This window comes from Eleutherodactylus coqui, chromosome 6, assembly GCF_035609145.1.
Source record: "Eleutherodactylus coqui strain aEleCoq1 chromosome 6, aEleCoq1.hap1, whole genome shotgun sequence".
NCBI classification, from domain to species: Eukaryota; Metazoa; Chordata; class Amphibia; order Anura; family Eleutherodactylidae; genus Eleutherodactylus; species Eleutherodactylus coqui.
This window is the reverse complement of record NC_089842.1, coordinates 94,988,597-95,060,685: the sequence shown is the minus strand read 5'-3', so window position 1 is coordinate 95,060,685 and position 72,089 is coordinate 94,988,597. Positions and strand designations below refer to the sequence as shown.

Below are 72,089 nucleotides of genomic sequence, written 5' to 3'. Positions count from 1 at the left end.
CGATACGTCTTGTTATGGAATGTCCTCCACTTGGATCACTTCTGATGTTTCGTCTTCTCTTTAAGGCAGGTGATGGGCGAGAATCTGAGAGCTGTGGAGCCAACCTGGATTTGGAGCATTCATTTGAGCTTGGTAATTGATGAGTGGGGGTTTGGCATGAGGCTGGGGGTCGTCTCCACACTTTTTTGGAGGGGAATATTTTGGTTTTATTTTACTAATGGAAATTGTGCTTTTATGAAGTTTTATATCTGTTTTATATAATGTTGGGTAAGGGCGAATGCACACGGGCGGAATTATATAACGGAATCCGCGGTGGGCAGTCCGCCTCTGGATTCTGCAGCAAATACCGCCCATAGCACACTATGGAAAAGGGATTCTTCAGGCACACGAGCGGAAAGCAACGATGGTTTCCGCTCGCGAATGAAAAATCATAGCATGCTTCATTTTTCGCGGATTCTGCATGGCCTGCTTCCATTGAAGTCAATGGAAGCCGTTTTAGCCGCAGCCCTTCTGCTAGGCAATGTCGCAGGAAAGGCAGGGGTTTAGGAAAAAAAAAGAACTGTACTGTGGATGTTCAACGGCGAGCTGTGCGGACCATCCACCGTACCGATGAAGATTAGAGAAATTGGATCTTCCTGTCATATATGGCCTAATCTATGACTGAGGCTCCTAAAGGAGCTCCTGATGTAAGCAGTCTTACTTTATTGCACTGAATCCTGTATTATACTCCAGAGCTGCGCTCACTATTTTGCAGGTACTGTGTACAAGTATTACATTACTGATTTTGGACTGATCCTATGTTATATTCTGTGGATCTTTTATTAGAAAAGTAGAAAAAAAATAACAAAATACCAAATTAACAATAATAAGAAAACTAACATAAGCATGGACGGCACAATAATGCCCTTCACCCCAGGTCCATGATCCACATACAAAAGTAAAAAATCAGTTTATGCCCATGTCCAGAGTTTTTCGCACTCACTCAATATATAACACAATATAGCTAAAAGCATATATAGCTAAAACTTCCTGGTCCAGCTGTACCACAGTGAAACCACGCACACACACATAAATGATGTAGTTTGGTTGTATGCCGGTTGGCTTAGCCTTTTTCTTAGTATTTGGTTAGTTATTTATGTCACATCCTGGGTTATACCCCAGAGCAGCACTCCTTATTCTGCCGATGGAGTAACTGTGTACAAGGGGTACCTTACTTATCCTTTATTGATCCCATGTTGCATTCTGTATTCTACCCCAGAGCTGCATTAAGGCTGGGTTCACACAGGGCGGAATTGCCACGGAAATTCCTTCCGGAATTTCGCTGCGGCAAAACCACCTGCAGCTGCTAATCCCAGGATTTTTTTTTTTCCATTGCGGCCGAGCTCTCCTTTATGGGAGCGCCAGCCGCAACAGAAAAGCATACAGCCAAGCCACTCCAAGACCCGCGGCTAAGTGTCACGGGTTTTGACGCAGCGCTTTCCTGGCGGAAATCTCACGTTTTTTCCGCTGCAGCCAAGCCGCGAGACTTCCGGTTGGGTTCCACCATGTGGGAACCCAGCCTTAGTGTTTTGCTGGTGGAGTTACTGGGTACATACATTACTTATCCTATACTGATCCCATGTTGCATCCTGGGTTATACCCCAGAGCAGCATTTGGTATTTTGCTGCTAGAGTTACTGGGTACATACATCACATCACATCACTTATCCTATACTGCTTTTGACTTCCTATATTATACTCCAGAGCTACATTCACAATTCTGCTGCTAGGAAACGGTGAACAAGCATGTCAACGGACACACCACTAACAACTGAGCTAAGTGTGTATAATCCAGGGGGTAGTTACTTATTCTTGATGGAAAGGCGCAAAAAGTCTTCACTTTCTTTCCTGTGTAAATGTGACACCCGACGGGCTGCTGTTTGCGTATTCCTGTCACTTGTGAACGGGGCGCATACTGAAGGCTATCCTATAATAGCCTCTGCTTTGTAGCTTAGTTAGTAAGGAGGAGACCAAAGGGAGTATAAATCCGAGTGCTCCTGCTACTATAGGCTGCAATTACAGTAGTGAGGATTTGCTATTTGAGCCGTATTCTATTATATTCGTGGGTAATTATGGAGAGTATGTTCTATATTTGTCATGGAACAGATGATAGCATCAACTTTAAGAAGAGGGGGTCGTTGATTTGGGGTCCCACTGCAGACCTGAGTGTGTCTATTCTACAGAAGCAACTGACGGAAGATGAGAGGAACAAATTAAGAGTAAGTCCTGATGGCAGAGCGACATCCCATGTGAGACGGACTGCATTCAGCCCAGGTATTCTTCTACATGGAAACTTTGCAGTAACACTTACTTTTCTGTCTGGCAGGATATTGCAAACCTAAATGGACTTTATAGAATCCGAATCCCTCGTAAACTTGGACTTACTGAAGAATCTCATGAGTATGTCACGTCCTTTGTACAAGCGGTATGTTCTGCTCAGTCTTTGCTCTCTCCACTATTTAATGAAAGGAGTACTTTGGATAAAACTGTGTTGTGCCTAATGGCTTCTATAACCTACCATGAGAACCCTAAGATTGGGTTTCACTAAATGCACCCCCTGAGAGCTAATGGCATTCCAATCATAGGCATGGATGGCATATGAATCCCTTAATGAAATGCAATGTCCCGTACATCTACACCTGATGTACACAGGGTTTGTATGGAGCCAAGCTCACTTCATATGCAGTGGGTATCTTTGATGTCTGGCATTTGGCTGCAGCGGCTTGGACTGAAGGTAACTCCAATTAGAAGCAGCCTTTTATATGCCATTGTCAATATTATTATTAAAGTGGCCTAAAAAGAGGGAGAGGGGCTAATAGTATCCCAGTGATAAGATCACAAGGTGTAGTTCGTTTGAGGCCTGCTGAATGTCCCCAGGGCTGCCATGGATGTTTGCCTATTAAGCTTTGCCTGTGATATGCTTAATAGAATACCTGCTAACTAGTGTATAGGTAATCAAACGATGGCAAGGTCAGGTCCCCTACAGGCGCTTCAGTATCCCAAAAGCTAAGGTAGTAGATATAAGGAATAATTGGTAAGCAATAGAGCAGGGCATTGTAATCTGACCCTATTACATTCTCTCACCCTACCCAGTAGAGCACCCACCCTAACTAAGGCAACCTTAAGGCCTCTTTCACAAAGGCGACGCGATTTTGCATTGGTGGTCCGTGCGATATCACTGCATTTTCTCGCAGCGACACTGCGATTTTGTGGCGCTACAAAGTTGCATGACTTTATAGCACCACCTGCGAGGATTTTCAGGGAGGGGGCAGGGCTTAATTATAAGCCCTGCCCCGAAAATAAGCCCTAGCTGCAGTTTAAAAATAAAAAAAATCACGTAAGAAGCGCTGTCATCTCTGGTGCGGGTCTCCTCTTCAGCTCTGCCCTTGTCTTAAGTCTTCTGCTAGCCCTTCCTGGATCGGAGCCCTGGCTCAGCCAATCATTGCCGGTGCTCGATGAATAAATGGCTGTGATTGGTTCATTGAGTACTGGCTCTGATTTGGCCGAGCTACGGAGCTCGTGAACCAATCACAGCCAGCCCTTCCTCGAGACAGGTCTTTTGATCCTCCCAATCCAGGAAGGGCTAGCAGAAGACTTCAAGCAAGTGCCAGGGAGCTTCAGGGAAGACCCGCGCCGGAGATGACAGCTCCTCTCAGGTGATGTATTATTTTTATATTTTTTCCTGCAGCTAGGGCTTAGTTTAGGGCTTTGATAGTAGGATTTCCTATTGTAAAAGTTGCATTGCATGAAAACTGCTTTTCATATGATGCAACAAAGGAAGGCTCCATAGGGAAACATGGGCTACAAAATCCTGCAAGTCGCGTGCATATCGTGAAAACCGTGAGGTTTTTGACATGCAATGCAGCATGCTACAAAACCTCGAAAATCTGAAGGAACCCATAGGAAAGCTTGGGCTTCACATACATGTGAGTGGTAGCATTGTCGCAACTTGAGAAAATTGCCCGATTTTGTCACCTGTGTGAAAGAGGCCCAATATTAAAACTATACTTATCGCTTTGTTTTACCCTCACTAACAATCAACACGACAAATATCAAAATAGTCCCAATGCTTTCTTACCACAAGTCATTGTGGTTTCCTCAGGTGACTGGAAAGACAAACCGGTCACCTTTTAACTCGGGTCTCCCAACTATGTAGGGTGTGCAGAGCTGCCAGTAGAAATCCTTTTCTGCTCTGCTTGTCAGAGAAGGAGTAAAGCCTCTGCAGTATAGTCGGGGAGACTGCTTCTTCAGGGGTCGTAAGAGAGGACCGAGGAGGAAGAAGAGATTCTGTCCAGAGTTCACCCCCAGCCTCACAGATCAGCAGCACCAAAGGGGACAGATAAAAGCAAAAAGTAGTGAAAACAGTATTTTTTTTTTTGCTGCAAATTACAGATTCCTTTAGCCCCTTGAGTGGCACGCCCGGAAAATTTCCTGGCCGAGCTCCACTGCTCATAGCAACATAGCCCGGAAGATTTCCGGGCTATGTATCACTATGGGAGCTGCAGAGCACAATGCTACAAGCTGTGACAGTGTGCTCTGCCTGCACAGACCCACAGAGAGAACAAAACAAGGGCTTTGAAAAACCAGCAGAAGATATTGCCGATATGTCGGCAATCTCCTGCTTTGTTTACAGGTTGCCATAGAGACCATCGGCTTGTCAGAAGCAAGCGGATGGTCTCTATGGCAGGGAGAGCTGGTTGTTAGCTGTCAGAGGACAGCTAGGTACCAGCTCTTACAGCAGAGATCAGAGAAAACCCCCGATCTCTGCTGTTAACCCCTTACATGCTGCAGTCTGTGACTGCAGCATGTAAAGGGCTGTCACTGCAGCATGTAAAGGGCTGTCACCATCGGACCCCCGGAATGTGATCAGGGGTCCTGATGGGTCCCTGTGGAAGTCCCCTAAAGGGACAAAAAAAAAAAAAAGTTAAAAAATTATAAAAAAATAATAAAAACACTTGTCTCCCTTTACTTTGTAAAAAAATCAAAAATACAAAATCACATGTGGTATCCATGCGTCATAATGACCCAGAGAAGGAAGTTAATGCATTATTTAACCCCTTAATGACATGGCCTCTTTTTTTCTTTTTTCCCCATTTCTGTTTTTCCTCCCTCCTGTTTAAAAAAATCACAACTTGTCCCGTAAAAAACAAGCCCTTATATGGCCATGTCAATGGAAAAATGAAAAAGTTATGGCTCTTGAGACGCAACTGCAAAATTAGTTGAAATTCAATGATTAGACCATTTTAAAAAACCTGCCCTGGTGGGCACGACAGGGTGGTAGGAAACCCGCCACTCAAGGGGTTAAAACGGCTATTAACAGATTTTGAGTACTTTTGATATAAAATTATTAGTGGAACAGCCCTTTTAACCTCTGATTGGTTTGTGACAGACCTCTGGGGCCCTCACTGGTCACGGGGCATTGGTTCAGGTCCTAATTTGTGATTCTGACAGTGGGAAACTTATAGTGACTCTCAGACTACCGCTTCCTTACAGTGCAGAATGGGGGAAAAGGTAGTCTGAGACTGTGCGGACATCTGTCATAGAAGTGGAGTGGGTGGGCACACGCAACGATGCCACCTGGCAGCGCCGGCTCATCCGCTCAGTTCTGATGCCTTGGCGCTTCTACACCATTTTTTATTTGGCTTGCGGAGGCCCAGAATGCAAGACTTAAGGGCTTTGTGTTACTCTTTGTTAATGGATTTTTTTTGTCATCTTCGCAGTGCTCCATGGTTGAATCTCACCTCTCAGATCAAATTAGCATCCATACAGACATCTCTGGGAATATTGTGGGAGTGTCCATAGTTAACTTCCCTGGGTCCTGCAGCGGTGCCGAGGTGGAAGATGTAGATCTGGAACAATTTAATACCACGGTCTTCATCCAGCAACCGATTCCAGCTGCAGTGTGAGTCCAGAACCTGCACTCCAGTTGTTCATATCACACTGGATATACTAAAGTCTGACCTTGTCATCCCTTTCTAGGCCTGAGACAGCAGCTTTCATCGAACGCTTGGAGATGGAGCAAGCACAAAAAGCCAAAAATCCTCAAGAACAGAAATCCTTTTTTGCTAAATATGTAAGTTTTTCTAGGAACTTAGAATCTGACAGGGCTGCATTTGATTTGCTGGTCCTCTAAATAACTCGTTAACTACTGCCGGCTGTCTTTTGACGGTGGGTGTTGCATGTCCCCAGTCTACAGCAACATCTTCTGGTGTTGCAGCAGTAGAGGAGGAGAGCGATTCACTCTGCACTTCTGCTCTAAGAGCAAGCTTGTTACTATCTGATCTTGTTCTCAGAGCAGCCTAATGACTACGATCAGGATGGGGAGTCCCTCTGCCATCAGTCCTGGGGATCTAGAAAGGACCCCAGGGCTGTATGTTTAGTAAGTTTGATGGTAGGGCGCACTAAGTGTTACCCCAACCGCAGCATGCATCATACTGACACAGGCGATAATTACAAATGCGTCCACCCTTACCTTGAATTTCAGAACTCCCAATTACTCGTGACACAAAACCAATACATTCTTGCATTGTCCAGCAACAAAAGGTAATACTTTTTAAATGTTTTTTTTCCTTTTTTTTTTTTTACCACGAGAGCTAATGGGTGGCGAATGGCTAGGGATAACGGTCATCAGTCATCCATTTAAAAAATATATTTTTTCTTTAAACACGGTGACAAATGGCATCTGTCAAAGGCATTTATTGGATGTGTATTTCTTTTCTCATCTTGTTCCACAAGGGAGGACGCATCTCTACTAGCATACCAGAGGATGCTCATATGTTATACATTTAAAATAAAGCTGTGAAATAGTAATTCCTTAATGGAATTTATTTTTTATAAAAGTCCACATAGAAAGTTAATATTTCGTATAATACACATTTACATACATTACATAGAATCAAAAAACTTACACTTAACCCGTATCTACGTGGCCATAATGACCAGAAGAATTAATTGTAAATAGGTTTTATGAGAGTAAAAAGAAAAAAATGAATGGGATAAAATTATAAAATGTCCATTCTTGCCCAGTTACTGCTAATCCGGTCCCGAAAGAAGCTGCAGCGGTCATGTGCCGTTCATTGTACATGTGACTACTCAGGTGTTGGCTGCAGTGGTCACGTGATCATGGCAGTATCACTGCTGAAGTCAGTGATTGGCTGAGCAGTCGTGTACAGTGAACAGCATGTGACCGCTGCAGCTTCTTCTGGACCTAGAGCCAGGAGGAAATCTAATCAGGCAAGTATTGGAGATATATATAATTTTTTTTTTTTCTTCTTAACTCCCCCATACCTGGAGAATTTCTTTTTTCCTTGCTCTTGGAAAACCCCTTTAATGCGTTAGCCATTGTGAACAGAATTAAAAAAAAAAAAAAACTAAGAAAGGCCTTTTTAAATATATTTGTGCCACAAAAAAATTGCATAAATTCCACCGTAATTTATATGTACCTTAATACTGTGCCGAAAAAAAATACAATTTCTTTTGCATAAAATAAGGCAATAAAAACCATAATAATATTTTGGCTGTTGAAATACAGAGAGCAGCAAGCAAAACAATGCTGGTTATTAAGTGGTTAAAAATTGACTTTTTCTTGGTCCGACTTTAGAAACCCCTGGTTTGGGGTAGCTGCCCATACCTTTTGCCTGCCTCGACCGCTACAGGGGAATTATTACATGTTGAAAATCAACAGCTGACCATGTAATACATGGACAGTTCAGGTCCGCCAGAGTGAGACAGTTGTTTTGGTGGCTCTTCACTTTGGTCAGTAGAGCCTGGTCCTGAGCAGCCCATTCTCCTATAGTATGTTCATGTGCCCTGGTAAGACGCTTGTAAAGGGATTATCTTTATGGAGAATGTCTTCTTCATACAGCAATATTAGATGCAGTGACAGTGAGACAGTCTCCTTCAGACTTCTGTGCAGGATCTTTTCTGACTGCCTGTCTTGTCTCTCCCTCCTCACAGTGGCATTTAATACTAGGAGGGGCACTGTTGCTAATGTTAACCAATTCAGCGAAAGTACCGAGGGAGCCAGGACAGCAGGCCTGAGGAACGGAAGTAATACACCTGACCTAAACTTTACCCCTTCTCTAATGCTCCTCTACCTGCTTGCACTTCTTTCTCTGAGCTCTGAGACCAAACTAATATTTGTACCGTAATTAGAACTTGGGAAGCTCTAACTTTTTTTTTGTCCTGTGCCAATGTAGCAAAACTTCTGACCTACCCCACAACTTAGTGTGAATTCATCTGCGGTTATCAGACACACATAAATTGGGCCAGTGATTCTCAGTCTGTGGCTCTTCAGTAGTCGGGGCATTCTGGGAGTTGTAGTTTTACACCAGGTGGAGAGCTGCAGGTTGGTAACGATTGTATTAGGGTATTGTAGGAATGCCTGTTCATATAGGCTTTTTGTGCAATGTGGTATAAGAGATGTATACAAATGTAGCAAATGTTAACTTACCAATTTAATGTGTTAGAATTTAACTACAATGTACTAAAATGCTGTAAATAGAAGTACAGGAAAAAAAACACAGGGCCTTCTGTTAAAAGGGCTAGACATCTTGTCAGTTGCGCTGTTCTCCCATTTTAAAGCATATTACAGGATAGCAACCCTGAGGCATACATAAAAATACAAATGAAAAAACAGAATATCAAAAAAATATCCATTTTATTTAGATGAAGTTAAAAAATGTATAAAAAAATGTAAAACAAAATGTGCAAATGTACTTATGTAAGTGTCCAAATGTGCCAGAACATCTAGTGCAGAGCAAAAAAATTACACAAGTACCCAAATATCTACGTAGATCAGATCACACCCTCTGTCCAAGATTATATATCCAAGTATCAGGCATAATGGCAAACACAAAAATTAACAAAAAGTGATCCACTGCAGTTTATCATAAATTGTACTCCACACTACATAATTTCCACAGATTTCGCATCTTCCTCAGGGGTAATCACTAGAGATGAGCGAGTATACTCGCTAAGGCACATTACTCGCTCGAGTAATGTGCCTTAGCCGAGTATCTCCCCGCTCGTCCCGAAAGATTTGGGGGCCGGTAGGGGAGAGCGGGGAGGAACGGAGGGGAGATCTCTCTCTCCCGCCGCAACTCACCTGTCAGCCACGGCGGCCCCCGAATCTTTAGGGACGAGCAGAGAGATACTCGGCTAAGGCACATTACTTGAGCGAGTAGTGCCTTACCGAGTATACTCGCTCATCTCTAGTAATCGCCTTCTGATCCAACACGGTATGAATACATTCCTGTGTCGCCCCGTGTGATGGATTATAGTAAAGATGGCACTACAACACAAACGACGTATGTGTTGGATCCAGGAAGCAGAAAGTGCTTGGCTGCCATGGCATTTAAGCTGACTAAGGCATTTGGGGCCGAAGGAGATGTCCCCTGCATGCACAGAGTTCATATTGAAGCCGCACGCATTACATCCCTTCAACCTGGTCACAGCGCATGTACATTGTATGCATGACGCATTCATAGTGTTTTTAGTCCCACATTTATAGTGAAGGATTCCCTGCATAACCGAGGCATATATATGGGAAAAGTAAAGGCTATACATAAGATTTCATGCCGGATGATTGTTTAAAGTTACACAACCCTTATAAGTAATATATTAGTATACTATACATTCAAAAAGTCTTCAGACCCTTTCACTTTTCTTCCACATTTAGCTTTGTGCAAATATACAAAATTCACATTTTTCCCCATTATTCTGCATGCAGTACCCCATAATGACAAACTGAAAACAGAATGCTAGAAATCTTGGAAAGTTTAAAAAAAAAAAAAATGAAAATCTGACACTTTGCATTGACATAAGTATTCACACCCTTTGGTATGACAAGTGATATTTAGCTCTGAGGGCTCCCATTTCTCTTGATCATCTTTGAGATGTTTCTGCACCTTGATTTGAGTTGCCTGTGGTAAATTCAGTTCATTGGACATTGGTATTTTTTCGGCTTCACATACTATGGTACTATGTCCATCCAGTTCAGCCTGTTACCCCCCTTATGTTGATCCAGGGGAAGGCAAAAAAAGCGAGTCTCCTTCCTGTCTCCAATTTGGCAATCAGAATAATCCCCGGATCAACAACCTTTCTGAAGTAATCAGTGACTATAACCTATAATTTTGTAACACTCCAGAAAGGCGTCCAGGCCCCTCTCAAACTTTTATCGAATTCGCCTTCACCACCTCCTCATGCAGAGAGTTCCGTAGACCCACTGCTATTACAGTAAAGAACCCCCTTCTATGTCAGTGTAGAAACCTTCTTTCCTCTAGATGTAGAGGACGCCCCCTTGTTACAGTCAGTCCTGAGTATCAATAGATGATGGGAGAGATCTCTGTATTGTCCCCTGATATATTTATACATAGTTCTTGGGTCACCCCTCAGCCGAATTTTTTTTCGAAACCAAATCCCATTTTGATAATATCTCTGGGTGTTGTAGTCCATCCATTCCTTTTATTACTTTAGTTGCCTGTCTTTGTTCCTGCTCCAGCTCTGATATGTCGTTCTTGAGTACCGATGCCCAAAACTGTCCCCAATATTCCATGTGCAGTCTGACCAGTGACATATAAACAGAGGTGTGCCTTTTATATATATTATAAGGTTCCATAATTACTGCATAACTCAGAGCCAAAACCAAGCCATGAGGAGGAAAGAACTGCCTGTAGAGCCAGGAGACTGGATTGTGTGGAGGCACAGAGATGCAGAAGACTACAAAGAATTCTGCTTCGATGAAAGTTCCCAAGAGCACAGCGGCCTCAGTTGTTCTTAAATGGAAGAATTTTGGAACAACCAGGACTACTCTTAGAGCTTCCGACCCACCAAACTAAAGGCCTTTTTACACGCAACGATTATCGTTCAAATGGCTGAAAATGAGCGATAATCATTACATGTAAACGCTGGCATCATGCACTTCTCGTTTAAATAATTATTTTAAGGTTAACTTAAAATTCATCTTTCAGCCTCTAAGAGATAAAGCAAACACATTTATCTTTCAATATACCCCACACTGTTCTCCCCAGGACAGGTTTATACTAGCCTGGAGAGAACAATGGAATGTGTGGCAGCTATTTACACAGCTGGGTGCGTGTTTAAACACACGCTGGGCTCTGCAAACTACTGCAGGTCCTCGTACATTCAAATGAAGATGATAGTATTAATGGCCATTAATACTTTATACAAATAGGTGGCTAAATCCTTCAATCTTTCAGTCGTTTAAAAGATTATCTTTGCGTTTAAAAGGGTCTTTAGTTATCGAGGGAGAAGGGCCTTGGTAAAAGAGGTGACCAAGAAGCCAATGGTCACTCTGACAGAGCCCCAAAGATCCTGTGTGCAGATGGGAGAAACGTCCAGAAGGTTAACCATCACTACAGCCTCCACCAATCTGGGCTTTATGGCTGAGTGGCGCATAAAAGCCCACTTTAGGCTGCCAAAAAGTACCTAAAGGCGTCTCTGACTGTGAGGAACAAGATTCTCTGGTCTGACGAAACCAAGATTGAACTTTGTCCTCAATTCTAAGCATGATGTCTGAAGTAAACCAGGCGCCGCTCATCACCTGCCCAATACCATCCCTGCAGTGAAGCATGGTGGTGGCAGCATCGTGCTGTAGGGGTGTTTCAGGGATCGGTCAGGGTTAATAGAAAGCTGATTGGAGCAAAGTGCAGAGCTATTCGTAATGAAGATCTGATCCAGAGTGCAAGGAACCTCATACTGAGCAGAAGGTTCACCTTTCAACAAGACAGTGACCCTAAGGTCACAGCCAAGACAACACAGAGGTGGCTTACGGACTACTTTGTTAGTGGCCCAGCTATAGCCCTGACTTGAACCCGATCGAACATCTCTGGAGAGACCTGAAAATGGCCGTCCACAGACAGTCCCCATCCAAGCTGACAGAGTTTAGTTGATAATCCCCAAATCCAGGTGTGCAAACCCTGTGGCATCATACCCAAGAAGACTAGAGGCTGTAATCACTACCAAAAGGTGCTTTTCAACTAAGGGTTCTATCACGCAAGACAACCTGTGGGGTGCAGATGACCGACAGGTTGTCCCAGAGAAGATCATTCCTGATTGCACACAGGAACAATCATTACTGAGTGAATGGAGGTGGGGTGGGCCGGGATTGTCACAGCCTGCCTCCATTCACAGTAGGCCATTCACAGATGAATGACTGCCTAATAAACTGCAAGAAAGTATCAGCAGCACTCACCAAAACCAATAATCGGTAGGAGTTTTATAAGATGAGACCGGTGCACGCCTAAGGGAACTGGGTCCAATAATAGTATATGAAGGCAGCACTCTAGACAGCAGAGTTGAATATAGTCAACAGACTTTTATTTTAGCCCATGGCATAAGCCCAGCAACCAGATGAATGACTGCCTGTTTACAAACGTCGACAGTCATTCAGTTTTTATGCGTTCATAAACTGAATGATAAGCGAACAAATTAACATTCGTCATTCAATGCATTTACACAATTCTCGCTGGATCTCTCTCTCTATCTATCTATCTAAATTTTTTTTTTTTTTTTATTTGCACAAGGCCGCAACACATCAGACATTAAAAACTGAAGAGTTTCCAAATGCATTATACTAACCCCCACTGCCAAACTATGCAAATTGAGTGATGATACACCAGTCATGTTAACGATTGCTACATCTGTACCTATCCATCTTAGTGTAAGCAGTTGTTGGGGACATTTGCTATGTTCTATAATATGAGGTTTAGTTACATCAATCATAAAAAAAAATGTAGGAGTGTTTTTTTTTAGAAGGGTAGAGAGTATGTTTCAGTTTCCAGTATCTCCACTAGATGGTGCCAAGGAGCTATTTTTGCTGGCAGTGATACACATGCTGAGGGATCTTGTGTGATTTATGATTGCTGAGGATTACTTGGACAACCAATAGTTTCTTTGGCTTAGTGTAGAAATGACATTAAAGTGCAGCTACGCAGGGTACAATATATTATTAGAATATACTGGTGCTATAGGACTATAACTTAGACAGATGCACAACATGCAGAATACGCTCCTACTTCTATAGGCAGCAGCACTGACCATGAAGTCCTGCCTGGCTCGTGTCATTCAGCTGCTGCTGATCACAGCGGTCAGCTAGAAGTATATACCCGCATTGTCATATTTTACATATTTATACATTGCGTCAGTAACATGAGGAGTCCTTTTGCTGCTTATATATTAACCCCTTAGTGACCAAGTGTGATCGGCTCTTACTAACACACAGAGGCTTATTTGCTTTTCAAAATATGACTGTTTTCTGCCGCAAGGTACACTAGAAAACGGTCTTCCATGCTTTGCGCCACATTTACTACATGTTTTTAGACAATTTTGGACAGTTTTTCTGACCTCTAAAAAAGAGGATTGGCATAAATTATGCCAAAAATTTTACTCAAATTTTGCACAATTTTTGACGTAAACGAAGTCCACTAATAGGTGGTCTAAACCTAGACAGTCCTAAAATGCGACAGATCTATCATACTGTGATAAATAATGCATTTTAAGACTGTTTAGTCTGTTTGCACTGTCTAGCTTTTAGGCCTTAGTCAGACAGGCGTTTTTTCGCGCGATTTGCGGATCGCATGACGGATGCGCATCCGCAAATCGCGTGACCGGTGCGCGCAAGTCGCCCACAAATCGCCCGAAAATCTGCTCCTAGCCGCGTTTCATTAGAAACGGGCCGGAGCTGTCCAGCGCATTGCATTCAATGGAGACGGCAATTGAGCCGGCTCCATTTAAAGCAATGCGCTGCGGGCGAGCCCGGGATGAATTGTCGGGAAGGGCTTAAATATATAAGCCCTTCGATGCAATTCATCCTAAAATGTGTAAAAATAAAAAATATATATGTACTCACCTTCTCTCGGCAGCCGGAGCTCCGCGCGGCCGTCCTGCAGTGGGTGTGAAGGGGGTGTGAGTCAGACCTGCCCCCTGATTGGCTCAGCGCTGAGCCAATCAGAGGCATGTCTCACTCACACCCATTCATGAATTCATGAATGGATGTGAGTCAGACCTGCCCCTGATTGGCTCAGCGCTGAGAGGCAGCAGTCACTCACCCATTCATGAATTCATGAATGGGTGTGTGAGTGAAACCTGCCTCTGATTGGTCAGGGCTGTGACCAATCAGAGGCAGAGCATTCAGCAGGCGGGGATTTTAAAGCCCCGCCGGCTGAATAGTGCCGAGAAGCAGTTCAGGAGAACTGACAGCGGCCGCAGTGGACTCCGGCTGCAGTGGAAAGGTGAGTATACAATTTTTTTTTTTTATTGTAACACATTTCTGGATGAATTGCAGGGAAGGGCTTATATATTTAAGCCCTTCCCGACAATTCACCCCACGCACGCCGGCAGCCCATTGCTTTCAATGGAGCGGCTGTATTGCCGGCTCCATTGAATTCAATGGGCAAACATCGTTCTTCTCTGCCACAGCTGTTCCAGCTGTGGCAGAGAAGAATGATTTGTCTTCTATATGTTCTCAATGGGGTCGGCGCTGCTGCCGCCGGCCCCATTGAGCGCATATAGAGAAGAGAACAGGAATCGCAGATGGCAGATAGGTGCGATCTGCGATTTCTGTTCTATAATTTATCGGACGAGTGCATAAAAAGCGCTCATGTGTCCGATACCATTGCAAAGCAATGGTTTTATAAAATCGCCGGACGCATGCGCAAATCGCGGCAAAAAACGCCCGTCTGACTAAGGCCTTAGACAGTATTCTTAAATAAGACCTACTAAATTTCTTAGTTTTTGCCTTTGCATTTCAGCAGCCATAACTTTTTTTTTTCCAATTAATGTGGCTGTAGGAGGCCTTGTTTTATGTAGGAGAAATTGGATTTTTTTTAATGTGTATGTTTAGGGATACACATAAATTACTGTATAATTCAGGCCGGTTTGACGTCTGTATCGGAGGCTCGGTCGCAGATCCGGCTGAAAATACTCGAAGAGAAAGCATTGCATGCAGCACTTTTTATTCTGTCCAAAAGCCGCACAGCTGGGCGGACCCTATTATAGTCAATGGGGTCCATTTGAATGGAGCAGGACGATAGAATCACTACCACAGATGTGAAACTGCCTTAATACGAGTTTTTGTGTTGCAACATGGATGTACAAAAAAAAAGGATTTTTGTAATTTTTTTTTTTTTACACTAATCAGTGATGCACTAAATAACTTTTTAATTTTTCACCTTTTTTACAGTTCTGTAGATAACAAGTGTACATTTTTGGTTTATGCAGTGTGTGTACAAGAAGTTTATTATCTTTTTTAATTGGAAATTTTTTTTTATTAATTTTTTTTTTTTATTCCATTAAGGGAATAAAAAATATATACGTCTTCTATACAAGCATGTACTTTGTGTCACTAAGACAAGACTCTTGTAAGGAAGACTAGATAAAGGTGCAAGCACAGAATCATGACTCGGGTGACGTTTTCTTGGCAGACTGTTTTTGCGGGGTGGTTTGCCATTATCTTACCCAGTTATCTTTACCCCCCCCCCCTCCCAGCAAGCTGGGTAAGCATTTTACCAACCTAAGAAGGCTGAGTCAACCTTGAGTCGGCTACCTGAACCAAGTGGGGATTGATCCCGCAACCATCAGGTCGTAAGTGAGAGCTTAGGACTGCATTTCTGCTGCCTTAACCCATTCCAACCCATTTATTTTTTCTCAACCATTCTCCCTAGCTCTAAATAAATTGCTGGGGAGAATGGATGAGAAAAAAATTCACCCTCCTGATGTAACAGAGTTCAGGAGGGTGTCGGCGGTCACATCAGTCATCTCTTCAGCCTCCCGGCTCGGCGACCATGTGACAGCTGTGGTCAGGTGGCACCCGGCAGTCACATGATTGCCGGGCGGAATGTGTAAGTAACACTTCCGCATTCTCTCTTCAGCCTCCTGGCTCAGCAATCATGTGATAGCTGAAGTCAGGTGACACCTGGCAGTCACATGATCGCCGGGCAGAATCTCTGTGCATTACATAGTGCTAATTGAGTGCTATGTAATATGTAAAGGATGAGGCAGGAAAGGGTTGAAAACCCTTTCTGCCTTCTCCTCGGGGGTCCTCGATGAGGACCAGTTCGATGTATCTGACGATCGGGTGCAGATACACTTCTGCACTGCACTGTCGGGCCTGTCCCGACATCGGAGCTGTGGAGGAAAATGATGTCGGGGTAGGCCTGACATTGGATTGGAAAGGGTTAACACTCTGCGCCACACAGGGCTCTAAGCACGACTAAAAGTACCAAAATAGGCTGTGTCTGCTAACACCCCTGATGTCCTAAGGTCCCCAGGGCTGATTGCACAATGGTTCCCCAATGTTGGATCATATAACCAGAAAACCTCGTCACCTGAACCATGGGGCAGTTCCGTTTGATTATGCCGCGGTCACTGTCGGCTATGGTGATCAAAGGCTTGAACAGCCAGGATTGGAGGTTCCTCTAGTCCTAGTGGCTAGAGCAGGTGTCCCCAACTCCAGTCCTCAGGGACCACCAACAGGTCATGTTTTCAGGATATCCTATGGTAAGAACACCTGTGGCAATGTCTGAGGCATTCACAAGAATTACATCACCTGTGCAACACTGAGGAAATCCTGAAAACATGACCTGTTGGCGGTCCCTGAGGACTGGAGTTGGGGAACACTGGGTTAGAGCATGTGTTAGGGCTCATTCACCCGGGCATGACTTCACCATGTTGTATGCCTGCGTAGTGTGCAGTGAATGGAGTCAATGAAAGTACATTGATTTGATCCATTCACATTAGCGGATATACATTGTGTGTAGATACGCTTGTGAAAAAAATCGCTAAATGTTTCATTTCACCCCGTATCGTGTGGTTAGTGTATTCAACGCTGTCCATACGCAATACATATGTATACGCAACGCCGCTATGAGGCAGAATGAGGAATTAAAAAAAGAAAAAAGTCACATTGCACATGAGTGTATCGCATCCATACGCAGCGATGGTCTGCTCGCACAATAATTAACGTTGCGTGATCCACACTGCGTTTTACGCATACGTCCATGTGAATGAGCCCTTAGGCTGACAGAAAGCTCTTGGGGACATGGGACACCTGTGTAGAGTTTATTCTGCAGTACAGGCACTAAGCTGTAGCATAATCTCCCTTTATGGCCACCATAAAAATATGTAGAATTGTGTTTTGGCGGTCACTGAGGGGTTAATGGCCATTTATGGTCGTGTTTTTTAATTAAAGGGATTGTACAGGATCCAAAAAACCTGACTGCTTTCTTCCAAAAGCAGTGACCCTCCTGTTCTCTGGTTATGTGGGACATTGTAGCTGCGCCCCATTTACTTCCATAGAGCTAAGCTGCAGTACCGCACGCACCTTATGGACAGGGGTGGCGGTGTTTTTGGAAGAAAGCAGCCATGTATTTGTAATTTGTAGACAATCCCTTTAATAGAACAAGCAGCAGACTACATTTACTGCCTAGTAATACAGGGCCTTTGTTTCATAGCTATTTAATGATTAAACCACCTTTACCGCTTACACCTGACTGCAGGCAGTTGTCAGTGTTTCCTTTGGATGCCTACCAAAATGGTTTTTTTCTAGAACGCAATTAAATGTAGTTTTGTCTGCCGCACTTATCTGGGAGTAATGCCTGATCTGGCAGATATTGTCCTTCCTGCCCGTATGTTCGTTCTTAGGGTACCTTTATATTTAGGCCTCATGTCCACTGGACAATTCTATTTAGTAAATCCGCGCGGGTCTCCCGCACGCGTGATCCGCGACCATAGGGACGCATTGGGCACTCGCAGGTAAGTAAATACCGGCGGATGTCATTTTTCCCTGCAGCGCTGATCACACATGCGGGAAATCACCCGCAGCATGCTCCATTTTCTGCGGGTTTCCTGCGCAGACGGCTCCCACAGGCTTCCATTGAAGCCTATGGAAGCCGTCTGGATCCGCAGTACACCCGCAGCTGAATTTCTGCTCTAGTGCAGGAGAGCAGGAGCTCAAAAAGAAAGAGGGCACGGCGCATGCGTGCGGCACGCTGCCGGCGTGCCGAGCACATCCGCCGGGCGGAAGGAAAGAAGATCCGGCCGCGACGGACGGGAACCCACAGCGTCCGGACAGGTAAGTAAAATCAATGTTCATGCCTCATGTCCGCGGGAAAGGAGGGACCCGCTGCGGGATTCTGCATGGAGAATCCGTGCGGACCCGAATTTCCTAGTGGACATGAGGCCTTTAGAGTATCTGCTGCGGGCGTTCCGTGGCGGAATACTCACAACAAATCCACTGTGGCCAAGTCTGCAACTAAATAGTGGCTTGACTTGGGAAAAATGCTGCTTGTACTTCAAGGGTTGAAATCTGCAGCATAAACAGACATGTTGTGGATTTAGAATCCGCAACGTTTCTCAAACGCCCTGCGGATTCGTTGCGGGAGGAAGATGGAGCGATCCATCAGAGGAGGAGGAGAACAGTACTTGAGAATCTCGAGATCCCTACAGTGACTTAGAGAAAGAGGGGAAAAGACAATGGTTGTGACCAAGTTCATCACGGAGAGGAGTAAGGTACATCTAGAAGAAAATGAGACCGCCACAACGTATCGAACAATCCCTAAGCATACCGCTAGAACTGTCATCGCGTGTCGGAGTAGGTAAAAGCTGCAATGACGCCATGACATTGGGGCAGGAGACTAGTCTGATGCAGGAACGTACTGTAGTACATGCACATACCATCCCAAGGGCCAGGGCTGCAGGTGTATTTTTTTTCACCTATATACACAGTATATTTCTGAAATCTACTCACTATGAAATGACACGCCTCATGCAGACCAGTGTCCAGCGCCTCAGATCTCAGAGGTCTTCGTGTAATGGCCAAGTTTTGTGCTTTGTAGAGAAACACATCTTAGTTCTTAATGCTTCCTTGTGTTGTCCTGCGGCCATTGCCTCCATAGAAACATGCATGTCTTCAGATCCCCACTCTGTAGTCTGTGGCTGCTACAAATCTTTAGTTTCTTCTTCGTTTTGGTGGTGGGATCTCCACTTTTCTTTTTCCATGCGCACTGTGGTAGTTTAGCAGATAATAAAGGTGGTGGTCTCCGTCATTCCTATTTAAGGCAAGTACGGGTCACGAGTCTTGGAATGGTAAGAAGATGACTGGATGGGAAAGCTGCATTAGTACTTGGGTCTAAGACCAGATACTGCATATGGATTTTGTGGCGGTGTTTGGTGGGCAACCCAGCAGTTAGATCACCACTGATCACATGTTTATGGCATATTCTAGGAATATATAATGAATGATAAAGGGGTTTCCTGGTTACTGGACAATTCCACTTCAGTAGAGCTGCCTACATTAAAACAGTAAACTGAGATGTACTAACACCTCTGTGGCTGCAGGCTCGCTGTGGTCCCAGTGATTGTTGTGACAGATGAGGTCATAGGAAATAAGGTGACTGCTGTAGTATCTCCACTCATTCTCCGGGCATTAGTGCTCACACCCTGAGCGTCATGATGCTAAGAGTTCAGGAATGTGACTCTGCAGTGATAACTTGCTTTCCTGTGACCTCATTTGTCACAACAATCACCGGGACCACAGCGGGGCTGCAGCACTGGATCCCGTCAGTTGTGGAGGGGTAAGCATATCTATGATAATTATCTTAATGCTGGCAGCTGTATTGAAACGGCTTGGTCCAGTACCTAGATGACTGCTTTAAAACCCTTTATCTAGGCTTGTAATAAACCTTGGCATCCCCACCTGCCTTAGGGTACTTTTACACGCAGCGATAATTGTTCGCCTGAGTAAACAAAATTGGTTCGCTCAGGCGGCCAGTTTAAACACAGAGATACATTGTTTAAATTTTTTTCACAGGCTCATTGTCGTTCAGCTCACTGTATAAGTGAATGAGAACGACCGAGCGATCGGTGTGTAAACTGAACGATTAGCGAACGAGCCAACTCTGATTTTCATAGATAAGAAGCCAACCAATGGCTTTATATTTCACAAGCGCCAATGACGCATCACATACAGAACAGTGGTCCTGTGTCTGACCGTGTCCATATCTACCAGGACATGGAGAGCCATATAACTTATTCCTCCTATCGCAGGCAAGCTACAGTAGTGGTGCAGTTTTACTACAACTTATGGTTGACCTGTTGATGTGGAGTCTTAAGGAAGCCGTACATCCTAGATAGCTGTCGGCTGAACGAGCATTCAGCCAACAGCCATGTAAGGTGTATGGCTGCATTAAATGGGTTGTACCAAGATCTGAAGTTGTCCCTTATCCACAGGATAGGGGGATAACTTTATGATCAGTAAGGGATCTGACTGCAGACACCCCCACTGATCCTGAGAATATGGATCCTGACTGTCCCGGCATGAATGCAGCGCAGAACGTGCATGCACACGGGCACTTCATTCATTTCAATGATTGCGCCGGAAACCGACGAGTAGGAGCACTCTGAAATCTTCAGTGCTGTCATTGAAATGAATTGAGTGGCAGTGCGCATGCTCATCCTCTGCTCTATTCATGAAGGGACTGTGGGGATTGCAGTGGGTAGACTGCCGCTGATCCCCCTATCCTATGGATGAGGAAAAGGTTTAAGTCTTAGTACAACCCCTTTAAGACTCCACAGCAACATCGGTCCAAACCTTATTTCTTCCAGCATACAAATGCACGCTTTGTTTGGCTGAGCAAGCATGTGTTCTCAACAGGGAAATGGGAATAAGACATTGCCAGACACCCCTTACAGCAGCTTTTCTATTGAGAACACAAATTTGGCTTGTTAAGTCTGATTCTTCTTTTTCACCTGACATTTGCAGTTGTGGGAGAAGCCGGACTCCCATACACACTAGGTGGTTGACCGGTGCCACCGAAAGCGGCAGGTTGGGCTGATCATCTGCATATGGGAACATTTAACTATATCCTAACCACAGAGCCCGTTTACACTACCATTTACTCAACTTTCCACCTATTACAGGCACGTTGAATCATCTGATCGTGCACATGTTGGTGGTGAAGTCTGCATGAATGTGTATGTAGACAATCTGGAAGTGCCCCACAGTCTCTTCTCAGGAGAGACCAGGCTTGGGTTTTAACCTGTCTGATCTTATGTTCTTCTGGGTGATAAGCGGCATATAGCAGCTACTTATCCTTCCCATCTAGCCAAGCTGAACATGCATCCATTGTGTGTGTATGTGGAGGGGGCAGGGAATATGGCTGTCGGCCAACAGCTGCCTTGTATGTATGATTAGCAATGTTTTAGAATTTATTACTTTTTTTAAGCAACAACATTTAATTTGCCCCTTTTCTTCTGTCTAATGTGAAGATAACGCTTGTCTGCTTTTTGTTTTTTTTTCAAGTGGATGTACATAATCCCTGTTGTCCTGTTTTTGATGATGTCTGGAGCATCCGATGCCGGTAACCAAGGGGGAAATGGCGGAGGCAATGGTGGTGGGAGGTGACTGCCTGGAGCTGAACACAGCATACGCACTGCTGCCCAACATCGGTGGCTTTACTGCATGTCAACTGTGATGGCCTACTGAAGATCGGGAGGATGGGATTTTATTTGTCTTAATTTGTATTTTTTGTTGGTTTTCATATGATGAAATTGTAGATGTATCATATACCAGAGATCCAATACAACCTAATTTATTAACTTGGAATCCTTTGCACTTCATATTTGAAGATGACCACATTTTTCAGACCATAGGATGCACCGGAATGTAAGACACGCAAATACTTAGAAGGCTAAAAAGTGGGGGGGGGAAGATTTTAAATTTACACCCGCTTCAAGTTACATTCTGAATGTTGATATGTCAAGCTAATATATAAAAGCCAGACTATCATGACATTGATCAGCCACGGCGCCTCTCGTGACCTGCGGCCGGCACACTCTGCATTGCCAGAACCTCAGATGCCCACGGAAATCACTCTGCATCCTATTAAAAGCACTAGCAAAAAAGTGTAATAAATTGAAAAATCCATAGGTTGGTTAAAGCGAGATGCCTTCACATAGAAAATATACCTTATTCTCAAATATAAAAATAACGGTCATGTGACGCTCCGAGATGCAGCATTCACACACCATACAGTGACCTGGGGAGGTATTTAACACGTTCCATATGTTAGATGTCTGGAGTAAAAACAAAGTTTCTTCTGCTTACAACTTTTTGGCCATTTCCCACTTTCCCCTTCACCATTTGTGGTGGGGTTTTTCAGAAGGGGGGCGTAAGGCTCTTAATACATTCATGCATGTCTGGCTATCCTGTGATGCCGGATCGGTAACTGAGTAGGACTAGCTGTAGATTTGCTTTCTAATTTAAGCCAGTTTCTTAAACTCGGGTGCAACTCCCAGGGTAAAAACAAGGCATTCCAAGCTATATGGACCTTGCACATTGCATGTCCTATTCTTGTCCCTGTAAACATACTAGAAAATTCCTGACTGTCCAATGTAATTAATGTGATTTGATCAATGCCAGAGGTTTTAGGGCTGTGTACTCACACTGAGGCCAGTTACGTCACGGAGGTATGGGGTTTGTATGAAGGGTGATCGCGGTCGATCCAGCTCCATATGATGCAGGTACCAGCTGTTTCTTCTAGTTAACGCCCGCTCCCAACAGCTGCAATCAGCAATTCCGCTGATCGCATCTGTTAACCCTTTAAATGTCCCGATAGTTCCCCCTAGCATAAGATCGCGAGGTTCTGTTTGGTTTCCATGGCGTGGCTTGATTACCTGTCAGATCGTCGTAAAATGTAATCATATGGTATTACATTATACTACAGGAGCGAACAAACAAACTAAAAAAAAATGTAAAAATATCAGTTTTAAAAAGTTTTATTTTTAAAGAGAGTAATAAAAGTTAAGTAAATATCCTTTTGCCATATTTATAATAAAATCTACATAAAAAACCAAACATTTAGTATTGTCGCGTCCAATCTATAACACATTATTTAGGCCACTATTACACCACTTTTTTCAGCGTTCAATGCTGCGTTTTAAATACAGCGCTAATTGCTATAAAGCGCCTCCATTGATTTCAATTTGGCTTCTCAGTCAAGCATTTAAACGCAGCGTTTTTAAATACGCTGTCTGTTCTATTTTGGGGCATTTCAGAGTTTTTAAACGCGATGTGTCGCCCATTGTAATGGGGAGTGTTTTCAGCACCGTAAAAAAAAGCAAAACATGTCAACGCAGTAAACGTTGCGTTCAAAACGCAGTGTTTTTACAAGCGCCTGTGAAGTTGTCAGAGAAGGAAAAATACACTGTCAGAATTGTGCTTTTTCTGGTCACCCAGTGTCCAAGAAAAAATAGAAGAAAGTGATTAAAAAGTCATATTTACTCCACAAGATACCAACTGAAACTACGGCCCGTCCCACACAAAACAAGCGTCACACAACTATGTCAGAAGAAAAATAAAGTTATGGCGACCGAAAATAATTTTTTTTTCCAAAGATATATTTTATTTTTTAAAAGTAGTACAGTAAACTACATAAATTTGGTATTTTAGTGATTGTACTAATCCACAGAATAAAGTGTGTCATTTTTGCTGGACTGTAGAAACAAAACTTTCAGTATATTATACGGTACATTAAACAGTACCATTAAAAAATACAAGTCATTCCGCAAAAAGCAGGCCCACAGACTGTTACATTCATCCTGAACTGCCAACAGGACTCTAGGATCAAATTGTACAGGGTCAGCAAGGACGGACGACTTGCTTGGTGTATGGGTGGCTAGACGCAGGAGCAGATAGAACCATCTTTGTCTAACTTCCCCCTACCAATAGACAAAGGGGAACTATAGGTCTCAGGTGTCTGCCCACCAACGGATGGGTAGGATAAACAAACAATAACCGGGCGTCCAACAACCATTGGACAGGTGCAAAGATATAGGCTGGAATACAGACATGGCACAAAGACTGATATACAACCAAAACACTTACCAAATATACCTGCACACATAGCCAGATTGAATAACTATAGGATGGGCAAGGTATTTGTTCGTATTTTGGCCAAGATACTTATGCCCGCGAGCCTACTTCATGGGTCCTCGTGTCATGGGTCTCTACTCTAACGAGACAACTAACCCCAGGAAACCCGCCTGCACGTGAGGCGTTCGTCCCAACAGGGACGACCCCGCGCTGGAACCTATGGACCTAACACATCCTAGATGATAAACGATCCAAGCAGTAACGCATGGAATGTATACAAAATGGAACAGGACTGTTTAAACCACATGTCTGGCAATCAGCACAGACACACAGAACACATTTCAGCTCACTCCCACCGAACAACAAGCATGAATGCAAACAGAAGGGGGAATGAGGAACACCAGCTCCCTCTAACCAGAGGGCTGATCTGTATCTGCAACAGACCGGTGATGATTGGCTGGCTGGAGAACTCCACACCAAGCCAGCTCAATTTTTCATCACCTGTGAAGGTGTGCTCCTGGAAACCCATAGTACTACAGGTCCCAGATTTAATTCTTTATTTGGAAATGTTCACAATTATAATAATCATATAAACAAAGTATAGGTCAAAATATGAAGAAAAGGCATAAACAAAGGACCAGTAATCAATCGTATAGAAACTGCCTGTATGATTGTTACAATCAAAGTAAGCTATCTCCAACTCCTTAAACCAAAGCGAGAAACTGGTGGGGGGAGAGGCAGGATGGGGCACCCTACCCAAGGGAGGTAGCCACGTTGTTGCAACATCTTAAAGCAATTACTATATTGGACAATAGAAACCACAATTCTCATGCTACCACACAGACTTGGCAACTCTTTTTTTCAAACAGCACCTGATTGCGCAAGAATGTGCTTTCTTTCCAATCTCGCCTGGTATTTATGTGGGCATTGCATCATACTGCTGGCCCAGCCCTGTAGGCTGTAAATATGCACATTTTGCAATCCCACGCATAAATGCTGTAAAAAGTGTTCAGCACATACACGGAAAGTCCATCTTTGTTTTTTTTCAATCAATTAGAAGCAACACTCATATAATACATATTACAGTAGCTAGAAAAAAATTATACAATAAATAGTAAAAATTTACATATTTGCATACTTTAAAAAACAGTATTCGATGCAGGACTGTCCATGTGGTTACTTGTATAGCGGACACCGCCAAGAATAGGGGGGGGGGGGTCAGAGTGTGATGTGGAGGTGATTAGGCTCGGGACTTCATGGACCACACATGTTCCTAGGAGAAAAGAAGCAATCCCTTGGTCCAAGAGACTTTTGCAATGGTATGAAATAGTCAAATGTCCACATTTCTGCAAAAGTGAGGTATGTATGAATACCAATCCGCTACCCCTTTGTACTGATAATGCGAATTTATTAGGCAAATTCTTGATGACCCTGTCCCTTTAACGCATCGAGAGGCACCGTTTACAAAAGGGGTCCGAGATTGAAGAAAGAAATTTAAAAAAGTGTGGAGGGGACAGACTAAAGCTGCTCCATCCAGAATAGACCTATATGAAACGGATCCCTAAACCATGATCCTAAGTGTCCAGGGTGATGCAAAGGAAGCCTGTGGATCTCAAAGCAAAGAGGTGAGCTCCTCCTTCCTCATTATCTCATCAACCAAATGTAGATTTCCAGAGGGCTGGGATACACAACCGAGGCCTAGGGGCATTATTAATTATATGTTTTAGTATGGACTTTCAGTAGGTTTTCATCGGTAGATCAGAGAGATGTAAAGGAGACTTCGGTAAGTCATAGTGTAGGACTTCCCATGTGAGTTAATGCAACTTCTTCCAGAAGTCTCCCAATTTCAGGCAGTCTCAAAAAGATTAGTTTTTCTTTTTTTAATCAGTAGAACTGCCATATTTTTCCTGCAATTTCTAAAAAACTGTGTACAGTGTATTCAGAAAATGTTCAGACCCTCTCTTGGTATGGCCTTGTGCAAATAAATAAAATCAAGTTTTCCCAATCATTCTGCACTCAATACCCCATAATGACAAAGTGACAACGGAATGTTAGTCTTTCATTTTTAAGAAATGTACAAAAAATTCTGATATTTTGCATTGACATAAGTATACAGACCCTGTAGTCTTAGTTGAAGGACCTTTGGCAGTGATTACAGCCTCCAGTCGTCTTGGGTATCATGCCACAAGGTTTGCGCACCTGGATTTGGGGAAATTCTGCCATTCTTCTCTGTAGATCCTCTCAAGAGCTCGGCAGATTAAATAGGGAACTGTCTGTGGACAGCCATTTTCAGTTCTCTCCAGAGATGTTAGATTGGGTTCAAGTCAGGGCTCTGGATGGGCTATTCAAGGACATTCACAGAGTTGTCCCGAAGCCACTCCTGTGTTGTCTTGGCTGTGTGCTTAGGGTCACTGTATTGTTAGAAGATCAACCTTCTTCCAAGTCTGAAGTCCCTTGCACTCTAGGTCAGGTTTTCATTAAGAACGTTCCAGGCACTGAAAAACACCCCACAGCATGATAGGATGGTATTGGGCAGATGATGAGCAGCGCCTGGTTTCCTTCAGACATAACCCTTAGAACTGATGCCAAAAAAGTTTGATCTTGGTTTCATCAGACCAGAGAATCTTGTTTCTCAATCTGAAAGTCCTTTAGGTGCTTTTTGGCAAACTCCTGGTGGGCTTTCATATGTCTTTTACTGAGGGAGAGGCTTCTTCCGGCCACTCAGCCATAAAGCCCAGATTGGTGGAGAGCTGCAGTGATGGTTGACCTTCTGAAATTTTCTCCCATCTGCACACAGGATCTTTGGAGCTCAGTCAGAGTGATCATTGGGTTTTTGATCACTACTCTTATCAAGGACCTTCTTCCTCGATTACTTAGTTTGGTGGGTCGCCAGCTCTAGGAAGAGTCCCGGCTGTTCCAAACTTCCTCCATGTAAGAATTATGGAGGCCGCTGTGCTCTTGGGAACTTTTAGTGCAGCAGAAGTTTATTGTAGCCTTCTCCAGATTAGTGCCTCCACACAATCCTATCTCTGAGGTCTACAGGCAGTTCTGTCTTCCTCATGGGTTGGCTTTGTCTCTGATATGCATTATGAGCTGTGAGACCTTATATAGACAGGGTTGTGTCTTTCAAAATGATCAACTGAATTTTCCACAGGTGACTCCAATCAAGGTGTAGAAACATCTCAAAGATGATCAAGAGAAATGGGAGGCCCCCAGAGCTAAATTTCACTTGTCATACCAAAGGGTCTAAATACTTATGTCAATGCAAAGTGTCAGTTTTTCATTTTTTAAAAGAATTATAAAGATTTCTAACATTCTGCTTTCATTTATTGATTATGTGGTATTGAGTGCAGAATGATGGGGAGAAATTCACATTGTTTTTTAATTCGCACAAGACCACAACATAACAAAATGTAAAAAAAAGTGAAGGGTCTGAAGACTTTCTAAATTCATTGTATGTGAATAGCCTCCCAGGCTATAATGCGGCTGTGTGCTGTGCATGAAATACACGTACAGAACACGGCCCGAATGTTTCTTTGGCCTAAAGGGGATTTCACACGCAGCGTTTTGAGCCAATGTCAGAAGTTGATTACATAAATCATAAAGGAAACACTTCTATTTCTCCTTCCTGCTGGATGCATTTCTGGCTTGGGCTTCAAAAATTGTATCAAAAGATATAGTGGGGTTTTTACGGAAATTGCTATGTGTGAAAGTACCCTAAATTATGTAAGTATGATTGATACCAGGGAAGAATAACATTCACCTGCTTCTCAAATTTTAGTCTGGGTGTATTTCATTAGTATATAAAATATTGTGCATTTATTACCCAGTCTGATTATGAACGTAGTTCTTTGGGTTCGGTAGTCACTATTATATTAGGATATCTGTCTGGTGCCAAAATAGCATTACAGAGCAGAGTTGCAACTATTAAGGAGCTGGAAAATAACGTGCCATATATGGGCCCTGCTGCAGTAGATTTTCTCATTGTCCATCTAATGTCAACAGGTTGTCTAGCCTACCACTTGACTAAAGGTGTATTTAGACACAAAGATGATCACTCAAAAGATGGCTTTTGAGTGATCATTTTTGCACAAACTACTACTTGGTACTAATTAGAGATGAGCGAGTATACTCGCTAAAGGCAATTGCTCGAGCGAGCATTGCCTTTAGCGAGTATCTCCCCGCTCGAGACGGAAGGTTCGGATGCCGGCAGCGAGCAGGGAGCTGCGGGGGAGTGCGGGACGGAACGGAGGGGAGATCTCTCTCTCCCTCTCCCCCCCCCCCCCCCGCTCCCTCCTGCTGACAGCCACTACTCACCGCTCCCACGCGCCAGCACCCGAACCTTCCATCTCGAGCGGGGAGATACTCGCTAAAGGCAATACTCGCTCATCTCTAGTACTAATACCTATTAGTACCAATTAGTAGCATGTGAGCCGCCAGGAGCTGTATTCAGGGAACAGACCTCCCGCTGTTCTCTGAATAAGTTTCCTTTGTTCTGCCATGGGGCTAACAGCTGAGACAATGTAATCAGCGCTCCCTCTTATCAGCTGTTCTACCTAACAATGGATTCCATGCCGAACTGAAATCCATCGGTCGGCAAAAAAGTGAAAGATGGGCACATTTACACACAACTATCGTCACTCAAAAGATGGCTTTTGAGCGAATTGTAAGCAATAATTGTTGCATCAAAATGGGCCTTAAGGGACTTACAAGATATAAATGACACTGAGAGAAATTTATCAAAGGCTTTATGCCACTTATGGTGTAAAAAAAAATCACAAATTTTGGTGCATGACATATTCATGCTAATATTTGCCAAATTTTTAGGGGTGAGGTTTAGTGGGAGGACGAAGATTTACTATAACTTAGATTAGAACTGGCACAAATTATAGCACAAATCTATGCCTGTTTGTAGCAGGTGCTTATTTCAATTTGTGGCGCATGGATATGCAAAGATTGGCCACATTTTTAAGAGTCATGCACCTTTAATTTAAAACGCACCAAGATGCTATACTATAGTTTCAGACTTACAAATGTCCCTCACTGATACAAAGACTTAACTTAGGACCTTCCCACTTACGAGGAACGAACCAGAAAGTATAGAAATAGGAAACTTTTAACTTACATATTAATGAAAGGAAAGCTTAAAGGAAACAAACTTTTTGCCTTGGAGTGTTGTCTGTAAGACTCCTTATTTCAGCTGGATCTCCTTAATGAGAACTAGTTCCCTCCAAAGCCGCGACAAAGACATTTCCTGTTACCAACCTGTACATGGCTCTGTAAAGATGAAAGGCAAGGACCCTAAAACAGTTGTCTACAGATTGTGTCTGGTTTGGCTAAAATCCTTAGTTATGGTTGAAGGCACTTTTTGGGTGCGACATTGACTTATAAGATGGCTACCTGTAGTTTGCCTTAGGGAAAGTCTTCTTTCTTCTGGAGGAGAGCTAATTTATATAGAGAGTAGGGATACGTTTTTAATGTACAAAGCTAATTTACATAATCTTACAACTTGAAGACCATTATTATTAAACCCATGTTGAACATTCCCAAATGATAGATGATACCATCGTCAGTATTTCATAAATTAACATACACTAATAAGGCACATGAACACTACCATATTTTGGTCCCATTATAGGAACCAATAAAAACTGGCTATTTGAATGACCTTACAATGTATTGTAAACAGAAGAGCAGTTTGCAGATGGGAAGATGCCTCACGAACCATCACTCTTAGCAATAACTCTTCATGTCCTGAGTTTGTTGATCCTATCATTAGCTCCTCTATGAGTAATGGAAAGAATTGGTTCTTCTGAATCTCCATTGCTCTTCATGCAATATCATTCCTTCTGAAGCACCTATTACCTCCCCATACATGCTCCAATTCTAAAACCAGCCTTCTCGGTGTACCATAAAACTAGACCAACTTTGGCTGGCTTTAGAAGGCTACTGATTCAAAATGTCTTCTTACTGGCTCTACAGATATCACCTATTACCTACTCCAGGCTCAGCCACTACCTATGTCATACTGGGACTACATATGAGTATAACATGAACAGGCAGACAGTTTTCAGAGTCCCTAGTGCAGCCAATGCTGATTCTGCGTCTTGCTAGGTTGGACTGTTGATTTCTTTCTAGTTACATACACGTTCCGAAATCATTAATTGCAAAAGTGCATGTAAAACGCATATACGGATTATGTCACTGCTCAAAAACGTTCTTCATATACAGGAAAAGTTGTATCATCCCATAGAAAGTCTTTAGAACATTCATGTATTTCAGGCGTTCCTAGAATTTTTCCATATACCAGATTTCAACATAGTGGCCGATTATGTGAAGAGAAACTCGCATTATCTGCTAGCATGCTTCTGACATGTCTTCATAATGCATGTGACATTCTCCATACAATGTTCACACAAATCCTGAGGTCAGTTCAACTAGGTCAGTTTTGGTGATTCTTCTCTCCAACCATGAGCTTTCTTCCCGAATTTGTAAGTCAACCTTCCATCCACACGCTCCAGAATCCCTGACTTGTAGTAATGTCTGGAACAGAGAAGACAAATGAATTATAAGCATTTCTTACAAATAATCTCTCATATGTTGGTTTCTATGATTGTCTTGAGAACATTTCTTCCTAAAAATCAAAAAATTCATACAAGTTTGCATAATCATGGCTGGTTTACACATTTATATCAATGTTCTGCATATTTATGCACTGCCTCTTCACCTAGAACAGACTGGTAGCCCATTAGTCTTGGTTAGATTGGCAATGAGGAGAGCCCTAACAATCACATTTTTATAATTTCTTGAGGTGTCAAGGAAGTGCCTAAATGAGAAAAAAAACCTATAAATTTACGATATGTCCATAAAAGACATACAGGATGTCCATCATGTTACTTCTGGTTAAATTTGGGCGTATATCTTTTTCAGGCCATACTACATGTAATAGTATCTTAATGCCTCGTTAAGTCAGACAAGAATGAGATCAAATCTGTATTATTCCATGCAGGCAACAAGAGTTATCATAAAATGACAACTCTTTGAGGTGACCACCCAAAACAGAATAGAAAAATGGCCTTCTAGTGGGGTGGTCCTCTTAGACAAAATGATCAGTTTGTATAGTACAGTACATGATGGAACTGAAAATCTATCACATGCAATCTGGTCTGGATAGAGGGGTGGTCTTCCCAAAGAGGTGGTCTTTTGGAGAGGTGTCACTGTAGCTAGGTTGATATACGTTCAATACATTTGCTTTGGATATGAATTACCTACACATATCTTAAAGAAGTGGCAGGCAGACATGAAAAGTAAATCTGACAGCTAATGGAAACAACATTAAAAAATTCTAAATGTTTAACTACTTGATGGAAAATCCGTATTTTTGTCCAGTGTAAGACAACCAATCAGACAAGATGTTGATGTGGAATTTTAGTTTGTTACAGTCCAGAGGGTAAGGAAAATAAACAGGATTATGGGTACACCACAGATCTGTTTATGTGCCCCATGGTTTCAGGGTGTGAACATATTACTTTTTGGATGAGCACAGCTCATGAACTTATGACCAAACCTTGCAGATTGTGAAACACATGACAATGCGATTGTTATATTACTGTAATGAACTATGGACTGAAGTTATTGTTGTCCTGCATCTTTAACAGAACTTTGTGTTAACCCAGAATCTGACAGAGTTTATTATCAAAGATGTTTGGAGGATACTGATGCCCCTGTAAGGCCATTGCTAGATGTAGCCCTGGTATCCCTCCAACAATATTGATTGATTTCTGCATTGCCTAAGAAACGGAAAACATGTGGGCACTGAAAAATACTTTTTAGGTGTTAATCTCATTGAAATATGACTAAAGTCAGCATATCAAAGAAGTCATTCCCATTGGACAACTCCTTTTAGTTGAAGGATTCCCTGATTATAATATGATCACAATGTGTCTGAGTGCAAGGAGTCCTAGTGATCAGCAAAACTCTGCGGGGGAACCCAGTGGTCAGTGTTCAATTTTATTGCAGTAGCACCAGAGAGGAAGTTAAAGTGACCCCTCAATCCTAAACAGGGCTGGTGTTGAGGGGGGTAGGAGGGGCAAACTGGGCAACTGCCCAGGGTCCCCATCCCCAGATGGGCCCCCTCTTGAAATACCTATAGGGGTCAGGGTTGCTGACGCAGGGTTTCAGCGATACAGATGAAAACTACCAACCTTGTCTGGTGGGAAAATGACCATGCTGCTAGCCTAAATTATGCTGTGGGAGAAGGAAGGAATCCAAACTTTCACCTACCTCCCACTTGATATCCAGCCGAGATGCGCACAGGGTCACAGGTCAGCATGTACTATGCCATGGCCACCCACCTGCCGGCTTGCAGAGGAACATGGAGTAAGCCAGCCCAGAAAACTTTATCCCAGACAACCCCTCTAAATTCTTGGAGGCACACTGTGCATTACTATTACTAACTTCTTGGCGGCATGAGTATTGCTTTTTTCAGGTGATGCAATTTGTGGCGCTATTTTTTTTAGAGAAGCGAAAGCTATCAGAGCCACAAACTCTTCAATTAGCTAGTGAAGTCATAAAGGTCTGGTCCAGGTAGAGAAGAAAAGGAACAAGTCCAGAGGATGTCAGCTGTGAGTACCTGGAGTTGTTTATTAATATCTCCATGTACCTAACTACTTATATGATCGGTGTATTTAGTAATTTTTGTATTTCTGTAGTGTTTTTATTCAGTCACAGTTTGTTGGTGTTAGCTTGTCTCAGATGGATCCACAATATGAAATGAAGTTGTCCAAGTTTGGGTGCCTGCAGACAGCCGGGTCGGATCCCGCTGCGAGAATTCTCGCAGCATTCTCGCAGCGGTACCTGACCAGAGCCCCTGCAGGGACCAGCGCGGCACTCACCTCTGCCGCGGCTCCGGCTCTTCGATCAGCCGGCGCATACGCAGAGCGGAGCCGGCTGCCGGGGAGTCACATTTCTGTGCGGGGCTCACAGAAATAGAGCATGCCGCAATTTGTTTTCCGCGCATAATTTATCTAACGCAATCCTATGGCAGCTTCCACGGGCGGAAATTCTGTGGGAAATCCTGCCGCGGAATTTCTGCCCGTGTGCAGGGGGCCTTTGGGGAGTGTGGTTGCTAAAGTGTTGCAGTTTCGCATGTTGATCATCCTATGTCTTGATTACAACACTCTTGTCACGAGGAATCTAATATTAGACCTGTTTACCTGTTACAGTAATTCTGTGGAAGTCACTATTGCACAAAAACACGTCAGAAGGTGAATCACATTGTTTACAGCCATCTGCTAATGGGACTTCACTAAAATAGTCACATTACAAGCCTGCGCTCTACTTTCAGTAGAAAGTTTCCTAACTTTATCAAAGTTGTATAACATGAAACTCGATCTAGTCATCATGTCTCTTGTAAAACAAAGTTATAGAATAGGATACGCTTGTTGTTTTTCACCTCCAGAGATGATGAACTCATCACTATGTAATCTTACAAGTCTTGAATCACAAGATCATATCTCCTACTATTACAGACCATGAAAGTAGGCCAACTCCGTGCTCATCCAAAGCGTCATACCCATACCCCTGAAGTTATACTTAAAGGGGTAGTCTGGTAAGAAAAACTTAAATTGAAATGTGCTCAACCCTGTCATAAAACATAAAAAAGTTGTAGTCACCTCACCCGCTGCCATTCTGAGGTGCATGGTCTGTGGCTGCACTTTTCCAGCTCTAGCAATGATGTCACATCAGAGGGTCATGTGACCACTGCAGCCAGTGGTCACATTACTGGCTGATCCTGAGTTTCCTAAGCTAGTAATTGGCTGCAGTGATCACATGACCCTGTGATGTGATGTCATTGCTCTAGCTGGAAGACGTATGCTGCTGAGAAAAGGCACCATCAAAATAGCAGCTGCAGGGATCTGAGTGAGGCGAGTATAACTTTTTTTTACATTTTTACACAGAGCTGAGTTCATTTCAATTAATTTTTATTCTCACCAGACTATCTCTTTAAACTTGATCAATTTCTCATTAAGAGTGTATTTACGTGGGCAAGAAACTTGTGCGAGTTCCGTTAGATACAATATGGATGGAACTCGCATGAGTATAGAATCCATTATATTCTATAGGTTTATACACATGGGCGATTTGTCTCTTGGCTCAAGAGGCTGAGATAGAAAACTCGCAGCACGATCTTTTTTAGGGAATTATTGTTCAAGATTCTACATTATTTCCTATGGGTACCTGAAAAAAAATCACATCGTACTTGCATTCTATGCAATTTGCATGCAGTTGCAATGTGTTTTTTCTGTTTATTGGAACAACATGCAATGAAAACATGTGAAAATCGCATGTACAGTGATGTAAAGCCATATCCCACTCTCAGACCACATCTTTCTTCATCAGGCACCCTAGTATCAACCTTAACCCTCCTACCTATCCTACCTACAGGAACCTCCAGACCGTCCACACCCAACAGTTTGCTGAGACCTTACAGTCCTCCCTGTCCGCCATCTCTCTCCTCTAATGCCCCAACCTGGCTGCCCTCACTATTACACCACCCTCAAACATGCCCTGGATGAAGGGACCAAGCCCCCCCATCCTCTCCCCCCGTAAGCCGAGCATCTCACTGCAGACCGCGGCAACCCTGGCTCACCTCCCAAGCGCACTTCATTCAGCAGAAAGAAGGTTATACGAGCAGCACTCACTCACTTCAGCTCCACATAGGCAGGATGTCTGTATTATGCAAAGCCATGGCAGAAGGGAACCTGACCTTATCCCCCAAAGGAACCGAAAGAGAATAGAAGATCCACAGCAGCATGAGACGATGCAGTGAACGTAAAACACTTTATTCCTCCATATAAAAGACATCTGCGACGTTTCGACCTTTGGTCATGTCTTTATCAAGCATAGTGCGCCATCAACACCATACATAGCATCTATAGCATCCCAATTAAAATCAGTCAATTGTAGAACTTGTAGTACAGCTGAGCATACATACACTTATCACATAAACCACAAGTTACCCAGAAAAGTGCCTCACATGTGTGCTCCATCCGCCATGTTTTAGGGTTGTAGCATCCCCTTACATCCCAGGCGCATTCACGGGAGTATAGGGTTCGGGCGAGATAAGATTACGGCATCGGAGCTCCAAAGCTGGTGTGGCTAGTGCTCATGCGCGATAGTATCAAATCATGCGAGAGTTAAATACAATAATTTATGGGGTTGCAATATGTTTGTACCCTGTTGATAGCGTACAGGATACCAGTGTAGGATACCAGCTCTATACCTTCTCCCGAAGATACATAAGAACTAAATCGACCCACCGGGCCGCCCAATAGTGGCAGCCATTGGTGGTCTATGTGAGACCTTGGGGAAAGTGATTGAACATATATTACATCCTATTGTAGAGACACTGCCATCTTATAATGGGGATACAACGGATGCATTAAATAGAATTAAAGACATTCAATTAGAGTCAGATATGACTCTGGTTGTATGCGACGTTTAATCCCTATATACATTAATTAAGCATGAGCATGGACTCGAGGTAGTAGATTACTTTCTTAGATGTTCAGACATAGACACGGAATTCTGTGGATTTATTTTAGAGATGTTGAGATTTGTTTTGACCCACAATTTTCTTATTTTTAGAAGTACGCTTTACCTACAGCTCCAGGGAACAGCGATGGGGGCGCCTTCTGCGCCCTCATACGCTAACCTTTTCCTGGGGCTGTGGAAGAGAAAGATTTTCAGTATTTCATCCACCCCCCCTTGCCGAATGTGTACATTTATGGTTACGTTATATTGATGATGTGATTTTTGTTTGGCAGGGTGGGGTGGAAGAGCTACATGAATTTATGACCAATGATGTTAACATCAAATTGACATATAAATATGGACGAACTGACATAGAATTCCTTCATACTACAAGGATACAGGTGTACTACAAGTTCTACATTTGGCTGACTTTAATGGGCATGCTATATATGCTATGTATGCTGTTGATGGCGCACTATGCTTGATAAATACTTGACCAAAGGTCGAATGTCGCAGCTGTCTTTTATATGGCGTAATAAAGTGTTTTACATTTACTGCGTCATCTCATGCTGCTGTGGATCTTCTATTCTCTCGCACTTCATTCAGCGGTGCTCCAGATATGCTGAACGACTATGGGAAAGTCAAAACAGCCTGCAGACTTTCTCCATTAGAAATTTATGCTTAAGACTTACAACCTTGTCCTCCACCATGCCAAACAAGTTTATTTCAACTCCCTCGTCTCCTCCCTATCCCACAACCCCAAACGACTCTTCGAAACCTTCCACTCCCTCCTCAACCCCAAAGAACAGGCCCCCGTGACAGATCTCAGTGCCAGAGAACTAGCCCACTTCAAAGAAAAAAATCTAAATGATCTGAAATGAAATCACCGCACACTACACAGCTAGCCCCGATCCAGATCTTTTCAGCACTGCATTTACCACTTACACACTATCTGTATGTGAACCAACGACAGAGGAAGAAGTCTCCAGACTGCTTTCCTCTGCTCACCCCACCTCTTGTGCCAGCCACCCTCTCCGCTCACACCTCCTCCGGTCCCTTTCCCTGGCTGTCATTACCCACCTCACCACCATCTTCAATCTTTCACTGACCTCTGGCATTTTCCCCTCCTCACTCAAACATTCCATCATATCCCCTCTGCTAAAGAAATCGACTCTTGACCCGACCGACGCTGCCAACTACCGACCCATCTCAAATCTCCCCTTCATCTCCATACTTCTAGTATGACTGGTCTATTCCCGACTCACGCTTTCTCTCTGAAAATTCCCTTCTCGACACCCTACAGTCCTGCTTCTGCCCCTTATACTCTACCAAAACTGCCCTCACAAAAGTATCTAACAACCTCTTGATGGCCAAGTCGAGAAGTGACTACTCCCTACTAATCCTCCTTGACCTCTCCGCTGCATTTGACTGCATTTGATCGGCTTAAAGGGCACCACTCTTTCCTGGTTTTCCTCCAACCTCTCTGATGTCTCCTTCACTGGCTCTACCTCCTCCTCGCTCCCTCTCTAGATGTCGGGGTCACTCGGTCCTCAGGCCCCTCCTCTTCTCTATCTGCACAGCCCCAATCAGACGTATTATTTGCAGCTTCAGCCTCCAATATCATCTCTATGCTGACAACACTCAGCTATACTCACCTTTCCTCCAAAACATCACTGACTGTCTTTCCACTGTCTCTAATACCATGTTCTCCCTCTTTCTCAAACGTAACCTCTGTAAAACTAACCTTCTTGTCTTCCCGCCCTCCGCCAGCCGACCTCCCCATAATATTTCCATCTCCGTGTGTGGTACCATCATAACCCCCAAGCAGCATGCCCACTGTTTTGTGGTCACACTGGACTCTGACCTCTCCTTTACCCCCCACATCAAATCCCTGGCCTGAACATGCCACCTGGGACATTGCAAAAATCTTTCCATTTCTCACTTTGGACACGCTAAAGACACTCATCGTCGCCATCATCCATTCTCGGTTTAATTACTGCAATACGATGCTAATCTGCCTTCTCCGCACCAGACTCTCTCCTCTTCAATCCATATTAAATGCGGCAGCCAAGCTCTTCTTCCTATCAAGCAGCTTCTCTGATGCCTCTGCACTATGCCAGTTGCTGCACTGGCTGCCCATCCATTACTCAATTAAAACTCCTAACCCACAAAGCTTTCCATGGCACCGCACCACTGTATATCGCTTCTCTGTCCATATATCACCCAGCCCGTGCACTGCATTCCGCTAACACACTCAGACTAAACACCCCTCTAATACGAACCTCTCATGCCCACCTCCAGGATCTCTCCAGAACGGCACCAATCCTCTGAAACGCACTACCCCAAAATATCCGGACAATCACCAATGCCCGTAACTTTAGACTTACCTTAAAAACGCACCTCTTCAAAAAAGCATATCAAATCCCCTGAACAATCCCCCCCACCCTCACCCTCCACAATCTGCCCCTCCCACTGCACACCTGGACTATCTTCCACCTAAGGCACCCCTCACTCCCCATTTCCCTGTACCTCCTGCATCACCCTCCTCACTGTACACTAATTTGTTTGATGTAGGCCCCCATCCCTATTGTTTCCTACTTATTGTATGCTATATGTACCTATTTGTCTGTGCTCCCCTGTTCTGAAAGCGCTGCGGAATAAGTTTGCGCTATACATATAAAAACTATTATTATTTAAATGATCAGTTTTACGAGTGCATATCTGATTCTCTCGGACAGATATTGTACTCGCCCTTGTAAATACAGCCTGAAGGGGATGTCTGGGATGAAAAATAGTTTGTTCTTGTTCAGACACAGCACCACATTTGACAATGGGATGTGTCCAGTATTACAGCTCATGCACAGTCCAAGTTGCAATACCAGACAGCCCATGGACAAAATTGGCACTAATTCTGGAAAAAAAAGAAGCAAACTCTGCAGTCAGCGCTGGGGAACTTACTTTATTTAATATTTGGATGATTGGATTTGGGGTTAGAGACGTTAACATGCACCTATAGATTTCCACCTGGATCTGAGGGGTTGAGCCTTACATTACTGTTTTCCTCCCTGGATATGTGAGTATACTCCAGTTTCTTCCCTTTGCACACTCTTTACCAACTCTTTACACACTTTTTTACTTTCATGGTCTTTGCTACACTGTCCTGGGGCATGCTCTGGTGTGGAGGCCGCTCACCTCCATTTGTGAAAGTTTATGTAAGACCTGGACTTGCTACTTATTACCAAAAATATGGCTCTTCGTGGAAACCAGTGTGACATCATCCGATGCCAGACTCTTGGTGGGTCCATTCTTTTTGAAATTATTATTGTTTGGCTATTATCGTAGCAATTTGGCACCAGTGGGATCTTTGTACTAACATTCATTCATAGCCTTGGAGAGCTAGTAAGGAGCCCATGGCTGTCTGTACATTAAGGTTGCTGCTAGAGCAAGCTATGTGTTACCCTAACAACTGCCTGTGTCATAGAAAAACAAAGTATTAGCATACACGGGTATGCTAATAGATTAGAATTAAAAAAACATTAAATAGTAAATCCTTACTAGGATTTTAAAAGAAGAGTAAAAAAAATATACACAAAAAATTGCAAAGAAACCTAGTTATTTACTATAAAAAAAAAAAACATTTCAAAACGTTACATAAAAACATAAAAAACTAATTAGATAAACATGAGGACCATAATAACCCGAAGAATTCATTTAACAGGTTATTCTGTGTGAAACATGAACGGTACGAAAATAAAGAAAAAAAATGCAGAAAATTGCTTTTTCTATATTCACGCTGCAAAACAAATTGCACAATAATTTATATAGAAGAAAATTGCCAGCACTCCACACAATAATTTATATGTACCCCCACAGCGCCAACAAAATCCAATTTCTTGCGCATAAAACAAGGCCTCATATAGCCACAATAAAAAGTACAAATACGCCAAATCTGATGAAATTCAAAGAAGTAAAATGAAAAATGAAGCTGGTTATTAAAGGGTTGCAAGTTGTAAACTACTTATAGCCTATCCACAAGATAGGTCATCAATAGTAGATCGTCCAGAACCCCATTGATTAGCTGTGCCCTGGGTTATTGCACGTGTACACTGAGCTGATTTCTGCAGGAAGCAGACGGCTCCGTTCTTATTGCAGTGGCCATGCTTGGTATTGCTGGTCAAGTTCCCATTGAGATGAATAAGAACTTTGCCTGCAATACCAAGCCTGACCACTGCAGTGGGAACAGAGCTGTTTGCTTACTGTAGAAATCATCTCAGTCCACAAGCACAAAGAAAAGCTGATCGATGGGGTTCCCAGGCAGTAGACCCTCGATGACCAGCTATCGATGTCTTATCCTGAGGCCATAAGTAGTTTACAATTGGACAACCCTTTCAGGTCTAAACAAACAAGCCTGGTCTTCAAGGGGTGAAGACAAATCTACTAGACTCATGCACAAAAACAGGAAAAGCAGTATTACCATGATATGATCTGGTCTGCTTGTGTCAGTCTGACTTTTCAGAAGTCCTGGAAAAAGGACTTCTGCTGTGTCCTAAAGAAGCACATCCCAGAGTTCATTTTCATAAGAGGTATTATCAAACCTTGTAAAATTAATGGCTTATGCTCAGGATAAGCCATTCATTTTTGACCTGTTGGGGTCCACCGCTCGGGATCCCTGCTGATCAGCTAATGGAGGTGGCTCATATGAGGTTGGAAAGCGCCTTTAACACCTATTGTTTTTAAATAAGAGGTGGCATGCTGAATATGATCACCATTATGCACTTCACAAAACTGGCAGATGTCCCAGCATCTATATGGGGAAACCATTTTGCCTATCAGTATGTTTTTGGATAGTGACCATATTACTCCAGCGCTAGTCTGCCAGTGTACAACCCAATCATGCACTAAGGCTTTTTCTCTGCATGATACTGCATGGTGCTTCTTAGTTGCTTATTCATTTCTTTCACCATATGACACTTTCTAACTGGCTTTGGTTAGATATGGATGAAGTTGATGAACACCCAAATACTTCAGTGCAGGTATAGACCTCTTAGTCTCTTACCTCAAAGCCCGACTTAGCTTCTCATAATTCATACATTTGTTTTTCTTCTGTTCCCCCCATAGCTGTGCAAACATGTCAGACTTAACAACACGAAATGTCCCTTCCTTGCGGTTCTCCCAGCGGATGGCATCTTGGTTCTTTTGTGGACTCAGTAGTAGATCACGTACAAATTCCCATAGGTGCACACTCTGGTCTGGAAAAGAGGGAAGGCGGTGTTACATAATTATGTAAACTGTACTATGTGTAGGGTACAGGAAGGAGTAGGGGTAGCGTGGAGTTTATGGAGTATCAATATGAGAATGAGAGGTTCAAGTTAAAGGGACCCTTAATTTGATTTTGTTAGCAGAGCAGAGGGCCCGGGCTTGGTGATGGATTGAGATGAGGAAGCAATGTAGGGCAGTGCGGTGCTGTGGAGAGCTTTGTGGGTGAGAGTAGTGAGTTTAAATTGAATTCTGTATTTGATGGGCAACCAGTGCAGCAACTGGCACAGGTCAGAGGCGTCCGAGTAGCGGCTGGACAGGAAGATGAGCTTCGCTGCTGCATTCAGGATGGATTGGAGAGGGGAGAGTCTGGCGCAGGGGAGGCCGATCAGCAGCGAGTTGCAGTAATTGAGCCGAGAGTGGATGAGGGCATTTAATGAAGACAAAAAAGAAAAGGAAAAAGAGGGAGAAAAAGAAAAAGGAAAAAGAGCAAGAAAAATAAAAGGAAGAAGAGAAAGAAAAAGGAAGAAGAGAAAGAAAAAGGAAGAAAAGCAAGAAAAAGAAAAGGAAGAAGAAAAGAGAAAAAAGGAAAAGAAAAAAAGAGGAAGAGAAATGAAAAAAAATGATGAAGAAGAAATAATTTTAGTGGATTCGTCCATGATGAACTGCCCGAGGCTCAGGTTCACACTGAACTGAACTTTTAGCAAAGGTCAACTTGAAACAAGGTTCAACTGTTTCAATTCGCTCAATGCTATACATCATCCTCAGGAGAGGCGGGAATACCCAACATCCCATAAAGACTTGTCACCAGAGGATAGGCTGTACTAATATCATGGATCATACTATGTATTCTTGATAAGATGGGTTTCAGAACATACAACATAATGAAGTAGTAGATGGGAGGGCAGGTCTCTCTTACTTGTCCTGTTTCCTTTGGCTGCTCGTCGACTGTGTTCTTTTGGAGTAACTGGAGATGGTTTTGTTTTCTGCATACTGGTCTCCTCTTTACAATAGTGAAAATTAAAATAGTTAGCAACATAGTCTATCAAACCTACTGCTTATCACAGGATCCAAACTAGAAGAGCCCTGTTCCCACAGAAGAGACTACAGATAACTTTGGCTACAGTATCGAGTTAGCAAATGTAAAATCATTCCCAATATATCTATGTAATCTCCTAGTTGTATTCACTTTTTCACTTCATATTTCCTTTACTTTGCATAGGGTAAACAAAAATCTACACTTGCTAGAAGGAAACCATCAACAAGTAGGTCATCTGTTGCTGATGAATCTGTTATTCCTATTATGTGTTTATATATATCATACAGTATATTGCTGAGAAGGAGCTTTCAGTCTGGTTGAATCATAAACATTTTAATAGCCCTGCCACCTGGTTCACTAACACGTAAGTATTAGTCGAGGCAAGTTTATGTATTTATAAGTTTATCAGATCATTAGGACGTTTACGAGACTTGGGGTAGTCAAAGATTTCAAAATTGGAAATAAAAAGCCACAAGAAAATCCATTAGCAGCAGTAACAACCCTACTTTTTGATGGTTTCCAGGTAGCAACAAATAGTTTCAACACTAAAAACTGTGTCTGGAGGTGCATGAAGGCTACGTTCACACCTAGAACTTTTTTATTTTATATCATAGTTAGTTACATTTTTTGGACTTGTAACAACTAGCCGCATGCACTGGGGGTCTGACAGCTGGACCCCCAGATCCCAAGAAAAGGGGTGAAGGAGAGAAGTGGCCACACATCCATGCTCCCACTCTGTTATAGCCTATGGGAGTGACAACAACAGTCCACAGATATGCTATAAATATCTGTCAGCAAAGTACCCCTTGAATAACAGGTCCTGTGTGAATACGTCATGTGAACATATCAGCGACCGAGAGTTCAAACGAGATCACTCATTTCCAAACATGCATTCGTATTATTGGAAATGACGTGTTCCACTTACCGCAAACTGAAGTCTGAGGGTTTGTCTTCTGCTGTAAAACCTGTTGGTCCAAATTCTTTCTGTGTGTAGTCACCGTGGCCAACAGGTCTGTGAGGTGGTGACACATTAACCATAGACAAAGAGAAACAAGAAGCCATAAACGATTAGATAGAAGGCGGCTGTGGTCGATACTGCTCTAGCAGGCGTTCATCGCTGTTTCGCAAAGGTTAACTGTTTCTTCCCTGGGGATTTCTTTTTATAGATTACTATACGAATTTATTTTGGGAACATATAATAAAACCAATTATCTCGCTGAGTGACTGTGGAATGTAAGAGAAGAATTTACAGGAAGAAAACTTAGTGTAAATACTAAATCAATATATGGTTCATGGGGTTTTCCAAAGCTTACAAAATAGATCCTAATGGCAGCAGATGGCACTTTATGACAAACTAGGCACTACTCATAGGTTAGATGTTCCCCTGCTTAGAGGCAGTTGCCTCAGTCCTCGAAACACCTTTAAGTGGTCATGTGACATTCATCATTTATGTGGCGGCTGCAGCCAATCAATGGTCAACTATCACGGATGATGCACACATGACCACTGATGCTAGTCATTGGTTGCTGCAGTCATGTGAATTGTGTGTGACCACTGTAAGAGCTTCTGGGACCAAGGTAGTTGCATTGGAGCATAGGGAGATCTAACCTGTGAGCAATACCTATTTTGTTATCATGCACCATGCTCTGTTGTATGTCAACTTTAATTACAACTTTAGTGGCTCTAGTTCACTCCACTTGTACATTCTATCCTTACAATTGGTCATCAATGTGTAATAGGTTGGGATCTGAGCCCCAAGACTCCCAGCAGTTGGCAGAAGAAACTGCTTATCAAGGCATAGCGACATCTATATGAGTACAACCAATGCACTGAGACCCTAACAGTGCATCGGCTCCGTCGGGGAACAGGCACTGTGAAGGGGAGAAGCTGTCTGCAGCACAGAATTGCTTTTCCTTACAAAGCGCTGGGGTACAGAGCAGCAGAGCAGGAAACTAATAAATGCAAAGCTAGGGACAGATCATGGTGTCACAGGGCCAAGTATGTTTAAAAATCACTAAAATAAATAAACAAACAACTGTGCCTGCACTAGAGCGAGCAGTGCAGACACAGCTGGAGCTCCCTGTGCAGCTATGCAGTTAGCTAAATGAAGATGGATTTCTCAGCCCTATCTTCACCTAGCTGCATATAGATCTTACATAACAAATGTACAGAATAGACTGATAAAACCTATTGCAAAAATGCTTATAATCGCCTATTCTGTACACTACAAAAAAAATGTGAAATGCAATTACTCCAAGCAAACAGGGCTGAGCTGCAGTACCAAGCACGGCCATATGGGCATTGCTGTACCTAGATAAAAAATGAATATGCAGCAGCACTTGCTGCACCCCTAGGGAACATACATTAACTATCTAGGCTGAGAATAGGCCATCAATTGAAAAGCATGAAAAACTCTTTCAAGAAGTTAAAGCCTTGATAACGAACTATAACTGCCCATTCCCTTGCAATAGATGTTGGCTGAACACTCATTCAACTGACAGATATCCTTTCAACTCCCCTATACACATACATGCTGGGCTCAGCTGAGTATTCCTGTGCTTTCAATGGGAAGAAGAGAATATACCGCTGCTAAATACCACTGGCAGCGGCTTATCTCCTGCAGAAACAAAAGATAAGGAATAGTGAAATCCAACAGTTACATGTCGGCCACTCCCATGCACATCCAAAATCAGCGGGTTCTGTCAAAATGCAACTACAATGTATGAGCACCCTAAGACAGCACTATTGGATGAAGAGCCCCAGGATGCAATGTGTGTAACCTTTTTAACCCCTTAATGACGCAGCCCGTTTTTTCCTCCCCCCTTAAAAAAATCATAACTCCTTTATTTATCCATCGACGTCGCTATATGAAGGCTTATTTTTTGCGGGACGAGTTGTATTTTTCAATGGTGCCATTAACCGTACCATATAATGTACTGAAAAACTTTTTAAAAATTCTAAGTGGAGTAAAAAATTTTTTCCCCGTCATCTTTCAGTGCGCCTTGTTTCTACGGCGCACAAACTGCAACAAAAGCGACATGATAACTTTATTCTATGGGTCAGTACGATTGCTACGATACCAAATTTGTATAGATTTTTTTTACTAAACTACTCTTTTTTTTAAATTTTTTTCAATTATTTTCTGGGGTCATCTTGTGCGTGCAATAGCTTTTTTATTTTTTCGTCAATGTAGTTCAGCGATGGCTCATTTTTTGCGGGATGTCCTGTAGTTTCCATTACTACTAATTCGGAATACAAACTACTTTTTGATTGCTTTTTATTGCGTTTTTTCTGGGAGACAGGGTGACTGAAAAAGTGCATTTCTGGCATTCTTTATTTTTTTGTTCGGTTGAAGTTCACCCTGCAGGGTAAATAATGTGTTACTTTGATAGATCGGACTTTTACGGACGTGGCGATACCAAATATGTATTTTTATTTTACTATTTAGACTTTTTAATCATAGATATGGCAAAAGGGGGGTGATTTAGACTTTTATTCCTTTTTTTTTTAACAATTAAAAAAACTTGATTGCTCTTTTTTTAACTTTACTTTTAAGTTCCCCTGGGGACTACAATATGCAAAACTTTGATCACTATAGCATTACGTCATACTGCATTCTGACAAGCAGCCTATCAAGCCACCCCACGGGGATGGCTTGATAGGCAGTCTCTCAAGGCAGCCCTGACACCTGCACGGCTCCCCCGATGTCACAGCGGGGGGAGCCGTACGGGACCCCCAAACAACGTTCGGGGGCTTTAAATGCCACTGTCAGAATTGACAGCGGCATTTAAAGGGTTAATAGCCGCGATCGGCTGAACGCGGCTATTGCCCACGGGTGTCAGCTGTAATAAACACCCCGCCCCGCGACCTCTCTGCACAATTACCCCGACGCTCCAGGACGTAAATGTACGTCCTGGAGCGGGAAGGGGTTAATATTTAGACGTCTCTCCACAAATAACATTTATGGCACATACCAGTATACTGATTACACACCTCTGCATTGACACCTTTGGTATATGTAGAAACAGCCACTAGAAGCTGCTTATGTCTTCTATGGAGCATAATGGACATTATCTACACATGTGTAGCCAACTCTACTAGGAACAGGATCGGTGGAGATCCGTGGCCAATCTTCTTGGTTTTTCTGCATAGGACACTTACTTTTTGCTAGGTAAATCTTTTAAGAGTTAATTAATGCTGGGACCCTCAACAATCAGCTATAATCTTTGGAAGAATCAAGCAGAAAGTGTTTATTAACCCCTTAAGTACCAGGCTGTTTTGTACCTTAAGGACCAGACACTTTTTAGAGATTTTTCCCATGCGGTGGTTTTCTGTCCTATTTTTTTTCCTTTAGCTCCCAAAATTATTTTTGCGTTTTTTTTTCCCTGTGGCATATAGGGCGATTTTTTAAATATCTTTTTCACTAACTTTTTTTTCTGTTTTTTAGTTTTATTGGGGGTAAAAAGTTAAAAAGAGATTTCTTTACTATTTAGAGTTGTTTTTTTTTAATTAGTATTTTTACACTAAAATAAAATATGGGGATGGGTTTCTCATTTTGTTTCGGACATTTTGATAAATAATATGTATGGGTTTGGATTACGGGGCGCATACCGCGACGGTTTTTGTTGGCGTCGGCTTTGGGTCCTTTTCTTTTTTATGTATATTTTTTATTTTGTTCTGTAATTTTTTCTTACTTTTGTAACAATTTTTTTTACCATTTATGTCCCCCCATGACATCACATAAAACCTTTGAGGGACATTCACGTTTTTTGTTTTTTTTTTATACACTTTTCCACTGTAACTTCTGTATCCACAAAAGCCCCAGTTACAGGGAATAGTATCCCCTATAGTGACAATAGTCAGTGGTATCGATGATCAGGGGTGCAACGACCCTATAGCTCTGCTGTGTCAGGGAATCTTGGTGGTCATGTGACCGCTGGCTCACGTAGTGGAGGAAACACTTCCACTTTCACTTTTTAGGAAAGAGTGCTCATTGAGCACTATGTACCCGGACAGCAGAAGGCAGAAATGGTTAAAAAATGCTTCTCCCTTCTCCTCCTGGTTCTCAGCTGTGACTAACAGCTGACCACCTGACCCGCTCCTGCTTGATTGCAGGAGCAGAGGCTTTAATCTCGCGCCGTATTTCTGTGATTGGGTGGGATTAGGGCCCAGAACCAAGCGCTGTAAATTTAAGCTTGGTCCTTAAGCGGTTGTCTGAGTTGGACCTCTGATTGATCGCTGAGCTCTGTTATTGGCTGCAGCCCTTGTGACTTCCTGTAAACCGAATGGGACTGCAGCTGTAAGCAGAGATCAGAGCGGGGGACACAGCAGGAGCAGGGAAAGGTGAGTATATGACAATTTTTTATGTTACTCAATGGGAAAGGGGTCGGACATTCCCTTTAACTCTGGAGTAGCACTGCAGAGGAAATGAAGCATAAAGACTCTTTTTACAGAGAACGATCATTGTTCAGATGTGGGAAAGGACCCTTACACAATCCCCATTGAAATCAACAGGTTGTGTGTGTAACGCACATGGGGTAAGACCCAACTTTAAGGGGGTTCATTGTCTTAGCATTTAGCTCCTAATGTCAAGCACCAGCCATCCGCCATTACTTAGTAGCACATTACTTTGGACAGAAACTCTTGCTGCACAAGTTACCTTTATATAAACTAAGCAGGTTGTGAATCTGGAGAAACACACACAGAACACGCCTGTATATGAGAACCGCCTCAAGTAAATAGCTTGTAAAAAAAATTACGAGGCCACTGAAAAGAAGATTAGCAAATAAACCGTAAAGGTTGTGCCTGACCAGACATGTACAGCCCTGCGTACAGATAGCGATAGGCCTACTGTTAGGATTCATGCCAGTCACCCCGTGCAAGAAAGAACAGTTGCACGGAAGAAGCCGCTAGGAATTTAAAGGGGCCCTTAACCCCTTCAAGACTCAGATCTATTAAAACTTTATGGGCACAAAACTATTCAAAGATTTGCAGTGTGTCCGGCTGATCTCACATGACCATACGGTAATACACTGCGAAAACTATACCACTTGATATTACAGCTATAGTTCTTGTACTACTAATAGCCAAAATGGCAAAAAAATGTTGTTCCATTTGGCTTCTAGGTGCACTGAAAGAATACACTGGACAACATAGTTTATGAGACTGGTGTATTAATGACGATAGAGCCCCCTACCTCACCTATGGATAGTGGTTAACGGCTGCTGTATACATGCGCTTACAGTCAACACTGTGGGTGGTAAGAGGGGTGCTCTCCTCATGAATACACCAGGCTCATAAGTGATGTGTCCAGAGTAGACTTTCAGTGCGTCTAGTATCCAAACAGCACAAGTTTGTGCCATTTTGGCTATTAGTAGTTTAGACCTGTACCTGTAATACGCTTCCCTTTCATAGAGTAGCGTATTAATCCGACAGATCTGCTTTATGTTTTGAATCAATGGCTTGGCACCTGGTTCACAGTTTCCTAGGCAGTGTTTAGCTACTGTGTTTCCCTGAAAATAAGACAGTGTCTTAAATTAATTTTTGTTCAAAAAGGTTTAACTTTTTTACATGTATAGCTGCCTGGACACTATTTAAATTGACTTTTTTAATTAACTGTTAGAAGGGCTTAATTTTAGAGTAGGGCTTATATTTCAAGCATCCTCAAAAAGCCTGAAAAATCATTTTGCATCCTCAAAAATTCTGGAAAATCATGCTATGTCTTATTTTCAGGGTATGTCTTATTTTCAGGAAAGCAGAGTATTAGGTATGACTGCTGTACCTGGTGAGTTGTGGTGATCTAGTGACCTGTCTTTGAAGACCATAATGTTCTGTAACTAAAGGGAAACTCATAGACCTTTTTTACGCACTTTTTCTGTATTTAAAAAGTCCAAAAATTTGACGCAAGGCCTGCTAGCACAAAATATTTTTGTGACTATGTAAGTGGTTCCCTGCTGTGCACCACCTTTCCAAAAAGGGTGTGTGGCTTGTTGGGCGGGCACATCAATACATTTGTGTATAATTTATGTTGGGAGGGCACATCAATACATTTGTGTATAATGTATGCCAAATCAGACCTGACATCCATGTCTATGTAGATGCATGAAGCAGCCAAGATGCGCCTTATATAGCAAATAAGATCATTCCAGAGAAGGGACAGGGTGTGAGAAGGTGATTGATGAAGAAGCAAAACCAAAACCAAAAGCAAAGCAAAGTTTGCATGAGGGTGTTAGCTGGAGGTTACAGTGGTAATGCAAAAAGGGAGTTCATCTCATATCTTCCCTTCTTTCTTCCATTCCCATCTTCTCTTCCCTTCTTTCTCTCCTTCCTGTCATTCTTCCCTCCCTTCTTAGGGAACTCTTACCTATTCTATTGAAAGTCGCCCAAATCTGCTGATTCTGGTGGGGATGTTCTGTTCTTTCCCTGATGACAAATGTCAGGGAAAAGAAGGATTGGGCATATTGTATCTCAACATGTCCGATCCTGTGTTCCTGTGCATGGTAAGCCAATTCCAGGGGGTCTGCAGCGGCCTATTCCCACCTTCCTATTGAAAACACATGCATGCACAGTTGAGGAGGAATCGCTGTCTTGTGAGCTGTTGAACAAGTCCTTGGTCAACAACTATTGGAATCCTCTTTTTACATGGGACGATCTTCGCTTGTCCGAGCAAACAAGCTAGTGACGTCATCACCAGCCCGCTTGCCCTGGGGCAGCCTATTAAGACTACATGATTCTCGCTCATCGTTCAGTCGCTGGCTGCGTTTACACTGTATGATTATGGTTCATTTTCTGTCTAAGCGCAGCATTAGTGTATGAGCAGCTTTAGAGAGGTAGTGTTAAGCAATAAAACTCTTATCACCAGTGTACACTCACCTGTAAAAGGGGGGAGCGTGTCGCTGACGCCAGTGCTGTCAGCCAGGTTACACATATCTGAGTCACCAGAGGAATAATCAGTAGAGGTAAGATAAGCCAAAAATGGCAAATCTATGTCATTTATATCACAGCCAAACTCTGCGCAGTCCCATGAATTTGGGATTGTGGGAAGCTCTGCAAATAAAAGTGAAAGAAAAGTTCATTTTACCAGAAGTAATTCCAATATGCAAGAGGATGAATTTAACTTGGCTGAGCCTCTATTATTACCTAAGGTTACCGAGTTCTCAGGGTCATTTATTTTCCTTAAGAGGGGATCTGCCACTGTAATATACAGAATAGGGACAGGTCCGTTGGGGTATTAGAGCAAGCGGTGTGGGTAACAAGAGCTGAGACAGGATACAGCTAACTCATCCCCTGTATTCACTGGGGGGGTGCTCCCACTCTATACTCTCTCCACCCCATTGCCAATGATTGACGGCTGCTTGACATTGATGAATCTACTGTATGTGAATACAGATTAAAAGTCCTTCAGTGGTAAGAAGGATGGGGGATACAGGGGACACTCTCTATGGGTCTGCTGTTTTCCGTCTTAGCTCCTATTAACCAAACGGTAGAATATTTTTTGTGTCATTGGTCTAATAGTCCAGCAGACCCATCTCTGTGAATGCTATGATGCTTAATATGGTGACAGATCCACTTTAATATCTAGTACCTTTAATCAGAGGCATAACTTTAAAGCTGCTGGGCCCCAATGCAAAACCAGTAACAGGGCCCCCAACTGTAATGCTTTATTGATAGTACTGGGCTCCTTATATGGAAAAGAGAGGCCTTGTGGGCCCCCTAAGGCTCCTGGGCCCGGGTGCAACCGCATCCCCTGCATCCAATATAGTTACGCCAGTACTGTCTGACTCAGACATGCTTAAGGTTTCTTGGTCATTCCAGTAGTGATGGGCATATGGAAGCCATGTGCAAACATTCATACAGTGGCACAGGGGGTCTCAATGATTCCACTTGAAGGACCCTTAGTAACCCTCTGATCTCTGGTATAGAGTCCATGTGATGCAGCATATTCGGTCGCTGTAAGGCAGAATACCTCTGTAATGCAATGGAGCATACCTCCGTACTGAAGGATGCATACCGAGGAACAGTATGGGTGCTATATGACAAGCCTGTACCTGAAAATTCTGTAATACAGCTGTTTTACTGAGCTACAAGTTTGTAATTTTTCACAACCTCGATAGTAACGTGACTTATATGTGACAACTACCATGTGAGTTAAAAACACATACAAAGTCTATGTAGCCTAGACAGGTTCCCCCACATATAGCTTCAGCATACAGGGAAATACTGCTGTAAGTAAAGCACCAGAGTATAAGTAAGGTTGATGATTTCCTTTTCAATTCACTGACAGCAAGCAGTGAATTTGTAGATTATGATTATACAAGATGATCTATTTAGATATAACCCTTTAATGTTTTTGTGATGCCAACTTCCACTAAAGTTATCTGCGCCACGTTACTTTCCTGAAGCGCCCTATGGCGGCCCATACGTGGTTAAGACTCGCCTGAGCGTTCTGCATCTATAAATATACAGAAGATGTTTATATGTACAACAATGCCCGTATTACAATACCTGACCCGATCATACTTACTGGAACTTCTCACGGGATGCACAATCCAGTTGGACCTGTTTGCTCTTGTCCGCACCATTGGATAGTACCAAGAGTAGTCAGATCGTGTACAGAACTTTGTAACTGCAGTATTAGCAACATGTGTATGGCTCTGTTCACACCTCAGTGTGTATATACAATGTACGCTCCCTGCTGAACGGGGTCATAGAATCATACGGCCCCAAGGAATGGGAAAAACATATCTCCACACTCTGAAGAGTTTGTCAGATGCAAAGCTGCAGTGAATCTACTGATTTGCCACAGGTTTCAGACTTTGCATTTTAATGGTGTGAAAGCCAGTGTGAAAATCTACATAAATCCCACAACTTGCTTTATATGTTATCAATCTGAAAATTCCCAAGATGCCTTGAAATCTGGGTAGATTTTAGATCCGACTTATGGATGGGGTTTTGAAATCTATTATATAGGACTAGATAAATTTGGGCAAATTTCAGTATGCACACCAAAAATCTGCTGTGTCTGAACATCGCCAAATAGTGTCTTTAAAGGGGTTGTCCGGGGCTTTCTGGATTTTTATGTAGATTGTCGGGCATCCACCACTTAGGATCCCCACCAATCAGCTGATTCACAGTGCTGCTGTAACTACAGGTGGCACCGGAAGCAGATTGCGGCCCGGGTTGGTATTGCAGGCGCAGCTCCTGCTGAATTCCATAGGAGCTGTGCCTGTAATAGCAAACCAGGCTGCCGCACTATGATCAGTGCGATCTGCTTCCTTTACTGTCCGTAATAATAGCTTCATTGGGAATCAGCTGATTATCAAGGATCCTGAGCAGCGCCCACCCCCCCCCCCTCCCCCCTTCCCGATCATCAATAGAAAAAAATCCAAAAAGTCCCAGATAACCCCTTTAGGGCATCTGCCAGGCTTTACTATAAAGTTGAGCACCACAAAAACCAACTTTGATAGGCCCACTTGATAATATATGGTCACATAAGCAAGATACTGCGCAGTATACATTGCCTTACAATAGTGTCCTATGGGAATCACCTATAGGCCACCTATATGGTTGCATGCATCAGAGGCATTCATCAGATATCTGTGGTGACAATGCAGCTACTGTCAGTCTGGTAAGTGCAGGGCAGCCGAACCATATGTACTATTAAATTAAGCTGGAAAGCAAGAAGCCCTTTCTTGATGGAGTTTGCTCCTGATACTTTGTGTATTAATTCACCATTTACAAGATCTACGCTTATTGTCAGTATATGAGAGACTAAAAGCCCATGCCTAAGCACCTGCGTTAGTGCTTCATTAGGGCTTTTGAGTCTCTTTGTTCCATTTTTGAAGCAAGGAAATTGAATTAAAATGGAATAAAATGTTCCATTTTCCCCTATTGATTTAAATGGGTTTAAAAAAAACGAAAAACTGAAAGCAAACAGAAAGGTTTTACTTTTGTTTTGTTGGAACGGAGGAATAGCACTGTAGACTGTGCAATAAAATGGAAATCTAATGCAATAGAAGCAAACGGAAACCTTTCCGTTTTTAAAAAACCCATTGAAATCAATGGGTTTAAAAAAAACGCTTTATTCCATTTTAATTATATTTCGCTGCTCTAAAAACGGAACAGAGAGATGGAAAGCCCTAATGCAGGTGTGACCTGCAATGCCCGATACAACAATGTATGAATAAGAGAGTTTGGTAGAACTCCAAACAATACACAATTGTCGAAAATGTTGCAAATTGTAGGAAATAGAGTATATCTGAATGACGCATGCAGTATAATACGTTTACTTAACACCTTCGTCATACTTCTCTTGCTTACACCATCCCATAGCTGAGATACATCTAAATAATACATTTGGCACATTTTACGACTCCTCATAGCCACACACCTTTTCAGTTATTTTCAAAACTGCCGAAGTAGGCATACAAAGTGTTAAAAAACATTTGCAGTTTGGTGGCAAACAGAAAAAAAAAAAGATTGACACTAGAGATGAACGAATCTACTCGGTTCGGGTGTTTTTGAACTCGAGCACCGCTTTTTCCGAGTAACTTACTACTCGGACGAAAAGATTCGGGGGTGCCGGGGGTGAGCGGGGGGTTGCAGAAGGGAGTGTGTGTGTGTGGGGGGGAGACAGAGAACTCCCCCCTGTTACCCCGCGCTCCACCACGCCGCCCCCCCGAATCTTTTCCTCCGAGTAGTCAGTTACTCGGAAAAAGCGGTGCTCGAGTTCAAAAACACCCGAACCGAGTAGATTCGCTCATCTCTAATTGACACCTTTCACATAATGGGGCAGATTTTCATTGGTTGGAACTAGCTTGTATTAAACTTCAAAGTTGCGTATCGTATACAGGTGCTTATTAGCGATAATCCAGGGCCACCTTTACATACCGGCAACCTGGATCCTCTGAGAGCTGAAGCTGGTGTACATACTCTATTAGTAGGTGAAATTATGCCCCCATGACAGTTCTTAAAACTGAAGAAATTTGATCATGTCTGATAGAAAAAAATGGTCTGATAGAACTCTTCCGGATGGACAAAATGATCAAAGGGTCAACAGCCACCATATAATAAGACAATTGTAAATGACATATTACCTGTTAGCGCCGTCTGGCTGGCAGCACTGGCCAGATCAGCTGTGAAGCTGGAGAAAAGGGTGAAGGGTAGTGCTGATGAGTGGTACATCCTGGCAGCCTTACAGTACGAGCATTCACCTGAGTATGCAGAATTCAGGTCAATCACAGGTAGAGGAGACAAGACAATGACATTGTCATCAGGTGCTGAGAGGTCATATTGTTCTGTCTTCATGTGATGGCAAACTGGGCCAGAGTGGGTAAAAGACTGACAGAACAGGAGGAGGAAGTTTACCGGAGACCAATAAGGTAGGTAGAAAGTCCCAGTGATAAATTGTCTGTCTTTACCTGATCTCTGTTCAGATTTCACAATGCATCTCTTCCAAGAAGCGTCAGGGAGTGAATAGGGACCTAATCGGGGTTTTTCCTTCTTATTGTTTTTTCGGGCAGTACTGCTTTCCCAGAGTTTCAGTTTAATGTTGCAGTATGGCGGTCTGCCAATTCTTACCTTGTCATTAGCTTCGGGGCACTCCCTGTAAGTTTATCTGAGAAAACAAAGAGTTACTGTGGAGTGACAGACATGCTGCATTCTTCAGAATTAAAGACTAGAGACAAACGATGATGACAAAAATAGTCTTAATGAGAGGACGGGTTAACAGGGCCAATTACATAATCATTGATCAAATATGAAATGGTCAATTAACCGTGTGGGTTATTCTTGGGTCAATGGTATCACATAAATTATGACAATGGTGCCACCTACTGGAGAAACTGTTAGTTACATGCTCCATATTGATATGGTCCCAGCAATTATGAAAGATCCCTTTGCCTTTTAAATCACAAACAGTAGGAGTAAATCATATCCCTCTACTGGCAAGGCTGCCACTGAATTTTATTGTTTAAAGTTTGAATGTATTCCTACCATGTTTCCTTGAAAATAAGACACTGTCTTATATTAATTTTTGCCCGAAAAGAGGCACAGTGTCTTATTTTCAGGGGGAAACTTATACTTACCTGGTTTGCGGTGTACCAGTGCCTCGCGCTGCTGGTCTCCGGTGGCGATGCGGAAGTCTGCAGTGTCCTCCGCACTGAGATATCTTCTTCTTTGTGGTGACAGGGCTTTGAATACCCCGCCTCCAGCAAAGCAAGCGCTGTGATTGGATCGAGCACCAGCCAATCACAGCCGCCACTTGATGAGCCAATCACAGTCATTCAGTGATGTCATTCACTGAATGGCTGTGAATGATCGAGTGCCGGCTCTGATTGGCTGGTGCTCGATCCAATCACAGCGCTCGCTTTGCTGGAGGCGGGGTATTCAAAGCCCATCACCAGAAAGAAGAGGATTTCTCAGTGTAGAGGACACGGCAGCTTGCCGCAGCACCGGGGACCATCACGAGGGACTCAAATGCCGCAGGCCAGGTGAGTATTGATGTCCCACCCCCATGTACTTTAGCTAGAGCTTATTTTCAGGGAATGGCTTATATTTCAAGCCTCCTCCAAAAACCGGGACAGGGATTACTTTTAGAGTAGGTCTTACTTTCGGGGGAAAACGGTATGTACCTGATCATTGCATATCTGTGCAAGCCCAAAGTCCTGACCAAACGCAGTTAGAGCCAATGGTTCCTCTATGTCTTTATATCTGATAAGTGGAGCACTCAGGAACCCGGACACTATTCCTTCTGAGGGCTTGTTCACATGAGCACCTACGTGCGCAAAAATCACGCGTGTAAAAACTTGCATCTATTAGAACCAATGGTTTCCTATGGGAATGTTCAGATGTTTTTTGCACGCCTAAAATTCCTTCATCGGAACGCTCCCATAGGAAATAATTGATTCTAATAGATGTGAGTTTTTTACACGTGTGATTTTTTTTTCCCGTAAGTTTGCTCTTATTCGTGTTATCATAGTCTACCCCATTAACCCCTTAAGGACATGGTCTATTTTGGTCATGAACATGCTCCAATTTTGGGGGGGATTTTCACCTCCACTTTTCACAAGCCATAACTTTTTTAATTTTTTTTCCATCAACATGGACGTATGAAGGCTTTTTTTTTTTTGTGCGGCGAACTGTAGTTTTCATTGCTACCATTTTGGGTACATGTAATGTATTATGAAACTTTTAGACATTTTTTAGAGGTCAGGGAGAGAAAATATAAATCCTGCCATTGTTTTTTTTTCTTTACAGCATTAATCATGCAGCATAAATGACAGGTTTTAGGTTTTTCCACTTTTGCACAATAAAACTCCTCTTTCGGAATTTTTATTTTTTTTACATCATTGCATTCAAAGTCTCATAACTTTTTTATTTTTCCATGAACGGAGCTCTGTGAGGGCTTTTTTTTCATGTCAAGCTGTAGTTTTTACCTGTACCATTTTGGGCTACATATGGCTTTGTTGATCACTTTTATTGCGTTTTTTTGGGGGAGGCAAAATGAGAAAAATAAGCATTTTGCCTCAATTTTTTAGGTTTTTTTTGCTGTCCAAAAATAGTGTTCAATTCACTGTACAGGTCATAACGGATACGGGGATATTAAATATGTAGATATTTTTAAATGTTTTCATTTTTTTCTACAAACAGGAAAGTGTGCAAAAAAAGGGGTTTAAATATTTTTAACGTGTTTTTTTTTAACACAATTTTTATTAGTAATATTTTTTCTTACATTTTTTATGTCCCTGTAGGGGACTTAAACCATAAAAGCTTTGATCGCTATGATAATACATTTCAGTACTTCTGTACTGTAATGAAATGTTGCTTACATTAGCAATCACAGACCATGGCAGGCCCAGATACCAGTGTATGGCATCCGATTGCCATGGCAACCCATCGGCCCTCTGCGATTACATTGATTACAACATGCAAGGGGTTTAAAGCGGGGATCAGTGTTCTCATCAATCCCAGCTGCTGCACTGGGAGGCCAGCTATCAGTCACAGCCGGCTCCCGCTGCTGGATAGGGCAGGCTCACTTCTGAGCGCGCTGCTGTTACCATGCGGTGGCTACCGGGGCCGCGGGTAGTTGGTTGGCGCGGTGAGCGCTCTTGTGGGTCCGGGCGGCAGCGGCGTGTGTGCGGGCGTCTGTGAGTGCAGCTCTATGCATGAGTCCCTCTTATGAGATTCTGCTGGGAGGTGTCGCCTCCCCCTCTCCGCCCCTGGGCGGAGGCTTCTGTTTATAAGGCTGGCAGTGAGGTCCATTCACTGCCAGTTATTGGTTTCTGTTTGAGTGTGCTAGCTTCCTGCCTCTGACAGTCTCCTGTTCCCTGCTTTTGCTTTATCTGCCAGGTTATCCATCTGCCTCGGTCTGCTGCTATTTTCTGTTTGTTTATTCACCTACCCTTCCTGTCGGTATCCTACCCAGTTCCATCTTGGTACGCCAGCGTCCCTCCTCGATCCCTAGCCAGAGTAGGGACCGCCGCCCAGTTGCCCGCCTGGGGTTAGCCAGGAGTGGAGGCAAGTAGGCAGGGACAGGGGTTGCGGGTAAGTTCTAGGGCAACCCAGGCTGGCGTATCATCGGGTAGGATACCGTAACAGCTGCCATCGACAGGACACAAGTAGAGATGGCTGGCGTACTCGCTAAGGCAAACTACTCGAGCGAGTAGTGCCTTATGCGAGTACCTGCCCGCTCATCTCAAAAGAATCGGGTGCCGGCAGGGAGAGTGGAGAGGAACGGGGGGGGGGGGGGGGGAGATCTCTCCCCCCTGCTCACTCCTGCAACTCACCGCTCTCCTTCGCCGGCACCCGAATCTTTTGAGACGAGCGGGCAGGTACTCGCATAAGGCACTACTCGCTCGAGTAGTTTGCCTTAGCGAGTACGCTCGCTCATCTCAAGAAGTAAGCTTACGACCAGTTGCATCAACTACCACTCTGCCCGGATGTAAACATACGTCCTGTGGCGTTAGGGGGTGAACACTCCCTGCAGAGAATAGTGGTTTCTTTGCTCCCTTCCCCCCCCCCCCCCATCTCCAGAAGAGTGTTGCCCAACCTTTTTAGCTTTGGGGTGCTCCTGGGAAAATGACAGGATATGAATTGTGGATTTTGTGATGGGCGTCCGCACGAATGCTCCGCTTGTGAAAGGTATGAATCTTTGAATTTTCCTTTACACTCGTGGATATGAATAGCGTATTCTGCAAATGGAAGAAAAATTGCAGCATGCTCTATTTTACCATGGAATCTGCCAGGACGGTCTCCATTGATGAGGTAATCGTCTGTTGATCTGAAATTGGTTGTATGCACTGAATAAGGTCTACAGCATTGCTAGGAGCAACAAATAGCTAAAACAAGGTCATGATGGCAGCTGGTATGGGAAAGCGTTGCTCCTGCGGTAATGCCCTCAGTCGGTCTGCAACTGTGTTCCCCAAATTATCTGCCCAGTCTGCATGCCTCCGAGTTTGCAGATGGTCCGTCACACGTCCGGCCACAGGGCCGTCTGCTCTCAGGCTTCTGGCCTTCCCCGAGGATCTGTATCTTGAGCCTGTGAAGCTGTAGTTGCTTGTGGGGATTGTCTTGCCTCCTTTAACATCTCCGGGGTGTTTTAGTCTTTCCTGAGGTCGCCAGAGACGTTGGTTCCTCCATGCCGCCACCCTCTGCCTCACTAACTTTAGGCATCTCATCATCCATGTTATCTCCAGTTCTAAAATAAAAATAAACAAACCCTTTTAAATGCTGAAAAATGTGTGCTTTCATTCCACAGTGTATTGTGTTTCTCCATGGTAAGATTTAGGTACCTTTTATGTCCTAAAAATAATAGAAATGTGTGAAAAACGCTTTACAGCCAACTTTGTGGGTGTTTAATTCTATAACATACAAACAGCACCATTAAAAAAAAAAACAGACAATAGTCATTACAGTGGGAGAGATATTTTGCAGAGCATATATTCCTGCTGCTATCTACGTATACAGCAGCAAAGCAGACAGGCGAAATATCTAAAAAAATAAAGACAATTACTTGATATTCTTATGTACTTACAGTCCGGTCTCTATCATTGGTCAGAGAAATATCAGCTGCTTCGTCAAGTATTAAGGCTTTCAGGAACCTGATCCAGACCCACTCTTGGCTTTTTGGGCCACTTCTTTGTGGAATTGATTGTGTGAGCTTCACTACTTCTGCATTTCTTCCACTTTAAACACATAGATACCAAACTTACAAGCATCTACCAAGGAGTTTGTAGCACACACATATCTAATTCAATAACACAGTAGAAATACAAAGAATAGCCAAAGATACTTACACATTTTCAACTGTGAACTTGCTCAGGCTGACTACGAAGTTTAACCCTTTCCAATCCAATTTGTATCCTGGTTTTCCTAGGGGGCTTACTCTTTTTCTACTGTTATACACGGCGCTATATGCTGGCTAAAGCCAGTACTGCATGAGGTGACACGCTGGATAGGCTCCGACAGCAGAGAGGCTGGCAATATACAGTAACAGAACCCCAACGGATGTCTTCCAACATCTGAGCTGTACAGCCCTAAATCATAATGTCTTCAGAGGTCCGACAGTGGATTGGAAAAGGTTAATAACTTCCTTCCAGGCCAAGTCCCTTCTGCTTCTCATATGATACTCCTCCAGTACCATATCCCAAAGTTCCTGTATAAGAGCAAACAAGTACCCCACGTCCAACTTTATTCATGCCATGCGTTCCAACAACCCTGTCTATCTTGTTTCTCTTCCTACCTCCACACAGCTCAGAATGTTCTTCACTTCCTGTTTGTTCCCATAGCAACATAAGATGCAATGCATTTTTTAGGATGTCCCATAGAAAAAAAAATAAGCAAGGAATGATGCAGCTCCCTTTGACATCCGCAGTGACAAGATTGTCCTGAAGAGGGGATTCATTTATTCGTCAGGTCTGGAGAGTGTCAGAGAGGAGGCTAAGGAAACATGGAGCATGGCATGGTCAGAAAATGGAACGGAATCTTGAGACTGGGAGGACACAAGATGATACATCAATAGTTTCCACCTATATTTAGCCAATTGTTTAAAGGGGTTGTCCCGCGAAAGCAAGTTGGGGTATACACTTCTGTATGGCCATATTAATGCACTTTGTAATATACATCGTGCATTAATTATGAGCCATACAGAAGTTATTCACTTACCTGTTCCGTTGCTGGCGTCCTCGTCTCCATGGTGCCGTCTAATTTTCAGCATCTAATCGCCGGATTAGACGCGCTTGCGCAGTCCGGTCTTCTTCTTTTCTGAATGGGGCCGCTCGTGCCGGAGAGCGGCTCCTTGTAGCTCCGCCCCGTCACGTGCCGATTCCAGCCAATCAGGAGGCTGGAATCGGCAATGGACCGCACAGAAGCCCTGCGGTCCACCGAGGGTGAAGATCCCGGCGGCCATCTTCACCAGGTAAGTAAGAAGTCACCGGAGCGCGGGGATTCGGGTAAGCACTCTCCGGTTTTCTTTTTTAACCCCTGCATCGGGTTTGTCTCGCGCCGAACGGGGGGGCTATTGAAAAAAAAAAAAACCCGTTTCGGCGCGGGACAACCCCTTTAAGTTCAGAGGGTAATAAGATTTTTTTTTTCTTTTTTGTTTATTTCAATATGGATATGCGAACAGATTTCTAGCTGGCAATGGATGGAGTGATTGAAATGATCATAGATATATTGCCTGCTCAATATTTCACTCCTTTATATTTCTGGTGGTCACCAGTGAGCTCAGAGCTGGTACTATATGTAGGATTAATATTCATTAGATGGATAACAACACGAAAATCTGGATGTGTTCAATAATATTGTAATGAATTCAGGGTGTAGATTCTATATATGTTATTATGTACCAGGAGTAATGTGTTACATTACTACTAAAGATGAGCGAACGTGTTCGGCTCCGCCCCTTTTCGCCCGAACACCGAACTTTGCGAGCAATTCCGTGCTCGGGCGAAAAAAGTTCGGGGGTCGCCGTGGCAGCGCGGGGGGGGGGGGGGGGGTGCGGCGGGGAGTGGGGGGGAGAGGGAGAGAGAGAGGGCTCCCCCCTGTTCCCCACTGCTGCCGCCCGCGCCGCCGCGCCTCTCCCCGCCCCCCGAATCTTTACGCGCGGACACTGAAGTCCTCGGTAAAGCCGGTGTCCGGGTGCGTAAGTGTTCGTTAAGAACACGTTCGCTCATCTCTAATTACTACATATGGAAATGATAATAAAAAAGTTTTTAAAAATGTAATGGAATCTATTGAGGAGGAATGTATACGGGGTACATCTAAGTGTTGTACAAAAAAATAATCTATCCTCGAGTAGACATCATGAGAGAGAAAGTAAAACGTGCAGTCTCTAGTAGAAACATTTATTGTGCCTCAAATGTCTTCTAGCTGGTAAGTCTAGAGTAAGTGTTTCCCAACTCCAGTCCTCCGGGACCCCAACAGGTCATGTTCTCAGGATATCCTATAGTAAGAACCCCTGTAGCAATGTCAGAGGCACTGATGATAATTACATCACCTGTGCAATACTGAGGCAATCCTGAAAACATGACCTGTTGGGGGTCATGAGGACTGGCGTTGGAAACACTGGTCTAGAGTAAGTGTTTGATTTTTCCAGGAGGGAGTAAGTCAAGTGTGAAGTTTACGAGGCACATCAAGTAAGTGATCAAGAGCCACAATGAAGTCGCCAACCAAATGTTTCTAGTCTCATAAAGATACTCTGTAGGAGGCCAACTGATTGGTATAGGGGAGGTACACGTTCACCCGAGTGAACAGCTTGACAGCTAAGTGTCCCTTAACAAAGAGAAAACGCTGCTGGGGATCTGATAAAATTGAGGATAAATCCCACAGAACCTTGTTAGAAAGCAAAAAGTCTACCCCTCTGGATTTAGATCCAGACTAACAGCTATGATAAGAATCTGGAAACCCGTGAGAGTATAAGGAGGGCACTGCGTCGCCACGGAAATGTGTTTCCTGGATGAAAGCTACCTGTACTTGTCTGGCCCATAAACGTCAGAGGAGGGTCATCAGCTTTTCAGGGATGTTCAGCCCCTTGGCATTGATTGAAGTGAAACAGAGGGTACTTATAACCAAATTCCTGGGAAACCTGGGGTGAAGAGAGAGGCAAAAAGAGGAGAGAGGAAAGTGGGAATAAGAGAAAAGGGAAAAAATTAAAAGAGGAAAAAAGGAAGCAACAGAGGGGGGTGGGAAGGATAATTAATAGAGATGAGCGAGCCCACTTGGCCACGCCCCATTTTCGCCCGAGTACCGTGATTTTCGAGTACTCGGGTGAAAAGATTTGGGGGGCGCCGTGGGTGAGTGGGGGGTTGCAGCTGGGAGTGGGGGGGAGAGGGAGAGAGAGAGGGCTCCCCCCTGTTCCCCGCTGCTACCCCCCGCGCCGCCACGCCTCCCCCCGGCGCCCCCCGAATCTTTTCACCCGAGTACTGAAGTACTCGAAAATCACGGTGCTCTATTGAGTAGTTACTCGAAACGAGTAGGTTCGCTCATCTCTAATAATTAACTAACCAAGTAATCTGGTATAAGAACGGACACTCTAACAAGTAAGGTAAAGTTTCTTAAGAAATAATTAAAAGCAGAATTATGAATGCTACAACAAGCAATAAACATGCTAAAGGGATGAGTTTACTCACTTAGAAGGTTGCAAGGTGGGGGAACTCAGCAACTGTACCCTAGGGTGAGGAAGAACACGCGCTAGTTATAACACGACGCACATGAACCTCTAATGAGAACCATAAATCCACAATTCTTTACATCATAATTGAGGTTAAGAAATCAGGAATCTTTCCTGACATTTGGAGAATTTCCTTGCATACCTCAACTTGTTGTTGGATCTGCTCTTCTGTGACACTTCTGGGTACCCATCTGATGCACACAAGATGTATTTTCAGTTTCTTTGGCACAATGTGTTCATTTATTTCTGCAGGTTATTAGGAGACCGCTCATGCAGCTAAATATAGTATTTGTGATTATAACACTTATATGAATACCTTTCAAATCGAACCTTCTCATGATGACCAGAGATGGCGTATTAGTAGCACAAGCCATCTCTTACCGAATGTACGGGTCTGTGCTACGCATCCACCGATCCTCAGAATGACAGAGCAGCAGTACTAGTCACTTGAATAGGGCTGTGCCAGAGTTCCCTACACAGCTCGGGGGCTGGAGTGTCGCTGCAGTTGAAATTAGCTGATTCCTCTATACTTTCATTCTTGTCACTGGTGGAGGTTTTAGGGCCAAACCCTCACTAATCATAATGTTATGGTATATTCCATTGATAAAATGTCCCAGTATTGGACCCCACAGATCATAATATGCATATGCCATAACATTATAAAAAGGGACTATTCTTTTAAATGGTATTCCCATTTTAGATATTTACGGCATACCCATAGGATATGCCAAAAATGTGTCATAGATGTGGGTTCCGCCTCTAGAACCGTACTTATCCCAAGAACAGGGGTCTCCTGACTCTGTACTGCCTATTGAGACAGCCTTTTGCTGCCACAATGAGGTTGCAATTGAATGCAGAGGTGGCCAGGGATTATGGAAACAGCTGAGCTCTGTGTTCTACGCTTCTTCTCCTATAGTGGCCCAGTACATCATCCTGGTTCCCTCCATAAATGTCATACATGTTTGTCTTATGTAGATGCACTGTGCAAGCCTGTCTTGTCATTTCCAGTGTGTATGTTGCACAGCTGTGGCGCTTGAGAGGTTAACTTTAATAAGATCCAAGTCTGCATGTAAATGTATCAAGTTTGTCACGACCTGTGGTATGAGAGAAGGTATAAATAGGAGTGAATGAGAGCGGGAAATGAGTTCAATCTTCAGTGCTGGGTGTTCCGTCTTGTCTGCAGACAGAGCCTAACACAGAGTCACATGGAAGCACCTTCAGCCTATTAGTGGTGAAGATGGAAGAGGAGGAGAGATTTCTCGTGATGTCTGAATCCTGGATGAGTGGAGTGAGCCCCAATTAGTTAGAGAGCAATTGTAAGTAATTCTCCAGACAAGGCCAATGCAGAGGTACTATCTCTCTGTCTAATTTTCTTATGCTGCAGTCCAAAGCCCCTATCACCGCGTAGAGGTACACCATTTAACTGTCACACCCACGCATCTCTGAGTCAGGGTGGAGGTACTGCAATAGAATAATCTTTATTACGTTTGAAAATCATTTGCCTGCACTGCAAAGTCTTAAAGTGAACTGCCTTGTATACTCTGTTTAGGTTTTCAAGTAAAGGTTTATGCCGGGCCCTAACTGTTCCTAGGGACTGGTGGTACTCAAAGTCGATCTCTGCTTGCATTTATTCTCCGCCGAAGGTCATTCCGGTGCGTAGGAACTGTGGTGTCACCTGTGAAAACTACAACCCCCATTTTTCCTTGTTTATGGGAATTCCCTATCATAGGGGTGTATACGGTGGCCTGCAGTAATACTCTGGCCTTGACTTTGTATATCCCTCCGGCGTTTGGTAATTGCTGTGGTGACAAGCCATCACTTTACCCTCCCAGCTCCCCACATATGTCAGGTGTCCGAGGTCTCCTATGGGATGCTGCATTTTCATTGTCATAGAAGTGAATGGGAGTTACGGAAACAGTGTAGCTTGCTGTGCTTCAGTGGATGTGCCATAAATGTCTAAGATAGGAACTCCCCTTTAAGACAGTTTCCATTACTTTGGCAAAAGGGGACAAAGTTGGAATTGAAATATAAAAGTGCAAAAATTTTCAGGAGCCAAGCAAAAACGACACGCTAGAAAGAATTGTCATAATTTATGTCTTAAAATCATGGGATTGCCATTTTTTGTGCAACAATGAAAAACTATAGGTCAGGGACACAAGCGGTCCAAGAAGCACATAAAATATGACTCCCCATGCAAGCCGTTGCCTAAAACAGCCTAACAATAGTATTCTATGTATCATAAATGAGAGCACAGGAGGGTATATACATTTATTAGAACATTTTCTCTCCATAACCATCTATTATAAGCAGGAAGGGATTGGGAACCTAAAATGGCTTTGCAAAAAAAAAATGTCAAAGTGACCCCTTGTTGTATGTGAGGCAAACACAAGTAAGCAGGAGTCAGCAAACCGCCTGTAGCAGCCACGTTGGCGGTAGGAGGTGAGAAGCCTATGTGGAGTGCATGGCTCACTACAACAAATTCTCTACAAAGCACGTGTTCGAACTGTAGGAATATATTAAGGTGCCGATTTTTTATTTTTTTTTAACCCGTTAAGCCTCTATGACGTAAATGACCGCTATAGACTGGCTTGTCTTACGCCTCTACGATGGACATTTACGTCATGGGTCCTGTGTTGACTGACAGCTGGGCTCTCGCTGTCATTTAGAAGGGTTGTCTTGAGTTGTACCATCTTGGTACAACCCTTCCCCATTGAGTAACATATACTCACCTCTCTCTGCTCCTGCTGTGTGTCGCGATGGTGCTCGGTCCCCCACCTTCGTGTCTGTTTACAGCTTCAGCCCCGCCTGGTTTACGGGACGTCCCAGAGCCTCCAACCAATAACAAAGCTCAGCAATCGATTGCTACTCAATGAGGAGGGGTATTGCTGAGATGGTAGAACTCAGGCAACCCCTTTAACTTCCTAGATGCCGCAGTCAATAACAACCACGGCATCTAGGTGGGTAGACAGAAGGAGGAGGCTAGGTCTATCCCCATCGATCCCCTGCAAGTGTAATCATGGGATGCTGATGGGTAACCACCTTCCCGGTGGATTTAATGGTCAATCTTCCTCTGATTATAAACAATAATTTGGTCTCACAACCCCTATATATTTCTCCAATACATTAAATTTAGAGATGAGCGAGCACCAAAATGCTCGTTACTCGAGTCGAACTTCCCACGATGCTCGAGGGTTCGTTTCGAGCATTTTTGTATATTGCCGATGCTCCCTAAGGTTTTCATTTGTGAAAATCTGGGAAATTCAAGAAGGTGATGGGAACGACACAGAAACGGATAGGACAGGTGAGGGGCTACATGTTGGGCTGCATCTCAAGTTCCCAGGTCCCACTATTAAGCCACAATAGCGGCAAGAGTGAGCCCCCCCCCCCCCACACAATTTTTCCTTCTGAAAAACCCTCATTAGCAATGCATACCTTAGCTAAGCACCACACTACCTCCAACAAAGCACAATCACTGCCTGCATGACACTCCGCTGCCACTTCTCCTGGGTTACATGCTGCCCAACCCCCCCGCACGACCCAGTGTCCACAGCGCACACCAAAGTGTCCCTGTGCAGCCTTCAGCTGCCCTCATGCCACACGCTGGCCTCATAGCCACACTACCCTCATGTCTATTTATAAGTGCGTCTGCCATGAGTAGGAACCGGAGGCACACACTGCAGAGGGTTGGCAGGGCCAGGCAGCGACCCTCTTTAAAAGGGGCGGGGCGATAGCCCACAATGCTGTACAGAAGCAATGAGAACTCCAATCCTGTGCCACCTCCGTCAGGAGCTGCAAACGTGGGCATGGCAATGGGGAATCCATGTGCCACACAGTATTCATTCTGTCAAGGTGTCGCATAGCTCAATCCACACTGCAAGGGGAAAGCCGTCAGCGCTCTGCCCCCTACCCAAGTCAGTCAGTGCCTTTGTGCCAGACAGGTCAAACACCGCAATGGGAACTAAGTTTGCACCAACAGCATAGGTGGGTCCTAGGAAACCCAAGACATGAACAAAAAATTGATCTGAGCGGCCAAATATGGCAGACTTGCACCGCGCCCACGGCATAGGCCTCGGCCCACAGATTCAGCAATCCTAGGCTGGAAGCGGACTTTCACTGCACCCAGGACATAGGCCTCTGCACAAACCCTTAGCAATCGCGGGCCTACAGTGGACTCCAATGCTAGCGTAGCTGTGCACGTCTCATTAGCGCTGTATTGCTCCTGTAGTTTGTCCCAATGCAGTGCCCCGGATAGTAGAGCTAACGTCAGATTAAATACAGGTGGGCTTCGGCCCACACTGCATGCCCCAGTCACACTGGGGTTCTTTATAAGTAGACACAGGCAGGTACAACTCCGTGTGGACCGACAGCATGGGTGGGTCCCAGGAAGCCACCGGCGTTACATAAACAAATCCCATTGCAGTGCCCAGCACGGCTGAGGTAACGTCAGATTAAACGCAGGTGGGCTTCGGCCCACACTGCATGCCCCAGTCAGACTGGGTTTTTTTTATAAGTAGACACAGGCAGGTACAACTCCCTAATGTGAAGTCCCTGTGGACCCACAGCATGGGTGGCTCCCTGGAACCCACCGGCGGTACATAAACAAATCCCATTGCAGTGCCCAGCGCAGCTGAGGTAACGTCAGATACAATACAGGTGGGCTTCGGCCCACAGTGCATGCCCCAGTCAGACTGGTAATATGTACCTTAACAGTAACCGCGTTGGTGGGAATGTGGTCGAGACTGCGGACCTAGTAGCGCGGTTTTATTTAGTTGGTTTTCGGAATGTGGCCATGATTAAGTGGGCCGTGGCGGGGGGGATGGTGGGGGGGCTCTCTTGTTGTGTCGTTAAAGGTGAAATTCTTGGACTGCCACCAGACAGACCAATGCAAAGGTATTTGCCAAGAATGTTTTCATTGTTGGAGGAGGAGGGGGATGTTTTTGAGGCACTACGTGTCCTCTCCACGTGTCCGTGGTTATATGCACCTTAACAGTAACCGCGTTGGTGGGAAATGGCCTCGCCGCCATCATGTCTTTGGGAAGCCTCCGTTTCCACACCCCAGTGACATAGCATTAGCAGTGGTATAGGCAGAGCCCAGAATTAGTAACATTTCAGCGGTAGCATTAGGGACAGGCCCCAGTAACATATCACTAGCAGCAGTATAGGGGGAGCACAGTATTAGTTCCATTTCAGTAGTAGTAGCAGTCAAGACAGGCCCCAGTAACAATTCCAAAGCAGCAGTATAGGGGGAGCACAGTATTAGTTCCATTTCAGTAATAGTAGCAGTCAAGACAGGCCCCAGTAACATATCACTAGCAGCAGTATAGGGGGAGCACAGTATTAGTTCCATTTCAGTAATAGTAGCAGTCAAGACAGGCCCCAGTAACAATTCCGAAGCAGCAGTAATAGGGGGAGCGCAGTCTTAGTTCCATTTCAGTAGTAGTAGCAGTCAAGACAGGCCACAGTAACATTCCCGTTGCAGCAGTTTAGGGAGATAACAGTCTCTTTCACATTTCAGCAGTTGCAGTATAGACAAGGCCCCAGTTGCATTTATGTAGCAAAAGTGTAGGCCAACCCCACACACCTTGCTGTACCATGAGTGCAGACGAAGCCCATAAAAATTACTAGGATTACACTGTAGGCGAGGGCCCAAAAAAATTGGTGTACCAACAGTACTAATGTACCTCAGAAAAATTGCCCATGCCCAACCAAGAGGGCAGGTGAAACTCATTAATCGCTTTGGTTACTGTGGCTTAATTTGTAACTAGGCCTGGAGGCAGCCCAGTTAAAATAAAAATTGGTTCAGGTGCAAGGTTCAACGCTTTAATGAGAATTGAAACGTAAAAACATTGTTTACAAAAGTAATATGACTGAGCCTTGTGGGCCTAAGAAAAATTGGCGCGATTACGTGAGGTTTCAGGAGGAGGAGCAGGAGGAGGAGGATGAATATAATACACAGATTGATGAAGCTAAAAGGTCCCCGTTTTTGATGGTGATAGAGAACGATGCTTCCATCCGCGGGTGCAGCCTACGTATTGTTTAGGTATCACTGCTGTCCGCTGGTGGAGAAGAGAAGTCAGGGGAAATCCAGGCTTTGTTCATCTTGATGAGTGTTAGCCTGTCGGCACTGTCAGTTGACAGGCGGGTACGCTTATCCGTGATGATTCCCCCAGCCGCACTAAACACCCTCTCGGTCCCAGCCTCCACTAAATTCACCCAATGTGCCGTCAGGGAGATATAGTGGCCCTGCCCGCCTGTGCTTGTCCACGTGTCCGTTGTTAAGTGGACCATGGCAGTAACCGCGTTGGTGAGGGCGCATACAATGTTGCGGGAGACGTGGTCGTGCAGGGCTGGGACAGCACATCGGGAAAAGTAGTGGCGACTGGGAACCGAGTAGCGCGGGGCCGCCGCCGCCATCATGTTTTTGAAAGCCTCTGTTTCCACAAGCCTATACGGCAGCATCTCCAGGCTGATCAATTTGGCAATGTGCACGTTTAACGCTTGAGCGTGCGGGTGCGTGGCGGCGTACTTGCGCTCAAACAGTGGCGCTAGTGACGTCTTGACGCTGCGCTGAGAGACATTGCTGGATGGGGCCGAGAACAGCGGAGGTGAGCGTGTGGGTGCAGGCTGGGAGACGGTCGTGCCTGTGTCCTGAGAGGGGGGTTGGATCTCAGTGGCAGGTTGGGGCACAGGGGGAGAGGCAGTGGTGCAAACTGGAGGCGGTGAACGGCCTTCGCCCCACCTTGTGGGGTGCTTGGCCATCATATGCCTGCGCATGCTGGTGGTGGTGGCTCCCCGGCTGATCTTGGCGCGACAAACCTTGCACACCACAGTTCGTCGGTCGTCTGCACTCTCAGTGAAAAACTGCCAGACCTTAGAGCACCTCGGCCTCTGCAGGGTGGCATGGTGCGAGGGGGCGCTTTGGGAAACAGTTGGTGGATTATTCGGTCTGGCCCTGCCTCTACCCCTGGCCACCGCACTGCCTCTTCCAACCTGCCCTGCTGCTGCACTTGCCTCCCTCTCTGAAGACCTGTCCTCAGTAGGCTTAGCAAACCAGGTGGGGTCAGTCACCTCACCATCCAGCTGCTCTTCCTCCGAATCCTCTGTGCGCTCCTCCCTCGGACTTACTGAAATTGCTATTACCTCACTGATAGACAACTGTGTCTCATCGTCATCGTCCTCCTCACCCACGGAAAGCTCTTGAGACAGTTGCTGGAAGTCCCCAGCCTCATCCCTCGGACCCTGGGAACTTTCCAAAGGTTGGGCATCGGTCACGACAAACTCCTCCGGTGGGAGAGGAACCATTGCTGCCCAATCTCGGCAGGGGCCCGAGAACAGTTCCTGGGAGTCTGCCTGCTCCTCAGAATGTGTCATTTTCATGGAGTGAGGAGACTGGGAGGAAGGAGGAGCAGCAGCCAGAGGATTCAGAGTTGCAGCTGTGGACGGCGTAGAAGACTGGGTGGTCGATAGATTGCTGGATGCACTTTCTGCCATCCACGACAGGACCTGCTCACACTGCTCAGTTTCTAATAAAGGTCTACCGCGTTGACCCATTAATTGTGAGATGAATCTGGGGACCCCAGAAACTTGCCTCTCTCCTAATCCCGCAGCAGTCGGCTGCGATACACCTGGATCAGGAGCTCGGCCTGTGCCCACACCCTGACTTGGGCCTCCGCGTCCTCACCCCCGTCCACGTCCTCTAGACCTACCCCGACCCCTCAGCATGGTGTATTACGAGTAGAGCAGAAACAGAACGCTGTAATTAAATGTGCTGCTTATTGGCCTGTGGTTGGAGGCTGACTTCGCTTACAGAACGCACAGCAGAGCCAGGAAACAATTATGCGCAAGCCTGTAGTCAGACCTAGGTGCGTATGACTGAGCTACTGGAATTCACAGGGCAGAACCAGTCAAGTGGCCAAAGGCCAGTGGTAGGCCTTAAGTATTTTGCTTCAATTTTTTAAAATGGTGAGGTGAAAAACCAGACAGACACCGTATGCAGCGTATATATGTATACTCTTTCCCTCTGGTGGGATGACAGCGATCATGTAATGGACACAGCAGAGCCAGGAAACAATTATGCGCAAGGCTGGGTATTAATCAGCGACTACTACCCCCAGCACACACGCCGTAAACTGAAGACGGTCACAGGCAGGCCAAATATAGTTTTTTTTCCCACTTTTTGGGAAAAAGCTCACTGCCTCTGATATACCCTGTATTTGGATTTCCCTTTGGAGGATGACTGTGGTTACTGAAAGCCCAGTGCAGCCAGGAAACAATTATGCACAAGGCTGGGTATTAATCAGCGACTACTACCCCCAGCACACACGCCGTAAACTGAAGACGGTCACAGGCAGGCCAAATATAGTATTTTTTTCCACTTTTTGGGAAAAAGCCCACTGCCTCTGATATACCCTGTATTTGGATTTCCCTGTTGGAGGATGACTGTGGTTACTGAAAGCCCAGTGAAGCCAGGAAACAATTATGCGCAAGGCTGGGTATCAATCAGCGACTACTACCCCCAGCACACACGCCGTAAACTGAAGACGGTCACAGGCAGGCCAAATATAGTTTTTTCCCCACTTTTTGGGAAAAAGCTCACTGCCTCTGATATACCCTGTATTTGGATTTCCCTGTTGGAGGATGACTGTGGTTACTGAAAGCCCAGTGCAGCCAGGAAACAATTATGCGCAAGGCTGGGTATTAATCAGCGACTAGTACCCCCAGCAGACACGCAGTAAACTGAAGACGGTCACAGGCAGGCCAAATATAGTATTTTTTTCTACTTTTTGGGAAAAAGCCCACTGCCTATATAGCCAGTATACCTCTTTCCCTGTACCACTGTCCCTGCCTCACCAGTACTGCCCCTATACTCTGTAAAATGACTGCAGACTGAGGACGCTATGGTCTGCACGCCTGATATACAAAAAAATAATAATTGTGCAACACTGCTAAAAGCAGCCTCAACAGTACTACACACGGTCAGATGTGGCCCTAAGAAGGACCGTTGGGGTTCTTGAAGACGAATATAACAGCCTAACACTCTCCCTATAGCAGCTACAGCAAGACAGCACTTTCCCTAATGTCTCTCAGCGTGCATCTGTGGCGAGCCGCGGCCGGCCCCAGTTTATATGCTCGGGTGTCACCTGATCTCCCCAGCCCTCACTGCAGGGGGGTGGGATAGGGCTGGAACTTCACAGGAGGAAGTTGTAATGCCTTCCCTGTGTTACTATTGGCCAGAAAACGGCGCAAAATTTTCTGGGAAGAAAATGAAAGTGACTCGAACACCGCGTGGTGCTCGTCTCGAGTAACGAGCATCTCAAGTACCCTAATACTCGAACGAGTATCAAGCTCGAACGAGTACGCTCGCTCATCTCTAATTAAATTCTGTAAATATCTCCTACCGTTTTGTGTATTCAGCTCCTATGCAGACTTCTCTCTCCATGATTACAGACTACAAAATAAGGGCCCTCTTACACAGGACAACTGTCAGGTGCCGAAGCGCCCAACAGCCATCCCAGTGATAATCGCTCCTGTGCTTTCATACAGAAGCAAGGATTGCTTTGTGATTGGAGACGATCGGGCCGGAATGATCTCCGTTCTGCTTGTTCACACGGGCCGATCGTCGCCTGATCTTTTATTCCTGAACGAAAAAGGAATTATCCATCA

General features: G+C 44.1%; 2 protein-coding genes across 6 annotated transcripts in view; one reads left to right on the top strand and one right to left on the bottom strand.

Annotated features, from left to right (window-relative positions):
* The window catches only part of EMC10 (ER membrane protein complex subunit 10), a 24,266-nt gene extending 2,606 nt beyond the window's left edge, over nucleotides 1-21,660 (top strand). Inside the window, exons 2-8 of one of the 2 annotated variants that reach the window (XM_066607189.1) lie at nucleotides 66-132; nucleotides 2,145-2,257; nucleotides 2,365-2,463; nucleotides 5,759-5,940; nucleotides 6,018-6,111; nucleotides 7,995-8,087; nucleotides 21,358-21,660. In XM_066607189.1, coding sequence (XP_066463286.1) covers nucleotides 66-132; nucleotides 2,145-2,257; nucleotides 2,365-2,463; nucleotides 5,759-5,940; nucleotides 6,018-6,111; nucleotides 7,995-8,078 — 639 coding nt within the window. In that variant the 3' untranslated portion in view covers nucleotides 8,079-8,087; nucleotides 21,358-21,660. The remainder of the gene's footprint in view (nucleotides 1-65; nucleotides 133-2,144; nucleotides 2,258-2,364; nucleotides 2,464-5,758; nucleotides 5,941-6,017; nucleotides 6,112-7,994; nucleotides 8,088-21,357) is intronic. The other variant, XM_066607188.1, reaches the window with a different exon arrangement.
* A 7,729-nt stretch (nucleotides 21,661-29,389) lies between these two features.
* On the bottom strand, nucleotides 29,390-59,466 carry LOC136632373 (ETS-related transcription factor Elf-5-like). Of its 4 annotated transcripts, XM_066607186.1 has the most exons (9): nucleotides 59,053-59,466; nucleotides 57,988-58,454; nucleotides 54,338-54,374; nucleotides 53,854-53,970; nucleotides 49,631-49,804; nucleotides 42,684-42,770; nucleotides 41,639-41,722; nucleotides 40,520-40,712; nucleotides 29,390-30,471 (listed from the first exon to the last, which is right to left on the bottom strand). In XM_066607186.1, exons 4-9 carry the CDS (start codon nucleotides 53,939-53,941, stop codon nucleotides 30,366-30,368), a joined length of 732 nt encoding a protein of 243 aa, XP_066463283.1. In that variant the 5' UTR covers nucleotides 53,942-53,970; nucleotides 54,338-54,374; nucleotides 57,988-58,454; nucleotides 59,053-59,466; the 3' UTR covers nucleotides 29,390-30,365. The 4 variants fall into 4 exon arrangements, with proteins under 4 accessions (XP_066463283.1, XP_066463282.1, XP_066463280.1 ...); XM_066607185.1 differs by lacking the exons at nucleotides 54,338-54,374; nucleotides 57,988-58,454; nucleotides 59,053-59,466 and adding an exon at nucleotides 54,178-54,325; XM_066607183.1 differs by lacking the exons at nucleotides 54,338-54,374; nucleotides 57,988-58,454; nucleotides 59,053-59,466 and having other exon boundaries at nucleotides 53,854-54,328.
* Nucleotides 59,467-72,089: the final 12,623 nt, after the last annotated feature.

What these genes read in the sequence shown, in the direction of transcription:
- LOC136632373 (XM_066607183.1), bottom strand. Translation starts at nt 54,064, where the DNA reads ATGAAGACAGAACAATATGACCTCTCAGCACCTGATGACAATGTCATT. An exon ending in CACGCTCCCCCCTTTTACAG is followed by an intron (nt 42,771 to 49,630) that starts GTGAGTGTACAC and finishes ACCACCTCACAG; the next exon opens with ACCTGTTGGCCACGGTGACT. An exon ending in AGCCAAAGGAAACAGGACAA is followed by an intron (nt 40,713 to 41,638) that starts GTAAGAGAGACC and finishes CCTCTTTTCCAG; the next exon opens with ACCAGAGTGTGCACCTATGG.